The sequence below is a fragment of the Miscanthus floridulus genome, chromosome 1, assembly GCF_019320115.1.
Source record: "Miscanthus floridulus cultivar M001 chromosome 1, ASM1932011v1, whole genome shotgun sequence".
Lineage (NCBI taxonomy): Eukaryota > Viridiplantae > Streptophyta > Magnoliopsida > Poales > Poaceae > Miscanthus > Miscanthus floridulus.
The window spans coordinates 184,949,797-185,021,531 of record NC_089580.1 but is presented as its reverse complement, the minus strand read 5'-3'; the positions used below and the strand labels follow the sequence as shown (position 1 = coordinate 185,021,531).

The 71,735-nt window shown below is 44.6% G+C and overlaps 1 protein-coding gene and 2 pseudogenes across 3 annotated transcripts; 2 read left to right on the top strand and 1 right to left on the bottom strand.

Moving 5' to 3' along the window:
- Positions 1–28,614: 28,614 nt before the first annotated feature.
- LOC136505121 (protein SOB FIVE-LIKE 5-like) lies at positions 28,615–30,365 on the bottom strand. Of its 3 annotated transcripts, none has more exons than XM_066500229.1 (4): positions 29,787–30,365; positions 29,562–29,672; positions 29,389–29,476; positions 28,615–29,256 (listed from the first exon to the last, which is right to left on the bottom strand). In XM_066500229.1, the coding sequence occupies exons 1-4, from the start codon at positions 30,183–30,185 to the stop codon at positions 29,207–29,209; spliced, it is 648 nt and encodes a 215-aa protein (XP_066356326.1). In that variant the 5' UTR covers positions 30,186–30,365; the 3' UTR covers positions 28,615–29,206. The 3 variants fall into 3 exon arrangements, with proteins under 3 accessions (XP_066356326.1, XP_066356319.1, XP_066356332.1); XM_066500222.1 differs by having other exon boundaries at positions 28,617–29,256; positions 29,385–29,476; XM_066500235.1 differs by having other exon boundaries at positions 28,619–29,256; positions 29,393–29,476.
- Positions 30,366–37,837: 7,472 nt separating this feature from the next.
- On the top strand, positions 37,838–39,095 carry LOC136468120 (uncharacterized; annotated as a pseudogene).
- An 829-nt stretch (positions 39,096–39,924) lies between these two features.
- On the top strand, positions 39,925–42,239 carry LOC136468112 (uncharacterized; annotated as a pseudogene).
- Positions 42,240–71,735: the final 29,496 nt, after the last annotated feature.

Genomic DNA, 71,735 nt, shown 5'->3' with positions numbered 1-71,735 from the left:
TAAGTAGGTACATTGCATATTCATAATTTTTACCTTTTCAACGACTGATCCGTGGACGTCGACGGAGTCGCAGCGGACGACGGGCGTGGGTCAGGCCGACGATCCGGGCCGGCGGTGACACGGCCGGCCGCTGCAAGTGTCGGGGCCGGAGGTGGCGCGCGGCGGGCGCGGGATGCCCGGTGCTCCACGCGGTGAGTCCGGCTCGATGGGCGCGGGAGGCACAGCGGCCGTGGCCGAGGCCAGCGGTAGAGGGCGGCAAGGCGGGGCAAGGCCAAGGCGAAGAGAGGGCATGGCGCAGGCGCAGGAACTAGCGAGGGGACCGGGGCTAGGGCGCAGGGGCGCTGGGCAAGGGGCGGCAGTGGCGGCACGGCGTAGGCGGTCAGCCGCGGGCAACGGCGTGCAGGGGGGGGGGGCGCGCGCGGTCACGGGGCACGGCACTCCTGCACGGCCTCGGGGCGCGGGCCATCCGCGGTGGCACGGCGCGGGGCGGCCGCGGTGGCGCTCAATGGGCTCGCGGGGCGGGGCGTCCGCGGTGACAGCGCGGCGCGGGCGTCCATGCGTGGGCAAGGCGAGGCGCGTGTGCGGGCGGCGGAGCTCGGCTCTGCTCTGCTAGGGCGAGAGAGGGAGAGGAAGAGATGAAGAGAGGGGTGGGGCCCATACGTAATAAAGGCTCAGCGCCAGTCACTACGGCGCCGAGATCGGCGTCAGGGTGACTGGCGTCGAGTTTCCTGCCATGTCACCTTCCACGTCCGCTTCGAGTCTAGGAGCTCGGCGCTAGGGACGCTGGTGTCGAGACGTGTTAGTTCGGTGCCAACATCAATGACGCCGAGCTAAGGATCCATATTCTAAAATATTTCTTCCAAGGATCTATTTATGTAAAACTAAAAAAAAAGCTAAAAAAAATAAAAAATTCGGTCTGGGCGTCGGGCTGCCTCCGGCGCGTCCTGCCGCTTGAGCGCGGTCACGGCCAGCGCTGGCGGAGTAAAGGCGGCCCCGAGATGACACGTGAGCAACAGCAACGACCAGTCACCGTTTGACGGGGTAGCGGTGACTGCTGGTTACTGTTCCGGAGTAGCAGGATTACCAAAAAATACATAAACTCCTCTTATATTACTGTACGTGCAGTTTGACTGGCGCTACAGCCGTACTGTACAGTGTAGACTTGCTGCCTATCTAGGATCGAAGCACCAGCTGGCACGCCCCGGCCCGTTCGGCCTAACTTATATCCGGCTTGCTTGGTTTCTTTTTTTAATTAAAATAATATTTTTTTCTCACAATATTTTAGCCATAACAATATTTTTCCAGTAACTTTCAGCCAAGTTTCAGTGAGCCAAACATGGCCGAACGTGGAGTAGCCATGCAGCCTTATCAGCAAAATCCGGACGCAAATGCACAGTAGTAGCAGTCTACAGCCTGTTCGTTTGGCTATGGCTTGTCGTAAATGATCATAAATTTTTAGCCGGAACAGTATTTTTCTCTCACACAAACCAGCCAGCGGTACTTCTTCACGAACTAGCAACGATACGAACCAGCCAACCGAACAGGCTGCTAGTGTAGCGATAGCAGGCAGGAGGAATCGCATCCGCGCAGAGGGCTTCAGCCGGCGCACAGATCCCGGTGCGCGACGTGGTACGGCGACGAGGGATGGAACGATTCGATCGATGATGACTGCTGGAGTGTTGGCGCACACACCAACATCGCCAGCGCGGCGAGGCCAGCCGGTAGCACAGGCGTACAACCGGCCTAGCTACCGATACGAACAATCCCGCGCCCATCCTTTCTGACGCCACAGGGCTGGCCGGCACGGCGGCACCGGCACTCCGCGCTGAATTTTTTACTTTTTAGTTCTTTTTTAAAAGTTTATCATAAATAAACCTCTGGAGGAAAGATTTCAGAATATAGATCCTTAGCTCGGCGCCATCGATGTTGGCGCCGAGCTAACACATCTCGGCGCCACCATCCCTGGCGCCGAGCTTCTGGGCTGGGGCAAACGTGGAAGGTGACATGGCAGGAAGCTCGGCGCCAGTCACCCTGGCGTCGAGCTCGGCGCCGTTGACGTTGGCGTCGAGCTCGGCGCCGTTGACGCTGGCGCCGAGCATGCAGTTTCAGACCTCATGCGTTGTGCACTCGTGCTGTCATTCACCACCGTGCAGTGTGGAGGGCAGATGCAGATGCTTCCCTATGCTCCTCCAGATCGCAATTACTTCACATTGAATGCCCCTGTTCTAAACAAAAGCGAACGGTGTAGTAAATGAAAGTTGTTGGCACACATTGAATACAAGCAACCTTCAGACACTGCTAACAAACGTAGGCCTGGAAGCTGGAAATTGAAATAGTAAACTTGGCAAATCTCCGACGTCAATTCCTTTTGTTTTGAACTGCCATAAAAATGGTTAGTTGTTTGGTTGCATAAACTTAAGTTCTGAAACCAGCCTCTCCACTGTTATTAATAATTGTATCTCTGATGATTAGCTTATTGTTTTTAAGGCTGTGATTATATCCTTGTTGTGGTCGGTCTAGGATGAATCTAAAAAATTTGAAAGATTCGAGATATAACATTATATAAAAGTGAAATAGCAAATTCAAAGTTCAGCTAGGTGCTAGGCGGAATCTAGGCGCTGACCCATTGCCTAGCACCTAGTCGGGAGTTGTCGGTGTTTCGGATCGGGGGATCCTCAACCAACTAGTAAATTTATACTGCGTGTTCCTGATCCTGGATGGTGATGCAAAGAGACACAAGGTTTATACTGGTTCGGGCAATTGGTGCCCTACATCCAGTCTGAGAGATCGATCTTGTATTCCTTGCACCGAAGTGCTTGTAGTAGGGGGTTACAAGTTAGGTAAGAGAGGGAGCTAGTCCCAGGTCTCGGCGTGGAGTGATGCAGACTGCTTGAGACGTTGCTCTCAGGCAGCAGGGAAGTGTGTGTGTTACAGGGTGTTTCTTTGGTTGGTGCGTGTGTCCCCCCTAGAAATGGCTCAAGTCCTTTCCTTTTATAGTTGAAGGGAGGACTAGGGTAGTACGCGTGCTAACTATACGGCGTCGTGCGAACGGAGGCGGCGTGTCCGAGCCCTGTAGCCTGTTGCTATGACGGCGTGGTCGTCGGAGTGGTTCATCCTTGAAGCGCTGGGGCGATGTGCTGGTCACATCCGATCCTATGCGTCATGGGAGCTCAAGGGCTACCTCGAAGCGGGCGCGACGGTCAGTGTGCGGGTCGCTGTGGGTTGACTACGCGCGAGGCCGAGGCTCGGTTGGTGCCAAGGCCGAACCATGGTGGGGGTCTCGATAGACGTGAATCTCGAGATGGCAGAGGCCCTGATGTAGGGTGCCGAGGCTCAGAGGGAGCGGTCGGTCTGGTACGTTGGTTCGGAGGCGATGATGACCTAGGCCAGACTTCCCATGCCACGTTGTCTTCGGGGCGGGTGTTATGGGGCACAGCATAGCGCCGACGCTGATCATGGGCATAGCGCTAGAACACAGTGGCCGGTAATCCCCGCCATGCCTTGTCTTAGCCGGTATGGTGTTGATGCGACTCCTTGTCCCGTCGGCCACTCCGTGGTGTCGAGCCATCGTTCGGCTGAGTTTACGGGAGTGGTTGACGCATTAATAGGACGTGACATGCTATCGGGAGGATTGGTCGAGGTGGGAGCGATGGGTTATTGATAAGCCAGCCTCGGGCGATACGGAGAATAGCTGTCTCATTCGAGGTTGTACGCATGGGGCCTCGGGCGAGACGGAGATTGGGATCCTTACCGAGGCCTCCCATGAGAGGCCTCGCACGAGGCAGAGATTTCGTCAGGGTGTCAAGACCTCCCGTGTGAGGCCTCAGGCGAGGCAGAGAGCCGGTGGGTTTGGACGGGGCTGGTGGTGAACCCATGGCTTACCTTCTAGCTTTGTCATTGACGGGATTTAAGTGATTCTTTTGGTGGACGCTCGGGGTACCCCATTTTATGGTACCCGACAATAGCCCCCGAGCCTTAGGGGGAGTGCGTGCACTCTCCCTGAGGGTTTGTCGAGACTTGGCTTGCAGCCGCTCCTGTAGGGATTGTGTTTCGCTTCTTGAGGTTTCGGTGGGTGCGCGCGAGCGCACCCGCCGGGTGTAGCCCCCGAGGCCCTGGAGGAGTGGATTTTACTCCTTTAGGGGCTTTTTTCGTGTTTGAGTGAGAAGTTTTTATCGTATTTGCTGAGCCCACAAGTGCGAGTTCGGGTCGCGGGGTTTCGGCAAGGTCACAGGGAGAGTCCCCAAGCCTCTACACGAAGCAAGAGGGCGATTAGGGGTGCCCCTGACTTTTTGTGCGACCCTCATGCTTCCTTTTTGCTCGAAAGGAGGGGTGGAATGTGCCAGGCTACCCTTGGTGGGCACGAGCGGTGGCACTTCTGGTGAGCTATTATCGGGTAAGTTCGAGTGGAGGCTCGTGCCCCGTTCGCTAGGGGATGGCTAGTGGTCCAGAGACGTACTCCAAGAGTACCGGAGGGTTTCTCTAGTGTGTGCTGAGGCTGTTTCGCTTGCTTGGGCCTTGGCCCCATGTGGGCACGCCCGCGGTTGTCCCTGACTTTGTTGCCCTGGGGCGTCTGTCGAAACCCCTAGGGGCCTAGCCTTCGAACCCCTGGAGCATAATAGGCTCAGCGCCCAGTTCCTTCATCTGAAAGGAATAGGGCGGGGGAATATCTTCCCCATCGGGTCGGCAATGGCTGGCGCGCCTTTTGAGGTGGTTTTCTAGGGAGACAGAACATCGCCTACTGCCGCAGCGGTTGGGCGCGACACGGTGTCAGCGGATGGGACGTAATTGTTCCCCTAATTAATGAGAAAAAGATGGGCACGCGGGCGGTAAAATCGGATCGGGGTTAACCACGCCGGATCTGGGGGAAACTTTCCTAATTTCATCGCCCGTCTATTTTGTCTTTACCCTACATAAATACACAACAAGCCTCGCCCCTCCTCACCTTACCTTGCCTGCGTTAGTTCTGCCCCCATCAAGTCGTCGCTAGAGTAGCGGGCGCCGGGAAGAAGAAGGGAGAAGGGCGAGCCAAGGAGAGAGAGAGACAAACTCACCACCGCATTCGTACCCTCCACCACACTCATGGCCGGCGACATCGTTGTCATCGAGGTAGACCCTTGGGATCCGTCTGACATCACCGTGGAGATGCTTTAGTCGCTCGTCGATGGCAGACTCCTTCATCCAGTGATGGACCCTAATAGGCCAGAGTGGATCGCTCCGTTGGGCAAGCCGGAGCCAAGGCCTCACGACGGCTACGTCATGAGCTTTGTCTCCTTTCACGAGTGCGGCCTCGGTGTTCTGGCAGATCAGTTCATGTGGGTGCTCCCGCACAACTATGGTGTGGAGCTCCACAACTTCAACCCCAACTCCATCGCACAGGCGCCCATCTTCATCGCTGTCTGCGAGGGATACTTGGGGATTGCTCCCCATTGGGAGTTGTGGCTCCATCTCTTCCAGGCGGGGCACACCACTAAGCCGACGGGCACATCGGGCATGAGGAAAGCGGTGAGGGCCGGTGGCTACACTCTCCAAGTGTGTCAGGATCGCCAGCACCTCTACATCCCGGCCCAGCTCATGTCATCCAATCGTCGATGGTACATGAGCTGGTTCTATCTTTGCAACGACGACGGAGGACTTCCCCCTACACTGGGCGGATTGTGGGGAGTTGCCTGGAGAGGTGGAAGTACGACATCCTGAGGGAGGATCAGCCCAAGCTGCAGTCGCTTCTGGAGGGGCTAGAGAGGCTACGGAGCCATGGCCTTATTGTGGCCATGGTCGTGGCTGCCTTCCACTGCCGAAGGGTGCTGCCACTGATGGCTCGGCGGCAGCACCTATTCGAGATGAGGCCGGGTGAGCCAAATGAGTGCATCTGGATGTCCTCCTCCGCCCTTTCCGACGAGGAAATTCTTCATTGGGTGGGGGAGATGGTGGAGGTGAAGCTGAGGGGCGACAACCTGACCCCCATTGCGATGCGACTGTCACAGGGGTTCCTCTCGTTGGTAAGTCGCGCGTCGCTGTAGCCCCCAAGCCTTCTCCGTTTCTCCTTACTTCTCATTCCCTTATGCGCATTCGCCATTCCTACAGGGGATGAGGGATGTGCGTGCCTCTCCGCCACCCGTTCCTAAGGATGCGAGGCGGCGGGCGATCAACCGGGCACACGCCGAGGCGTAGAAAAAGCGGAAGGGCGCCAAGACAGCAAAGCGCACGAAGAAGATCCTCATGCATGAGGAACTAGACAAGCGCCGCCGCTAGCAAAGGAAGGATGGCCTCCTGTTGGAGGAGTCCCCGTCGCCGTCGATATTGACGGATGCCTCGGACGGGGATGACGAGGGCGGGATGGGATGGGGTCCTCTAGACCATCTCCCTGACATAGGGGAGGCAGTGCCCGGGGCGTTGGCAAGCAGCTTGGCGCTCCCTGGAGGAGGAGGAGGAGCTGCCCCGGTGGTCTCGGTGGTAGTGGTGGAGCAGGTGGCAGCGGGGGCGACGCAACTGCCCCCACAGAGGACCAAGGGGGTGTTGGGGTTCGTCGAGGACCAATCGGTGCCGATGGACACGGAGGCCGTGCCTCTGCCATCGCCACTGCCTGCATGGACAAGGGTCGCTGTGGCAAAGCGGTTGCCGCCCCGCTCAAGGTAGGTGTATTTTTGGTGGAGTCGTAGTGCTTTCCGTTCATTCTTTTGTCTTGTGCTGACCTTGTAAACACTTTGTCCTTAGCCGAAAGCGGCCTGTGGAGGTGCCTACCTTGGCGCCCCTAAAAGCGCTCAAGGTTAACCCTGGCTCCACCGCCCACTGGGTGGTGGAGGCGCAAACCGCCCTGCAACATGGCGCGGCATCGGTGAGGGCCGACCCGAAGGAGCTGACCACCCAAGGAGGGGCTACCGGGGTGGCCCCGACATAGGCGGTGGAGGGAGCGCCTCCGCCCCATGATGGTGAGGCCCGTGGGTCGGATGTGGCCGAGGTTCCCTTGCCTGCGGAGGCTGCCGAGATTGAGGTTCCCTTGCCTGCGGAGGCCGCCGAGATCGAGGTCCCCGTGGTTTCACAAGTCGGGGCGACGGAGGCCGCGGCGCCTAGGACCATTGAGGTCGCTACAACGGGTGCTAGAGCCCCCGCGACCGCCGAGGCCACGGTGGTGGGGGCCGGAGCCCCCAGGACCACCGAGGCCACGATGGTGGAGGCCGGAGCCCACGGGACCACCGAGGCCACGATGGCGAAGGCCGAAGCCCTTGGGACCACCGAGGCTGATGTGATTGTGGTGAGGCTGTCAGCCCAGGAAGTGGAGATGAGGGCCGCGGAGGCCTCGGCGGCACCCTTGGTTCAAGGCCCGCCATCATTGCGGGAGAGCACCCGGGAGGTGGAAGTTCTTTCGATCTCCTTCGATGATACTTCCTGGGTGTAGGAGAGGGCCGGCGCCGAGGTGGCTGGTGTCGTGGAACAGTCGGTTCCAACCCCGGGCGAGGGAAGCTCGGCCCTTGCACGAGTATGACCCGAGCCCCGCGGGTGGGATCACCCGTGTGTTCTATGGTAGAGCTAGGATGACCCTAGGGCAGAGCCTCTGTTTTCCCTCGAGGACGTGGCCGAGGGCGGTCGCTGGGACATGTTCGAGCAGTACCGCCAGCTGGCGGAGCGATCACTATGGACGGCGCTGTCTGTGGTGGCCAATGATTTGCCCGGAGTCATCCAGGTTCGTGCTTTCTTTTCTCATATGGTGGTCTTTTTGTGAGTTTTCTTTGTAGGGATTGACTCCTGTTCTGTTTCCCCCAGGAGCTCGAGACCCGGTCCCTTGGGAAGTCAGTCTTTCTCTGACAGGAGAGGGACATCTAGGACCAGCTTTAGCGGCATAAAGGCCTTCTTGCCGGCGCCAATGAGCTCCTATCGATGCGGAGCGTAGAGGTGGAGGACCTCTGGCTTTGTTGTGCCGACAAGAAGGTCGAGGCAGTCATGGCCTAGGAGCAGGTTGCCCCTCTGGTGGTGCGGGTCAAGGAGTTGGAGGAGGAGCTGACTTGCGTGGCCGGTGAGCGGGACGCCTTCAAATCCTGGGCTGGAGAGGCCACGGCCTTGGGCAAGGACCTTGCTGGACAACTAGGGGCGGAGCAAAGCGCGCACCAGTTGACGAAAGGCGCCTTGGATGAGGCCCTTACGGCGGCCGAGGCCTCGCGAACCGAGGCTGTGGTTTGGAGGGGAAAGGCTGAGGGTGAGTCCTATTCCCCTTATTTTATTCGCTTTTTCTTATGTTTGCTCCCTAACTCCTTGGTGTGACATAGAGCTAGGGAGTGAAGCTTCCAGGGCGGTCGAGGCTTCTCGGGTCAAGGCCCAGCGCCTCAAGGAGGAGTCCATTGTTTCCTAGGCCAAAGCCCTGCGCTAGAAGGAGAAAGCTGAGGCCTTTCGGGTTTAGGCCCGACGCTGGGAGCAGAAGGCCAAGGGTGAGTTCCATAGGCTTGAAAGGTCCTAATATGGCTAGAGGGGGGGGTGAATAGCCTATTTAAAAATCTACAAATTAACTAGAGTAATTTGATTAGTATGACAAGTAGCGTAATGCAAACTTGCTCTAGCTCTACAAGGGTTGCAAGCCACCTATCCAACAATTCTAGTTGCAATGAGTACTTTGGCACACAAACTTGCTACTCCAAAGAGCTCAACTAGATGAATGTAAATAATAAAGCAAGCTCTCAATTCTAATTACACTAAAGAGCTTGTATCAACTAGTTTGCAAGAATGTAAACAAGTAAGTAGGGTGATTATACCGCCGTGTAGGGGATAAACCAATCACAAGATGAAGATCAAGCCAATCACCGGGAGAATGTAAATGACAAGAGACAACCGATTTTTCTCCCGAGGTTCACGTGCTTGCCAACACGCTAGTCCCCGTTGTGTCGACCAACACTTGGTGGTTCGGCGGCTAAGAGGTGTTTCACAAACCTCGTCCACACGATAGGACACCGCAAGAACCGACCCACAAGTGAGGTAACTCAATGACACGAGCAATTTACTAGAGTTACCTTTCGGCACTCCGCCGGGGAAGGTACAACTCCCCATACAATCACCGAAGGCGGCCACGAACAATCACCAACTCGTGCCGATCCTTCACCGCTGCTCCAACCGTCTAGGTGGTGGCAACCACCAAGAGAAACAAGCGAAATCCACAGCGCAACACGAATACCAAGTGCCTCTAGATGCAATCACTCAAGCAATGCACTTGGATTCTCTCCCAATCTCACAATGATGATGGATCAATGATGGAGATGAGTGGGAGGGCTTTGGCTAAGCTCACAAGGATGCTATGTCAATGAAAATGTGCAAGAGTTATCCTTTGAGCCGGCCATGGGGCTATAAATAGAGCCCCCATCAAATAGAGCCGTTATACCCCTTCACTGGGCAAAACGCGCTCTAACCGGACGCTCCAGTCATACTGACCGGACGCTGGCCCTCAGCGTCCGGTCGCCCGATGGACGCCACGCGTCACCGGCTTCAAATGCTTTTCGTCAGATTTCAACGGCTACGAAGCTGACCGGACGCTCCGGTCAAAACTGACCGGACGCTGAAGCCCCAGCGTTCGGTCGTTTCCAGTAAGCACCCCGAGGCATGTTTTTTTGACCGGACGCGTCCGGTCCATCTTGACCGGACGCAGACCAGCGTCCGGTGCTCAACCCCAGTGACTGTGCAGACCCGTCAGTTTGACCGGACGCAGAAACCAGCGTCCGGTGCATCTCAGGTCTAGCGTCCGGTGTAACACCGAAACTGGCGACCTCTCTGCCAGCTCGACCGGACGCAGCCTTTCAGCGTCCGGTCGCTGAGTGACCCAGCGTCCGGTCAGTAGACCGACGCCAGCATCATTTTGACTAACTCCATTTCAACTCTAACTTCTTCACCCTTTCTCAAGTGTGCTAACCACCAAGAATTTTGCATCCAGCGCAATAGAAAATAGACATTTCATTTTCCCGAAAGCGCAATAGAAAATAGACATTTCATTTTCTCAAGTGTGCCAACCACCAAGCTCGGCGGGAGGGAGAGAGGGACCCAAACCCATCTCAACCCTGCAAACACCTTGCGCACATGTGTTAGCCTTTTTTTCACAAATATTTTCAAGGGTGTTAGCACTCCACTAGATCCTAAATGCATATGCAATGAGTTAGAGCATCTAGTGGCACTTTGATAACTGCATTCCGATATGAGTTTCACTCCTCTTAATAGTACGGCTATCTATCCTAAATGTGATCACACTCACTAAGTGTCTTGATCACTAAAACAAAATGACTCCTATATTTTATACCTTTGCCTTGAGCCTTTTGTTTTTCTCTTTCTTCTTTTCCAAGTTCAAGCATTTGATCATCACCATGCTATCACCATTGTCATGATCTTTGTCATTGCTTCATCACTTGGAGTAGTGCTACCTATCTCATAATCACTTTGATAAACTAGGTTAGCACTTAGGGTTTCATCAATTAACCAAAACCAAACTAGAGCTTTCAAGGCTTCCGTCCTTATTTGGCTTGTTTTTCCTCTCGCTCAACCCCATTCCATTTCCTGTGGTGCAGAGTCGGAGCCAGAGGTCACCCGGGCCACCGAGGCTTCCGTCACGGTGCAGACGGTGCTCGAGACCGAGATCAGGGAGCACGACGCTCTAAAGGGTGCTGCTCGTGCCACCTATGAGGCCCTAGTGGTCGAGGGGGTTCCGTCAGGCAGCTCCCTTAGGAGCCATCTGATTGCACTGAGCGGTCAAGTGCGTGAGCGGCTCCGAGGAGTGCTGCATACGGGCATTAAGCGCACACTGGCCGTCATCACCTCGCACTACGTCGGTGTTGACCTCCAAGCCATCAGCGATGGCTACGTCTTGCTTGATGATGACGATGAGGCCGACGAGGTGGTGACGAAGCTGTTGGAGGTGGTGGAAGGCCCTAGCATGGCGCTGGCAACGTTGTTTGAAGAGGAGGTGGTCCCTTCCCCGCCGTCTACCGATGCTGGAGGTCCTGAGCCTTGACCTGGGCTCAAGCGGACATGTAAATAGAGTAGGAATTAACTTTGTATCATAATGCTTGTGGCCGTCGAGGCCTTTCTTTTAAAGTACTTGTGTTTCTTTAATCGTTTGTCTTGTATTTCCGAGCCTCTGCCCTCTTGTTGTCTCTGATCTGATTTCTTTGCCAAAAACCTCCTTGGAGCCTAAGCCGTTCCCTGAGTGAAAGGTGGTGTGGGAGCACCGTAGCCCAGAGGCTTAGGTCGTCTCATGACTCTACCGGCCTTCTGGCCCTGAGACGGGCTTTTGGACCTTGGGTTTTCCGCAACCGATTCGTCAGAGCGTGCTAGAGGGTTTGGCATAGGAATTTTTTTGAAAAACGACTAAAAATGGTGTGTGTGGGACTTAGGGGGAATCCCCCATCTAGCCCCCAAGGGAGAATCGGTTCTACGGAGGTAGAGCTGAGTCTCCCTTATAGTGTCATCGTGTTGCCGAGACCAACGATAGGCTCGGGGGGGGGGGTTTCTCAAAAAATTAGAACAACTAAAGAACGCTTTTCAATTGTATTCCAAGAAATAATATATACAATGCTTGGGATTTTAAGGGTAAAAGCGATGTAGCTGTTCTATATTCCAAGTGTTGGTGAAGATTTCGCCCTTCTCGCTGGCTAGCTTGTAGGTTCCGGGCTTCAGCACTTGGGCGATGATGTACGGTCCTTCCCATGGCGGGGTCAGCTTGTGGCGACCCTTGTTGCTTTGTGCCAGCCTCAACACCAGGTCACCTACCTTCAAGTCTCGTCTTCGGATGCTCCGAGCCTGATAGCACCGTAGGATTTGCTAATATTTAGCCGAGTGCAGCAGCACGACGTCTCTGGCTTTCTCTAGTTGGTCGAGGGCATCCTCTCGGGTGGTGCAGTTGCTTTGTTCGTTATAGGCCTGTAGCCTTGGGGACCATATTCCAAGTTAGTGGGGAGGATGGCCTCGGCCCCATAGACCAGGAAGAAAGGCGTGAACCCCGTGGCTCGGTTTGGAGTGTTCCTCAGGCTCTAGATGACCAATGGGAGTTCGGCGAGCCATTTCTTGCCAAACTTCTTCAACTGGTTGTAAATTCTTGGCTTGAGGCCTTGTAGGATCATGCCATTGGCACGCTCTACTTGGCCGTTGGTCCTTGGGTGTCCTACGGCCGACCAGGCCACACGGATGTGGTGGTCGTCGCAGAACGTCAAGAATTTTTTGCCAGTGAACTGTGTCTCGTTGTCGGTGATGATGGTGTTAGGGACCCCAAACCTATGGATAATGTCAGTGAAGAACAACACTGCTTGCTCAGATTTGATTTGATTGATCGGACGAGCCTCGATCCATTTGGAGAACTTGTCGATTGCTACCAGTAGATGGGTGTAGCCCCCGGGGGCCTTTTGTAGAGGCCTAACCATGTCGAGCCCCCATACGGCGAACGGCCACGTAATGCAGATGGGTTGGAGGGCCAGGGACGGGAGGTGCGTCTACCGAGCATAGTACTGGCATCCTTCGCAAGAGCATACTAGCTTGGTGGCGTCGGCAACCGCCGTCAGCCAGTAGAACCCTTGGTGGAAAGCATTTCCGACGAGCGTCTGAGGCGCCTCATGGTGCCCGCGGGCCCCTACGTGCAAGTCCCAAAGCAGGGCTTGGCCTGCCTCAGTGGTGATGCATCATTGAAGGACACCGAAGGGACTTCGCCTGTATAATTTGCCATTACAGAGGACATAAGTCTTGGCTTGCCGCACAAGCCGTCGGGCTTTGGTCCTGTCACTAGGAAGCTCCTCCCGAGTAAGCCAATCAAGGAACGGGATTCGCCAGTCCGCATCCTGGTCGGTCTGGGGAGGCACGGTGTTGACTTCCATGACCTCGGGCTTGCTCGAGAGAGTCTCGGCAGCAGAGGGGGTGTCGAGCCCCGTCGTGGGTTCGACAGGTGGCCCTCCTCTACTACCAAGGCGTAGTCAATGGAAGGTTTGTGAAGGTCCCTGGCAAAGACGTTCGGGGGGACCGGAGCCCATGCCGAGGCCATCTTTGCCAGTTCGTCGGTGGCCTCATTGTACTTCCGCATGATGTGGTTTAGTTTGAGACCGTCGAACTTGTCTTCTAGGTGACGTACCAACTTGTAGTACGCCTCCATTTTGGGGTCAAGGCAGTTTGACTCCTTCATAACTTGATCGACGATGAGCTACAAGTTGCCCCGGACGTCGAGACACCGTACCCCAAGTTCGATGGCGACCAACAAGCCATTGATGAGGGCCCCATACTCGGCCGTGTTGTTGGAGGCGGCGAAGTGGAGCCACACCATGTAGCGCATGTGTACTCTGAGGGGCGAGATGAAGAGGAGACCCGCGCCTACCCCGGTCTTCGTCAGAGACCCATCGAAGTACATGGTCCAGCATTCTATCTAGATTTGAGTAGGTGGCAATTGGGTGTCGGTCCACTCAGCCATAAAATTGGCCAAGACCTGAGACTTAATCGCTTTCCGAGGCACAAAAGTCAAGGCTTCCCCCATAAGCTCGACGGCCCACTTGGCTATCCTACCTGAGGCTTCCTGGTTATGGATAATCTCTCCCAAGGGGAAAGACGATACCACGGTCACTGGGTGGGACTCGAAGTAGTGACGCAGCTTGCGCCAGGCTAGGACTACGGTGTAGACCAGCTTCTAGATGTGAGGGTAGCGTGTTTTGGTCTCGAAGAGTACTTTGCTGATGAAGTAGATGGGTCGTTGGATGGGTACAGCATGCCCCTCTTCCTACCTCTCTACTACTATGGCAGCGCTGGCCACTTGGGTCGTTGTGGCGACGTAGGGTAAGAGGACCTTGTCTCTGGCTGGCGGTACTAGGACGGGAGGATTGGTGAGCAGTGCTTTGAGCTTGGCGAGGGCTTCTTCGGCCTCGGGGGTCTAGGAAAAGCATTTGGATTTTCTTAAGAGACGATACAGGGGCAAGCCTTTTTCGCCGAGGCGCGAGATGAAGCGGCTCAGGGCCACAAGACATCCCATGACCCTCTACACTCCCTTGAGGTCTTTGATTGGTCCCATGCTAGTTACGGCCGAGACCTTCTCTGGGTTGGCTTCGATGCCGCGTTCCAAGACTATGAATCCCAAGAGCATGCCTCGGGGGACCTCGAACACACACTTCTCGGGATTGAGCTTGATGCCCTTCTCTTTAAGGCATTTGAAGGCCGTCTTCAAGTCGTTGACGAGATCCTTGGCCTTTCTAGTCTTGACCACGATGTCATCCACATAGGCCTCAACGGTTCGCCCAATGTGGTCGCCAAAGACCTAGGTCATGCACCGCTGGTACGTGGCCCCTACATTTTTTAGGCCGAAAGGCATAGTCACGTAGCAATACATGCCGAATGGGGTGATGAAAGAAGTCGCAAGCTGGTCGAACTTTTTCATCTTGATTTGATGGTAACCAGAATACGCATCAAGGAAAGATAGGGTCTCGCACCCCGCAGTGGAGTCAACGATCTGATCGATTCGAGGTAATGGGAAGGGGACTTTTGGACAGGCTTTATTCAAACCGGTGTAGTCTACACACATCCTCCATTTCCCATTTTTCTTCTTAACTAACACGGGGTTAGCCAACCACTTTGGGTGGGAAACTTCCTTGATGAACCCGGCCACCAAGAGTTTCTGTACCTCCTCGCCGATGGCCCTACGCTTTTCCTCGTCGAATCGGCGCAAGCGTTGCTTCACCGGTCTAGAGCCGGCCTGGATGTCCAAGGTGTGCTCAGCGGCCTCCCTCGGTATGCCCGACATGTCCGAGGGACTCCATGCGAACATGTCGCCATTCGCATGGAGGAAGTCGATGAGCACGGCCTCCTATTTGATGTCGAGGGTGGCGCTGATCCTCAGTGCCTGGTCGTCTGGGCAGGTGGGGTCGACCGGGACAAGCTTGATGGCCTCCGTAGGCTCAATCACCCCTACACGGTGCTTGGAATCAGGCGCCTCGCCACCGAGTTGGTCGAGGTTGGCAATGAGGGTCTTGGCCTCCACGAGAGCCTCGGCGTACTTGATGCACTCAATGTCGCAGTCGTATGCATGTTTGTACGTGGACTCAATTGTGATGACACCATTGGGACCCGGCATCTTGAGCTTGAGGTAGGTATAGTTGGGGACTACCATGAACTTGGCATAGCACGGCCGCCCCAGGATGGCGTGGTAGGTTCCCCTGAGCCCGACCACCTCGAAGGTAAGGACCTCCTTGCGGTAGTTGGAGGGGGTGCCAAAGCAAATGGGAAGGTCGATGCGCTCGAGGGGTCGCGTGCGTTTCCCTGGCATGATGCCATGGAAAGGTGCGGCGTCGCCTCAGAGCCTCGACCGGTCGATCTCTAAGAGCTCCAGGGTGTTGGCATAGAGGATGTTGAGGCCGCTGCCTCCGTCCATCAACACCTTGGTGAGTCGGGTGTTGCCGATGATCGGGTCGACAACAAGTGGGTACTGCCTAGGATTTGGAACATGGTCGGGGTGGTCATCCTGATCGAAGGTGATTGCTTCCCGAGACCAGTCGAGGTATCGAGGAGTGGCTACCTTAACCGAGAAGACCTCTCGATGTTCTCTCTTTCACTGATGCACCATAAGGCACACCGAGGGTCTGCCAAAGATCATGAAGACGTTGTGTACCTCGGGGAACCCTTCGTCCTTGTCGTCGTCCCGGTCGCCGGTGCCTTTCTGCTTGGTATCGTCATTGGGGAGGCCGAGCCTGGCGTAGTATCACCGTAGCATGGAGCAATCCTCGAGGGCATGCTTTACCGGGCCCTGGTGGTAAGGGCAGGGTTTCTTAAGCATGTCATCGAAGGGCCTGGGGCCCCTGGGGCCTCGAGGATTCTTGTGCTCTACGGCCATGACCAGATCGGCCTCGAGGATGGCATGCTTCCCCTAGCGACCCTTTTTCTTTCTTTTGGGGAGGTGGGGAACCGAGGCCATGGGGGCCTCATCCCTCCGCTTCCCCTTGGCGTCGTTCTCGAGGAACATGGCCCCTATAGCCTCTTAGCCCGAGGCAAAGTTGGTGGCAATGTCGAGGAGCATGGCAGCTGAGCACGGCACGTTCCGGCCTAACTCTCGGACCAAGTCTTGGTAGGTGGTGCCGGAGAGGAAAGCCTGGACGATCTCTGAGTCGCCGACACTGGGCAACTTGGTGCACTATTTAGAGAAGCACCGGATGAAGTCTTGGAGAGACTTGTCTTGTTTTTGGCGACAGCTCTTAAGGTCCCAGGAGTTTCCAAGGCGCACGTATGTGCCCTGGTAATTTCCAACGAAGATCCAAGTCATGCCAGTCGTGTATCTGAGAGGGAGGAAGATGCTCGAGCTAGGCTCACGCCGAGTCTAAAAAGAGTAAGGGGAGGTTGCGGATGATGAGCAGGTCATCATCCACACCACCTAGCTGACAAGCTAGACGGTAATCGGCAAGCCAGAGTTCGGGATTGGTCTTGCCGCTATACTTCGTGAGGTTGGCTGGTTGTCAAAACCGGGCTGGGAAATGTGCAGCGCGGATGGCTCTGCTGAAGACCCGAGGACCAGGTGGTTCAGGAGAAGGACTACGGTCCTCCTCACTATCATAATGGCCACCCTGATGTGGATGGTAGCCCCGGGCGGGCCCCTCATTGTAGTGGCGTCGTCGCCTGCTGACTACCTCATGGTCTGCCTGCACCTCGCGTTGGTTGCCGAGGCCGTTGAGCTGCAAGGGGACCCCATGGGCTGTTGGTGCCCGAGCAGGCTTGGGATGAACCGAGGCCTCCCTATCCTGCCGATGCGGTGCCAAGGGGAGGTCCGAGGCGGCTCCATGCCGCCAAGAGGCGGAACTCTCAGATGCTACACCGCGGCAGTCTTGAGGAGATCCTGGAGCTCGCCATGGACCCAATGCCCTTCCGTGGTAGAAGGCTCGGGCATTGCGTGCACTAGCATTGCTGCAGCCGTGACATTCTAGCTAGCGCGATCGAAGATTGGGGGACGATCGTCCCCTTCATCGTCGTTGATGCGGTCGTGTATGTCGCGGGCCCGCCGCCGGGCTCCTCCGCCGTCACCGTGGCCCTGCTGCTCCTGCTCGAGGGTGTTTCAGAGCTGTTGCAGAAGGAGTCGATCTTGCTTGACCTTGGCCTAAAGCTCACAGAGCTGCTCCAAGTCTAGGCGTCGAAATTGTCCGAGGGCAAGGTTCTCGTTCCATGCTGTCGGTGGGACAATGTGTGAAGGCATGGCATCGCCCATTCCCTGATGAAGCGGAGTATGGTTGCCTACCCCCTCATTCTCGTCGCCCTTGCTTGGCATCCCAAGTCCCACGTGGAAGCACTCACGAGTGGGATCGTAAGTACCTTCATCGTCAGAATCGGAGTAGCCAAAGCAATAGTCACTTGCGGCCAAGAAGCGGCGCATGGCTTCATGGTCATGGAGGTCGGAGAAGTTCACTCCAGCCCATGCCTCATCCTCCTCCGAGGAGTCAGCGTGGGTGTGGGTCAACGCGGTGGTGTCAAATTCGAGAGCGAAGCGCTGGCAGCGCCCTGAGAGATCCGCGTGAGCGGAAGCGTAGGCGTAAGCATAAGAGGTGGCCGCATTTCTCAACCCGAAGGGGTATGGAGATGGTGCCATCGCCGGGCTCTGCTCCACCAGAGTTGGCTCCTTAGGGAGTGGTGGGGCGGAGCTTGATGTCGGGGTGTCGCCAGGTGCCACCAGTGTTTTTCCCTTGTCCAGGCTCAGGCTAGATAGGTCCCCATCCAGGGACCTTGCGCCAACAGCTGGTTGTAGGATACTGGCGAAGAGCGGCGAGTCGCCCTGGGTTCACGTAGCATCGGGGTGATCCTACTCGCGTCGTGCCCGGCGAGCGCGGCGAGAGCGGCTGCCTGGGTGCCGCCTACACCTGGGCTACCGGTGCGTGACGTCATCGTCGACAAGCGGGGCTCGGGGTGTGAGGAGTACCATGTCGTACTCGTGCCCTAGAGACATGAACTCTAGGCTCCCAAACTAGACCACCGTGCCGAGATGCAGCGGTCGTACGGGGTCTGCCATCCGGAACTTGTTGGGATGACGAAACTGACACGCAGACGCCCCTACCTGGCGTGCCAACTATCGGTGTTTCAGACAGGGGGAACCTCAACCAACTAGTAAATTTGTACTGCATGTTCCTGATCCTAGATGGTGATGCAAAGAGACACAAGGTTTATACTGGTTCGGGCAATCGGTGCCCTACATCCAGTCCGAGAGATCGATCTTGTATTCCTTGCATCGAAGTGCTTGTAGTAGGGGGGTTACAAGCTAGGTGAGAGAGGGAGCTAGTCCTAGGTCTCGGCGTGGAGTGATGCAGACTGCTTGAGACATTGCTCTCAGGTAGTAGGGAAGTGTGTGTGTGTCACAGGGTGTTTCTTTGGTGGGTGCATGTGTCCCCCCTAGAAATGGCTCAAGTCCTTTCCTTTTATAGTTGAAGGGAGGACCAGAGTAGTACGCGTGCTAACTATACGGCGTCGTGCGAATGGAGGCGGCGTGTCCATGCCCTGTAGCCTGTTGCTGTGGCGGCATGGTTGTCGGAGTGGTCCGTCCTTGAAGCGCTAGGGCGACGTGCTGGTCACATCTGATCCTGTGCATCATGGGAGCTCTAGGGCTACCTCGAAGCGGGTGTGGCGGTCAGTGTGTGGGTCGCTGTGGGTTGACTGCGCGCGAGGCCAAGGCTCGGTTGGTGCCGAGGCCGAACCATGGTAGGGGTCTTGGCAAACATGAATCTCAAGATGGCAGAGGCCCTGATGTAGGGTCCGAGGCTCGGAGGGAGCGGTCGGTTTGGTACGCTGGTTTGGAGGTGATGATGACCCAGGCCAGACTTCCCATGCCACGTTGTCTTCGGGGCGGGTGTTACAGGACACAGCGTAGCGCCGGCACTGATCGTGGGCACAGCGCCAGAACACAGTAGCCGGTAATCCCCGCCATGCCTTGTTTTAGCCGGTATGGTGTTGATGCGACTCCTTGTCCCATCGGCCACTCCGTGGTGTCGAGCCGTCGTCCGGCTGAGATTGCGGGAGTGGTTAACGCATTAATAGGACGTGACATGCTGTCGAGAGGACTGGTCGAGGCGGGAGCGATGGGTTATTGACAAGCCAGCCTCGGGCGATACGGAGAATAGCTATCTCATTCGAGGCTGTACGCATGGGGCCTCGGGCGAGACGGAGATTGGGATCCTTGCCGAGGCCTCTCATGAGAGGCCTCGCACGAGGCAGAGATTTCGTCAGGGTGTCGAGACCTCCCGTGCGAGGCCTCAAGCGAGGCGGAGAGCCGGTGGGTTTGGACGGGGCTGGTGGTGAACCCATGACTTACCTTCTGGCTTTGTCGTTGACGGGATTTAAGTGATTCTTTTGGTGGACGCTCGGGGTACCCTATTTTATGGTACCCAACATGAGTACTCAGTCCTAGGCGCTCCTAGGTGTTTTTCTAGATGTTTTGGCAATATAGCCATAAATTATATATATATTATGTATATAACTATATATATGTATATAACTACTATATATGAGTCACAGTAAGTATAAAAAAGAGGGCTAGTAGACATATCTGATTCCTAGCTGGCTTACTCTTGCATGTTCCTAGCTCCTGCAACACATTTTGATAGCTATTAGTTAGTAAATTAGTCAATAGACAACTAGCTGTTCATAAAAAAATAAAAAACACTAAGTTGTGACTTATCTGGATGATTTCAGCAGCCTCCTATCCATGAGCACACCATATCAGCAGCTAGTAATTACAATACAAGTGGATAGGACAGTAATACAAGTGCACAACACAATTTATAAATAAAGGACAACACAAGCACATAGTTCTTAGTTCAGGTCTCACAAATCACAAAAGAAGACACACAGACACAAAGTGACACAGCTGCAGTTCATAAGACCAGGGCATCACAAAAGGCTTCACTACTAGATGGAGATGGTCCAGATCATATTTCTTCTTCACTGTAGTACACATCCTCATCGTCATACTCTTCTTCTTCAAACTCAAATTCTTCTCCTTCATAGAGCTCCCTCACTCTTGCACTTCTACGCAGCTCAAGCTGTTCATCTGCTCCCACTGCCTCTCCAATGACAGACCAAGGTATCCCTATACCTTCCATCTCATCTTCCTCCCCATCTCTAAAGTCAACTAATGCACAATCATCCCCACCCTCTTGGAGAAAACCTTGAGCTTCAGTTGTATCACTAGACAAGAGAACATCAATGATTTTGTTTGACTTGATCTTTTCTCTCTTACTAAGCAGCTTGGAGTTGAATTAGATATACACCAGCTTGTTGAGGTGGGTTGTAGTAAGCCTATTCCTCTTCTTAGTGTGCATCTACAATTTAAAAAGAGCATTCTCAATTCTATAATTTAATTGTAAAGCTGCTAAAACTGAAATGTTCATAATAGATAGGTACTAACCCCTTCAAACCCACTCCAATTTCTTTCACAACCAGATGAGCTTGATGTCAAAGATAGGATCCTTGTAGCCATCTTCTGTAAAGCTGGTGTTTCATATCTATAGTCTCCACCATGATGCTGAAATAAAAAAACACCTCTATTAGTTTAGAAAACAGCAAACAACAAACAGCCATGAGCCATGCAAGCTTATAGGAAGTACCTCTACCTGGGTTGTAATCAAAGTTTTCAAAAGTCCTAGCAAGCTTCTTGCTAAAGGGTCCTTCTCTATTCTGAAACTTCTTTAGTTCAATGTTGGCAGCCCGATGTTGCATGTCCTCATCATGATAATAAAATTTCTCAACATAGGCTATAAACCCTTCTGATATTTTGGGCTAATCAAAGATTGATGGGTCACTACAGCTATAGTGAGGATTCAGCAAATAGGCTGTCAAATGCAATGGAGAATCAAGTCTTCCATTCATCTTCTTGTCAATAACAGCTATTACATCCTTGAATCGAGCCTCAACATTTCCAAAGGCCTCTTTGATCTGTCTCTTTGCCTTTAGTAGTTCTCCATAAAGGAAACCCATGGATGGCCTTACATCCCCATCAACCAAACGGAGAACTTTGACTAATGGCTCAAAAACAGTCAATGTTAGCTTCACATCCTTCCAAAAGCTTGGACTCTAATAGTTGATGTTGCCTCTTTTCCTTTCTTTGATTTCACATCCTTCAATGAGTCCCACCTACTATGAACCACCATCCTCCTTAACTGGTCCTTCTTCTCTTGCATGCTACTCAAAGTGAGAAAGTTTGAAGCAAACCTAGTCACTCCTGGCCTCACTACCTCTTTCCCATCTGTGAAGTATCTCAAGCACTCCAATGTCCTTGTGTGGCCATATACAAATATGGTAAATGCTTTTGCTTGGTCAACCACTTTCTTGAATCGAGTCATGTTGCCAATTCCTTGGAGCATAAGGTTGATTGTGTGAGCTGCACAAGAGGTCCAAAATATGTGTGGTCTCTTCTCTTCCAATAGCCTCTTTGCTCTCATGTTGTTAGAGGCATTGTCAGTCACTACTTGCACCACATTGTCTGGACCAATCTCTTCAATTGCTTTGTCCACAAGATCAAAGATGACCTCACTGGCATGTGAGACATGTGACATCTCCTTAGAGCTGATGAAGGAGGTTCCATCAGCACAATTGGTGCACAGATTCATTATGCATCTCCTCTTCCTAGCTGACCAAGCATCAGTCATAATAGAACACCCATTTTTCATCTTCTCGACTTCATGCTCCTACAGCAAACTCTAGGTTCTTTCATATTCTTCTTCCAGCAACTTCCCTCGCAGTGCATCCTGAGTTGGAGGTACAAGTCCTGGACCAAACTGTCCAATTGCTTCGCACATTTGCTTGAACTCATCATTATCACATGCATTGAAAGCAATTCCTACCAACACAACATTGAAAGAAGCATAATTAGTGTTCAGTATAGGAAAACAACATCTAATGAACTTTGAAATGTAAAAACAACATAGTATACTAGCAATTTACCATGTGTATAGGCCCATCTTGCAATGTACTTATGCACCTCATTGGTTCTTTCTTTCCAAAGTTCCTTGTTCAGCTGTTGTTGCTTCAAAGAATCAGACTTGGTAGCTTTAGGATCAATAGCACGTGTCTATTTGTCAATGGGTCCTAATTTGTGGGGCTATGAACTTCCAACACAGATGACTTCATCTAAATCTGTTCCAACCCTAGATACATGAACTTCCTCTCTAATTTCTAGCTCACGAACAGTCTTCTCCTCCCTCTTCCTTTTTGCATCAGCTAGTGCCTTCTTGCACTTCTCTTTAGCCTCCATAGCCTGTGGTGTTCTTGCTGTGCATTTCTTTACATTCTTTCCTTCACGAGCCAAATGCTCCTTCAATCTATGAATCCCTCCTCTCATCTCCTTGTCACAGAGCTTGCATCTCACCTTGTCCTTGTTGCTAGCATCAACAAGAACACCATATTCCCATCCAACATCATCTGAGTTCCTTTTCAGGAGATTAGTTGCCTCAGTTCCTGTTGCATCTGGTGTAGAAACACCTTGTTCTGTCGACATCCTACATTCAAATTCAAGAGTTCACCAATGAACTGTAGTATAGAGAACAGGGAACAGAGCATGCACATTAGACATTCAGTAAACTGCAACTGCAATCATTCAATAGGAACAGAGCATGCACATTAGATATTCAGTAGGTAAACTGCAACTGCAATCAAAACTGAAATTATTGGAAGACTTCACCAAACAAACACATTTTTACTGTTAACTAATGATGACAGCAGCAGTAGTCTCATATTCAGTAGACTCATTTAGTAAACAAAAGACTTCACTGAACAAACACATGTAGATTCAGTCATACAGGGGAGATGAGCAGGGGAGGAGCTGCCGGCATGGGAGGGAAGAGGAGCATGGGAGGGAAGGGAGCTCACCTTGGGGACTTGGGGGGCCGGCGAGGAGGGGTTCCAGTCGAGGACGAGCAGGACGACGGCGGCGAGTCGACAACAAGTAGGACCGGCGGCGCGCGAGTCGGGGACGAGCAGGGGATAAGCTTGGACGAGCAGGGGAGGAGTAGAGGAGGAGCAGGACCGGCGAGAGGAGCAGGACCAGCGGGGAGGAGGTCATTCGGCGGGATGGACCTCGCCCGACGAGGAGGACCGGCGGCAGGGATGACCAAATCTTACGCGGGGATGAGCGAATGGCGCCGCGCTCCCTTCTAATCCTCCCGCGCCTGGGTCTTGTGGCCACGCGCGGGCCTGGCTGCGTGGGAATTCCTCCCGCGCTCCGATTTGGCGCGCCAAAATTGGCCGCCCTCGAGCTTGCGCTCATCTCGCGCGCCTACACTCCACGTCCGCGCCCGCCTAGCGCGCCTCCGCGCCGCCTAGCGCCGCCTAGCACCGCGATGCACGAGTATGCCCCTTGTCGCGGCGACGGGCTTCGCCCAGCGACTAGGCGCGCGCAGTCGCCGAGTAGTCGCAGCCTAGCTGAACTTTGAGCAAATTTAGTCCCTCTTTTGGATCAATGAAAAAATAGAGGAATCCTAGTGGATCGAAAATTTTATAGAAAAATTTCCTTTGAAGCTGTTTGGAACAAAGGATTGAGTTCCTATAGATCGTATGAAGTTCCTATGGAATGGCGTATTTTATAGGAATTTTGTAGAAGTTCTACCAAGAAGATGAAACTTATGAAAAGTTTCTTTTTGTCGCTCTCTCATCGAATTTATTTTTATGTGCTCTATTCAAACAATCAATCTTATAGTTTTGTTTCTATGTTTTCTCAATCCATAGATTTTAAGATGTTAGGATATTTTATTTCTATGTTTTTATAATCCGGGGTTCTAAAGAGTCCCTTAGGCGTAGTACAGTTACTAAAAATAGGAAGATATAGGTCCACTTTGGTAAGAGAAACTGAAGGCAAGTACAATTTTTTGGTAAGAAAATTTTTGTTGAACCGTAACAATCTCATGGCTTGTACAATTTGTGTTGTAATAATGTGGACATCTGTCACATGGATTGTTATAGACTAGGCCTCTTTCTGGATTATGGATAAAATTACAATAATCTTGATTATGAATTGTACTTCCTCCATTCTAAATTATAAGTTGTTTTTTTTCTAATTGCATAGCTTTTATTGTATATTTTAACTAGCCTATATTTAGGTGCATAGAGTAACAATATAACTAAAACAATTAGATTAACTTATAATTTAGAACAGAGAGAGTAATAATCTAGATTATTTCAATCTCTAGATTGTATAGGTGGATTACTATTAATTGGAGTACAAATGATCTATAATCTTGGGAAAAAAACATATTTGAGATAAATTGTAGGACTACAGCAATCTAATGGTTTATTGTCATAATCAAATCCATGATTTGAGGTGTTTGGATCACCTTTGCATTATTTTATCTTGTGTCTAAAGGAGCAGAAGCCTTTTTGAAAAACGTTTGGTAAAATGACTTATCATGTTTTGGCTCCTTTGATGGTCGATATTAAAAAGGTTATTTTGCACCACGTTTACATGGAAGAGTTAGCACAAAATGTGTCATGAGAATAAAGAAAAATGTTTCAAGCAAAAGAGAATTTCCATAGTTGTATTTCTAAATAAAAATATTAACTTTTAGTCAAAAATTAAAATATAATCATGTTTGATCTTATTTTATTCCATTAATTATAAATAACATCATGGTCAAAACAGATTTAGAAATGGATACATGGTTTAGAAGAAAATTGCTTTTCAAAATTTCAAAACCGCACTATTTGTGCACGTGCATCCGTTTCCAACAACTTTCATTTACTACACCAGCCGCTTTTGTTCAGAATAGAGGCATTCAATGTAAAGTAATTGCGATATGGAGGAGCATAGGGAAGCACCTGCATCTACACTCCACGCTGCACGGTGATGATTGACAACACGAGTGCACGGCGCATGATGCCTGAAACTGCATGCTCGGCGCCAGCATGACTGGCGCCGAGCTTCCTGCAATGTCACCTTCCACGTTCGCCCTAGTCCAGGAGCTCGGCGCCAGAGACGCTGGTGCCGAGACGTGTCAGCTCGGCGCCAACATCGATGACGCCGAGCTAAAAGTTCATATTTTGAAATATTTCATTCAGGGCATTATTTGTGAGAAACTTAAAAAAAAAAAGTTAAAAAGTACAAAAAAAAAAAAAAAAAAATCGGCCTGTTGCGTGCGGTCTTGCGGAAACCGCCACCTCAGGCTCCCGGCCTGTGGCCTGTCCCTGACGCGGTGACGCCGGCCACTGGCTGCGAATGCGATCGCCCCCGCTGGTCGCCACATTATGCCGTCCCGTCTTTTTTTTTTTTTTTTTTTTTTGCGCCTCCGTCCCGTCTTATATTCTCGTCTAGTCTCGTCGATCGCGCTCGTTAGCGTTAGGCCACCCTGGTTCTGAGAGTGACCATGCCTGCGAGGTGCCGTGTGCTAGCACATCACGCGAACGGCATAGTGTAGTGCACCCTACAGCTCTGCTCTTGTTTCCCGTTGAGGCGTTGACTCTTTCCCACCTGCTCTGAATTTTACTTTACGGACTTGTGCATGCATGCACCCGGATATATATATATATATATATATATATATATATATATATATATATATATATATATATATATATATATATATATATATATATATATATATATATATATATATATATAGGGAGAGACTATTCAGCAGCCGGCTACAAAATAAGTTATTCTGTAGCCACCTTTATTTACCATAATTTTATATACTAATTTACCATAATGTCAATACATATTTACGATAGTTGGGTTACTATAACACATGGGAATATTTACCATAACGTTATAGTAAACCACTTAGTAAGGAGTTACTGTAAATCTCGTAAATTAACATAGTAATTATCGTAACTCAAAGTGGCTACAGAATAAGTTATTCTATGGCCAGCTACAGAATAGTATATATATATATATATATATATATATATATATATATATATATATATATATATATATATATATATATATATAGCTGGCTATAAAATAACTTATTCTGTAGCCATTTTGAGTTATGATAATTACTATGTTAATTTATGAGATTATAGTAACTCCATACTAAGTGGTTTACTATAATGTTATAGTAAATATCTTTATGTGTTATAATAACCCAACTATCGTAAATATGTATTGACATTATCGTAAATTAGTATATAAAATTATCGTAAATGAAGGTGGCTACGGAATAACTTATTTTATAGCTGGCTACTGAATATATTCTCCCTCTCTCTCTCTTTATATATATATATATATATATATATATATATATATATATATATATATATATATATATATATATATATATATATATATATATATATAAACCTTTCAAAAAAAAAGGTTTTGCTATATATCAGGCGCCTGAATTTTTTGTTTATTTTTTCAGGCGACGAATCTCAACCCTTGAATAGGAAACGGACGCTCCAGATTTGATTGTGTCATATTCGTCTTCTTCCTTAGGATCCTGCTCCCGCTCCATCGCACTCCTGCCGCCGCCGCCCCGCCGTGGCACGGTAGCATCTCGCCGAAGCTCCGCCGCCACGGCCGCGGCAACGGAGCTCCAGCAAGACTGTACCGCGCCCACGGCGGCCTCCCTCTTCCCCTTCCTCCACCCGCCGCCGCTTTCTTCTCCAACTCTAACGAATGACCACGACTCCCCCACCACGAGCTGGCCCCGCCGCCTCCACTGCCACTAGGGCCCCAAATCGCCCGACCGCCGTCCCCACCGCTTGGCCTGCCTACCTCCCGGGGCCCCTTCTTTTTTCTAAGTTCGTCGGAGTTGAGAGAGAGAGAGGAGAAGCTCGCTAGAACCTTAACTCACAGATCTAGGAGGAGGAGGAGGAACCGCCTACCTCGCCGGCGCCGCCGCCACCGGATGGGACAGAGGGAGGAGCTTCATAGGGAGGAGCACAAGCGCATCGGGGCGCATGGGGAGCGTGCGTGGGCAAGGCCCGGGCGTCGTCGCCCGAAGCTTTCCTTAATCTCAGGCATTTGAGACGTAGGAAATGTGCAAAAAAAAGGTACTCCCTTCGTCCCAAAAAAATATGATCCCGTGGTTTAAATCTTGTCCCAAAACATGTAAATCTAGGTTGGAGATAAGCTTTATGGTGGGACCTAGCAATAAAAAATACACATGCAATTGAAAAATCATGTTAACTCTACACTTCTAGTGAAAATTCTAGATGGTTCTTTTGAGTTTCATGTGTGTTGAGAAGGAGACAGTAAGGGCACATACGTAATTTTATATATTCACTAACCTGGCCTTGAAAAAAGATTTTACGTGTTTTGTGGGACGGAGGGTGTATTAATAGCGAAACTGTAAATATATTCCCTCACCAACAGGATGGCAGATGTGGTATGGGTATAGTACAGCAGCGGAGCGGAGCAGCAGGAGTATGTTCTCAACTGTAGTAGCGGGCATAACGAAAGATGCTTACCACTTCCTGCAAGGCTGCAAAGGCAACGCAATTTTCAAGTCGGCTCGCCGTGTCATGCCCCGTGAGGGTACATCGGTTTCGATGTATAAATATCGATCGGTCTTGCCAAACAAATGGTCGGAGCCGGGCCGGTGACGAGGCTCGCTCGAGAGCCGTGGGGCGGATCGGCCTCGGCGGCGGCGCCGGGCGTTGCGGCAGGTGGCGTCCGGCGCACGGATCGAGCTGCCGGGCTGAGGCCGAGCACGCACTTGGCCGCTGGCGACGGCCAACGGAGGCTGGAGGCCCGGGCATGCCGCGCGGCTCGCTGGAGGCTGGAGCGCAGCGCCGTGCGCGCAGGCAGGCAGGCAGGCAGGGCCGCAGGGGTCGCAGTTACGCAGCACCGCGCCTGTCGCCGGTTTGTAGCTTACCGCAACCGTGCACCGAGCCACGGGACCTCGCGCGGACACAAGTACTCGCCGCGCACATGCCGCTCCCCGACGCTTTAAAGAATTGGCCAGAGAGATCTTGTGCTGGAGCTGAGCAGTACGGCGGTGTTTGGTTAGGTCACATTAAATATTTAGATATTAATAAAGAGTGTTAAATATAGATTAATTATAAAACTAATTATATAGATGGAGGTTAATTTGCGAGACGATTTTTAAGCCTAATTAATATATCATTAGCACATGTTTACTATAGTAATAAGTTGTTAAATCATGAACTAATTATGCTTAAAAGATTTATCTCGCAAATTAGTCGTAAGATATGTAATTAATTTTATAATTAGTCTATATTTAATACTCTATATATATATATGTCTAAATATTCGATGAGGTAGACACACACTACTCGGATACGCTCCCCCTTCGGCAAGTCGCCATTGCTTTCGAATCACCACTGTAGCCTCGATCGCCTCTGCCAGCTTGGCATCGACTGGGATCTGGGGGCCTCGAACCGTGCCGCTTCCGTTTGGGAGGATCACACACGACAAAAGACACGCATGGCCACTACCACTAGCTAGGGAGTACTATCAATGAGTATTTTTTTCCTAGGGGAGAAAAAGAAAATGGTCGCTATATATGCCGACTACTAGTAAAGAAGACCCAAACAAATGGTGGCACGAAGGAAATCTGAAGGCCTTGTTGTTTAGTGGCGCCGTGCGCGGGGGCTTTTAGAGGTCCAGGCTGGTCCTAAGATCATTTCGCGGATAATGACACTCCCGTTGGTTGGTTGGCCGGCATTCATGGTGCGAGTTGTGCGCTGAATCTTCTGTTGCAAATATCTAGAAGTGTGAGCAGTAGATGGTTCGATCGATCGAGGGCACGGATCCGCCGGCCGGTTGACGTCAACGTTCGCCAAACAGGGACAGCGCTGCGCAGGCTATTCCTACTGACTCCTACTGACTTCCGGGAGAGGATCTGAGGATCATGCACATACTACAACACACAGTGACAAAAGCCGCGAGGTGCAAAAGGGATTTCACGTCGGCGCGCATGTTTTTGTTTTTGTTTTGTTTTGTTTTGCCTCAGGTTGTTGTTTCCCACTGCAATGACAGCTAAAAAGTGGGAGACTAACAGGCGCAGATAGGGAGGAACAACAGCGCAAACAGGCGCAGAGAGCCACAGTGGAAAATACACACAAGGGACATGGGGAGAGAGGTGGCAAAGCAGGTGGGGATTAATGGACGCAACGCAAGGGAAGATCTCTTGGAGGTCTGGAGAACAGGAGAAGATTTGCAAACGCACTCGTCGAGCCTGCCTCCCTCCCTGCCTGCTCATCTCTTATGGCTTCCACGGACAGGGACAGGGACAGAACAGAGCCGCCGAGCAAGCCACGGACATCCTTCACTCCAACCGGCATCGGCAGTCACCACCTTCGATCAACACGCGGCAGTCACCACCTCTTCTTCTCCGACGCATCTCTGCACACCTGCAGAAATGTTTTCTTTTGGTAAGCTTAGATATACAAATCCAGCAAGGATGGTGGCTATACATATGACAGTTTGTCTGAACAAGAAACAGAGCAGCGCGCTGGAACCGGAACGAATGCTCACTCACTCACTCACCTGTCTTCTGGGCATCGGCTTGACGGGAGCCGGGGAGTACTGCATTTGCATGTAGCCGCTCAAAGCAGCTCCATTTAAGGGAGCCTGCAAGAATAGGAAAATGCAGAGCCAAATTAGTCGGCACCGTAAGCGAGACCTTGATGTCGGGCATGAGCAGTGAGTGGCGCACCTTGAATCCCGTCGTGGTGGAGAAGGCGTAGGAGAAGTCGGCGGCATTGCCGATCTCTGTCATCCGGGCGTCGGCGCCGCCATAGCCATTGTCCTCCCCCGAGTTCATCGCCTGCAAATTAAGAAGCAAACGCGTCGTCACTAATCACGAAGGACAGGGGGACGGATTGGAAACACGATGCGTACGCGCAGCGCATGTGCACGCCACGTACTCCTAGCTACCTACCTTGGAGTAGCCAAAGAAGGCCGGTGAGCTGGCCGTGTCCTCAAGCAGGGACGCGGCGGCGGCCCTCTTGCTCTGCCGCCTCGCCGCGGCGGTCGTCTCCTCCCGCCTCCCTCTCCTCTCCGCATTGGCGTGCACCGCGGCGGCCCCACCTTCGACGTCGTTGCCGGCGGAGCTCTGCTGGCGCGGGCCGGAGGAGGCGTCGGAGATCATAGACAGGTCCTCCTCCTCCGAGTAGTCGCAGTAGTACGGCTGCCGCGCCTTGCCGTGATGGAACCGAGCGGTGCCGCAGGAGTAGGAGGAAGTGTGGTCGTCGAGGTAGGTTGTCCAGCCGGACTGGCAGCCGCTGCTGCACTCGGAGCTCGCCGCCGCCGTCGCCGTCGCCAGCTCCTCCTCGTCCATTCCCTCTCCCACCGCACAGCTGCCGGCCCTCGAACAATGCCACACGCCGCGGCGTCCCTGCCTGTCTGTCTACGCTCTCTACTACGCTCCCACCCGTCCACCACCCCTAACGAATCCCTCACGAGCGAGCGAGCGAGCTGCAGTGGTCAAGTAGACTAATTAGAGTAGCGGCAGTACACGAGCGGTGTTGTGTTGTGTTGTGTTAGCGCCGGGGGTACTGCTAAAGTAGTAGGAGGCGGAGGAGAGCCGCCTGCGGAAGACGGTAGGCCCCACACCGGGCGTGGCAGCCTCACTGACAGGTGGGGAGACGTGGCGTGAGGCCTGGCGTCGGCGAGGAAGAGGCGGAGCGGGGAGCGAGGACGTGCGGGACAGCGAAGCAAGGGCCAAGGGGACGACGGGACGGAACCCCGTGGCGGGGGCGTACGCAACTGTTACATGTGGTCCGGGCGAATCCCGTGACGGGGGGCAACGGCGGAGCGGGAGCGGGCGCGCCTCGCCAGACGCCACGCGTTCCGGTCGGGCTCGGCCTCGTCTGACTCCGGCGTCCCGCCCAGCCCAGCCGTACGCCCGCCGCCCGCCGGGTCGCGCCACGCCTGGGGTCTTGGAGGGCGATCCGGGGGCAACGTGCGGAGGTTGGTGCCAGCTCCACAGTGCCGGAACTGTCCCGCGCGCGCACCGGGCCGGGCCGCACGGCCGAAACGCCCATCCGTCCGCGCGCCCGCGTCGCCTACCCTTTTCACCTGAGATGAGATGAGCCATGCGGCGAGCGGCCGGGGGCGGCGCGACTGCCGGTGACGGTTGATTTCGTTTGGGTACACACACTGCTTGGGGCGTTGCTGCCTACGGTACTCTCTGGCGTAAGTACGTGCCCGAGCGACGTACCACCAATCGGACCAGGCGATTTTGGTGGCCGGTTTCTTCTTGTTGGGCGTGCGTCCGAGCACGACAACGGGACAGACTGGAGTGACGTGATTCCGTTCGGTGATGTGCGCTCTAGCTGGCGTGTTTAGTGTGATCGTGATCTGGTACGCGCAGCAGTATCTGCGCCGCTCGAAGAAGAGCGGAAGCCGTAGGTACGACGACGACGACGACACTGTGAAAAACGGAACTATATATTGACTTGGACGAGCTATGGGCACTATGTGATGCTCCCGTGGACTCCTGAAAGCTGAAAGTGAGGTGACGTGCATCAACTCCAGGTGACATCGCCATGTGAGGGTAAATTTTGTTGCTTGTTGAGCATAACACGGTTTCTTTGGTCATGGCTTATCAGCTAACGAATAGTATTTTTTTCTCGTAACAAATCAACTAATAATACTTTCAGTCATAGCCTGTCAGCCAAGCGAACAAGACATTTAATTCTATGAACCGCGCTGCTGGAGTCTGGAGAAGGAGAACGCACCACACAGTGCACTTCGAGTCTCTTCGATAGAAGCACACAAGCAAGCACGGGAGCCAGCTCAGCTCGCTGTGCTGGAGAACGCTCGTGGACGGGGGGAGAGAGAAGACGACAAGAAGAAAACGCCTGGCAAAATCAGCAGGGGAACAGAGAATGGACCCTCTCGGCCGGCCCAACCCAACCTGGTGCAGTGCTTAGGACCTGGCCAGGTTTAGCGTCTTAATTTCGCATAGGAGAAAAGCCGTGCCCCGTTCAGAGTCTATTGTTGCTTCAGCCTCTTTTTTCACAGGTGGATCCGATCCAAGTTGAGGGTAGAGTATCTAGGCCATGTTTAGATTGCAAAAAATTTCAAACCGATGAATAATAGCACTTTCGTCTTATTTGGTAAATATTGTTCAATCGTGAACCAACTAAGCTCAAAAGATTCATCTCGTGATTTCAAACTAAACTGTGCAATTAGTTATTTTTTTTACCTATATTTAATGCTCCATACAAGCGGCTAAAAATTGATGTGATGGAGAGAGGATGAAAAAACTTGGAATTTGGAGGTGATCTAAATAAGGCCCCCGCAAATGCTTTTCTGATGTATGTCAAAAGGAGGAAAAGTAACCACTGTAGCACGTACGAAACTTGTGCTACATCTGTTATCCATGATCCAGGGCTATGACTTTTCTAAGGAGTCTCACTTTTACCAAAGTTCTTGTTTATTTACTCCTCTCTTAGCAGTTAGCACCAATCCATTAATAGGTACTACTACTATGGTCATTTAAAATAAGGAATCTTGTTATTAGGAGTACATTCTTCGGCAAGTACTAACTCATTTTTCTCTCCTTTGGATTTTCATTGGCACCAATAAAAATACCATTATTGGCCGTCCAACAATTGTTGAGTGCCCGCTGACTTTGTATTTAGCCATGCAACTCTCTAAAGTCAGAAGTTTTATACCACAAAATTACCGATACAGAACAAATTTGACCATCTAGTTTCATAGATGGTTTTATATATTTTTTTGAAAATAATAGAGATTGGTTTAGTTTCCAAAAAAAAATCATAACTAATTCATCTTCAGAAAATATGAAACCAGTAGCAAAACATTTCTAAAAGTATAGCCATCGGTTCATGCTCTATTTTAAGTTATTGGTGTTTTATTTACTCCTATTCTAGTGATTTATTACTCATAGTCGTTCTCTTTACTTATTTAAATCACCACTTTGCACTATATTATACCAAATAGAGACCTAGAGAATCCATAACAGACTACAAGTAAACAAAACATTTAGAAGACGACACCAATCTCACAGGTGCCATGCTCCACAACATGTAGAACATATTTAGCTATTGCAACTAGTATGGTATACTAGTACGCTACTAAATCCGTTCCAAATTATAGTTCGTTTGACTTTTTTTATCCCAAGTTTGACAACACGTCTTATTTAAAAATTTACGCTAAATATCACTTTTTTTTTGTTATGGCTTGCTTTATTAACAAAAGTTCTTCAAGAATAACTTAAATTTGACTATGTTTGCATAAATTTTTTGAATAAGACGAGCAGTCAAATTTGGGATAAAAAAGTCAAACGAATTATAATTTAGAACGGAGGGAGTATTATACAGGTGCCTGTTTTTTTAACAATCCGACGACGTTGCTAGCCTAATCAACTCAACAACAAAAAGTGGCAGACAGTACATGAACCTATCGCCTGAGATCTCAGGTGACTGATTTTTAGCACATATGTTTAAAAAATACCTTAATAAAACAGAAAAAAGCTATATTTTGCGTGTGTGATTCTTTGCTTTGGCTCACACGAATTTTGTGGCCATCGGATCTGGCTCTGGCGCGATCTCTGCCCTTCTTCATCCCCCCCCCCCCCCCCCCCTCGGTCGGCCGTTTGCGTTTTGCTCTCTGCATAGTCTGGCCCACTTGTTAGCTCATTTTTTGGGAAACGCGTGTATTTACTGTTTTGAACTTTTCATTTCCTTTCCCCCTGCCCTTTCATCTCGCCCACATCACTAGCGGTGGCGGAGGCGAACCTGAGGCGGAGCGGCCTCTCCGTCGGCGATTCGCCGTCATTGGTGACTTCTTCCTCCATTTCTCGATCAGATGTCGTAGATCCTTTGGCTCTCGAGTTGATTTGGTCTGTGTTTTCTTCTTTTTATCCCTTGGTGCAGTAGGTGGCTGAGTTTTGGGCGCTGGCGGAGGCATACCTGAGTTAGAACGGTCTTTCCGTCTTCGATTCGCCGTTATTGGTGAGTTCTTCCTCCATTTCTCTATCAGAAGTTGTAGATCTTGTGAATCTTGTCTTTTGATTTGCTTTGTGTTTTCTTCTCTTATCCCTTTGGCGCAGCAGGGCGGCAGTGTGTGGTCGCTTCGTGGAACTTCAATTTGCTGTCATTGGTGAGTTTCTCCCCTCATGTTTGTTTCAATTTGGCTCAAGCGAAGCGGAGTTCGAGGTCGAGTTGGAGTCCTAGGTTGAGTTGTACTCGGAGTCGTAGGCTGAAGCTGAGCCGGTCTTTGCAGTTGGTGTTGTTACCCTGATCTGAAGGACTTGTTGGATTTACGGTGAGTTGGACTTGTAATCTTTTCTCCTGCATTGATTTAGTTTTGTCGGTGTTTCGAGTTACCACCGACGAGTAAATTTCTAGTATTGCCCGTCTGGCTCGGATGGTGTGCTTAGAGAACACGAGGTTTATACTAGTTTGGGTAGAAAGTCCCTACGTCCAGTTCATCGCTGCTGCTCATGTTACTAGCACTGAAAGTTTATAGTAGGGGTACAAACAGGCGAGAGAGAAAAATGATCCCAAGTGTCTGGTGGAAGGAGTGAACGGGTGCTGAGAGCTCGATCACTACTCAGCCATGTGTTCGTGTGGTGTTCTTGTGTGTTTCTAGATCTGGATCGATCGGCCCCCCCTCATGGGGCGCACTGCTTTCCCTTTTATAGGCCAAGGGAAAGCGTGGGTTAAAACGGAGGAAAAGGAGAAGAACGAGAGAGAGAAAGGCTTCTAGGAACAATGGGTCCTTCTTCTCATTCATGCGGGTCCCACTGACACTATAGATGTCAACAGGGACAGTTCCACGTCGCGGCCCTGTCCGTCACTGGCGCCATGCGTAGGCGTCTTCTACCGGTCATGGCGTTCCATCTCGTCCCGACGGACATCGTGATGAACTGACGCGCCTGTCATCGTTCGTACAAGGGTTAGGTAGAACAACACTGGCATGCCCGACACTGTTCTTGATGTGAACCCGCAGGTATGACCCGTTATGGCCACACGTTATATCGAGGCGTGCCAGTCTCTTCTCTGGTGTCAGAGTTTTGACCCAGGCCCATACGCTTGGACCTGGAGTGGTTGGCGGCTGTATGGGTCTCCGTCAAGCGAGATGGAGCACAAACCCAAGGGTCGGGCGAGACGGAGCCCGCGGCCTCAGGGTCAGGCGAGGCGGAGCCCGCAGCCTCAGGGATGGGCGAGGCGGAGCCCATAGCCTCGAGGTCGGGTGAGGCAGAGCCCGCCCCTAGAGGTTGGGTGAGGCGGAGCCCGCGCACCTAGGGCCGGTCGAGACGGAGCACAAACCCAAGGGTCGGGCGAGGCAGAGCCCGCGGCCTCAGGGTCAGATGAGATGGAGCCCCCAACCTAGAGGTCGGGCGAGGCGGATCCCGCCCCCAAAGGTTGAGCGAGGTGGAATTCACGCACCTGGGAGTCGGTTGGAGATGTAATCGCGCTCTTGACTGCTCGAATGAATCAATATTGATGACCATTAGCTTCTCCTCTTCGGATACCATAGTATTGGTCCCCGACAAGTTTGTCTTTGTTGAGTTGTACATTGTGTTGATAATTAGCAGTTCTAGATCCAGCTTGCCAGTTTTTTTTCTTCATCATACGTAGTTTGTTTTGGTTAGGGTTTCGTTATGTTTGTTATTTATAAAACTGATTGAATTGGATTGTTTGTCTGTCAGAATTGAGTCATGGTTGTTCTTAGTAGTAATTGGATGTATGCTATGGATTCTGAATTTGTATTGTAATTTTACTCCTTCTTGTGTTTTGTTGCTCTTTTATTACTCTAATGTGGGCTTTTTATGAGCTTTATAATCAGTTTTATTACTCATTTTATTCCGTTTGATGATCTTTTAGTTTAGTTTGTTATTCAATGGTTTGTACGGGGTCTAATAATGCCTTATAATTAGATTGCTGGTGCTTTGTTTTTTGTTCATTTGATGCAATAACTTGTAGCTTTTCAAGTGAAGAAGAAAACTGATTATTAGAGGTTCTATTTGTCTGCATTCATACTATAGCTGCAACAACTAATGGTGCTTGAGTTCTTTTCTTTTTTTAGAGTTTTTTATGTAACTATTCTAATTTTAAGTTTACATGGCATTTCAAGTTTACATTCCATTTCAATTTTATTTAGAAAACTGATTATATTTGTTTGCTTGCGGTTAGGTGGTTTAGTTGATTTTTATAGTTAGTCTATTTTGGTTTTAGAATGGATCGTTTAATTCTGTGGTTACTGTATACTTTGATTTCACTTATTGTTGTTCATTATATGTAATTGATATGCAATTTTGTTGTAACTACTTCTAAGTCTAATAGGTCTCTTGTCAATTTTTATGTTTGGTAATGTCTTTTATTTGTTTTGACTTTTAGTTAAATTTTTTATTTTTTGTTCATTCTTGCATGTGGTCAGTCCATTTTGTCGTTGCTTTATTATGTCTGTAATTAGATCTGTAGTCTACATTTGTTCATATATAGTCTTTTTAGTTTTATTTGTGGATGTGTTTCTGATTGTTCATCAGAATTTGACTATATTTTTTAGACAAATCCTTTTGAATTAGACACTCATATAAAATGTACGCAAATACATACTATATTGGGAATGCTACCAATTAATACTTGTATTTCTTTTTTCATGAGTTTTTTGAACTCATGATTTTTTTCATTAGATTGAGTTGTTTTTGTTTTGTTTCCGGCAATCCCTAGAACCTCGACCGGTCGAGTTGAGATGGAAAAATTGCGTTATACACGACATAGGAGAGGCCCATATGTGGACAACTGCATGTGGTTGCATCAATTCTGCTCCCCACCTCCACCCCGTCCCGATCCCCACCCACCCCCCATGAAGCAAATCCTGTTTTCACAGAGGTGTTGCTGACCAAGGATGACGTTTGTTTCATCCGCCTCTAGACGTTAGCTGACTGAAGCCAGGAGGACAACGCATCTAGCTCAGAGGATGCCACCCTAACGCTTCGTGCAATACCTTGCTCGCATGTCTTTCATCAGTATTGCATTTTTGAGTTGATCAGTCGCAATACCTCTTGTCCTCTTTGTTGTCGCGAGCTTCGTAGCCCAAATGATGGTGATGATGTGGATGAGTAGGATTAGTTTTGAATATAATTTTTATTTTTTAATAAATACTAGCCATGGTTGCGTTGTAATCATATATGTTGAACGCTAAAATATAAGTATGGCTTTGATATGTATATTGAAGATGTTTGATTTTTAGTTAAGTTCTTCTGTCTCTCTCTTTTTCTTTGTGTATGTGTTTCTGCATCTGTGTCTATGCCATGTTTCATTTTTAGTTTTGTTTTCAGTTTTTAAAATTGTTTCTGTGTGTGTGTCTATGTCTCTCTCTGTATGTTCTATTTTTGTATTTTTGTTTGTCTTAGTCTCAGTTTATTTTTGTTTCAGTTTCTATATTTCATAGCTTTGTTATCAGCAAAATACTATGCTTGGTCTGATCATCTATAAGTTCAGATATTGTCTTTGATTATGGTAACATTGTATTTTATTTTGATCAAGCTAAAAGAATGAAGCTAGTTTATATCTTAGCGTCCTAAAAATCCTATCAGTAAGAGGTTTAGAGCACCAGTAGTAAAGTTCAGCAGTATGCCTTTGAGTGTGTGCTCTATTTTTTTTGCTCATACTAAAGTCCACATGATATAATTTGTCTTGTTTTTTATTTCTAGGATTTAAGTTTTAGGCGTCAGATGCAACTTTTTTGTCAATGTCTGTTTTTTAGGATTATTTAGGTTTAGTTGCTCAAGTAATTTTTGTTGTAGTCATTGTCAGATTTGTTTGTATTACCTTTTAGGTGATAGTTGTAGTAAGTGTCAGCTTTGTTTGTTTTCTCCAGTCTCTCATGAACTTTTGTTAGTGGTTGGACCTGTTTTGAGTTCCGATCTATCAATGTTGTTTTTAAGATTGATTATTTTTTCAAAAAAATCAATTCTTATTGTGTTCTTATATTATGAGTTCATCTTAGATGGCTAGGAAAAGGAAGGCTACCTTTGTGGACCTTACAAGTAGCGATTATTCTGATGATGATGATGATGATGAGTTGTCTTTGCCTCTTGATTCTTCCGATCTAGATGAAAATGATGACTCCAATTATTATGATCTTGTTGATTCAGATGTGAGTTTTTTTTGTCCTCTAAATTGGTTGTATTTGTTCTATTTCATTGATATTTGTTTTTCTATGATTCATTTTCTCTTGGTCAACAATCTTTCAATGAAGCTTTGTACAAGGAGTATATGAAAGAAGTAAGGCTTTGTGTTTTTATTGTTTGTGTTTGTCATATTACCCTCCTGCTCCTCTTATCCCAACTGTTATCCTATTTTGTTTTTTTATTTTGTTGTTCAGTGTTCTAGGCTAAAGTCTTTGAAGAAGAAGCTGTTGATGTCTTTGAGTCAGAATGTATGTATTGTTCTTGACTTTCTTTTTCTATTTGACCTTTTCCTATCATCTTTTTTATTTTTGATTTTATTACTATGTTTACTAGTTTAGGTCAAAAAGAAGAAGTCTGATGGTAGACCTGACGTTGGTTTCTCAAGATTTTCTATCACAATGTTCTCTAATGTGATAAATTCTTTTTTTGAAGACCGTAAAGATGTGATTCAAAAGTATGGATTTGGTCCTCTTCTCTTGTTTGATAACTGTTCTATGCCTAAAAATTTTGTTCATCGGGTTGCTCGCCTTGTGAACTATAACTCTAGTGATATAGTTGTTGATGGCAAGGTTATTTCTCTCATTAAGGAGGCTGTTCACTTGGTTGACCTTCCATTTGGTGGATCTCCTTTTCTTGCTGATTATACTGCTAGCAGGCTTTGTTTGCTGTCAATATTTGGGAAGGATAATGTTCCTCCAATCAGTTTCTTTTCTGAGGCTCTTGTTTCTAAGAAAGAAATGTCTGATGATGATATGTTTGTTTGCTTCATTGTCGTTGCAATGAGTACTTTCCTTTGTCCCAATTCTTCTGTGGTTCCTTGTCATAAATTTTTTGGCATCTTTGAAGACCTTGATAAGATTCGATCTTATGACTAGTGTGGATATATCCTATCTTGGTTGCTTGAGTATATCAAGTTATTTAATCAGTTGAAGAGTTGCAAATCTACTCAGCAAACTACTCTTGGTGGTTGTCTGTACTTCCTTGCTGTAAGTTTTTCCTTTGTTCTTACTTTTTTATTTATGTTCATGTATGTTTTATTTTTTATTTATATTGTTGTTAGGTTCTATATCTTGATCATGTCGATTTTGGATCTCATCAAGTCGCTTCCACTATTCCTCGAATATCTGTATGGAAAAAAGATATGATTAAGTAGTATGCAAGTCTTGGCAAGAGACAAGAAAGTTGTTTTGGGTACCATCCTATTATGGATTATTCAAGGACCTGCTATGCTAAGCTAATTTTTTTCTTATCCTTTTTGTATTTTTTGTTTTTGCATAATTTTCTCATTTTTAAGTAGTTTGTTGCTTGCCTGTTTCTTTTTTTACTAAGCTAGGATATGTTTGTATGATTGCTTATGTCTATTGCGAATTGCATCTTTATTAATTTCTTGTTTGATTTATTTTAGTCAGATTCTTTTCTCTTAGAAATTATAGAATGTGATTTTTAGTTTCTATGATTATTATACTAGGTTTACACTTTACTTGTACTAAAGTTAAGGTGATTATTATGGTGTAACTCCTAGTTTTGATTAGTATAAATTAAGATTGTATCCCTGTTTTATATATGTTTTTGTACCTTTACATGTTCTTTTAGATATGCATCCTTTCAAACTTTATGTATTGAATGTTTTATATTTTTTCTATTATTTTTCCTTTAGGATATGAGCTTGCTTCCTCAAGTCCTCCACTAGACTATTGATAATGAATTTTTTAGCAAGCTTGATTCTTATGCTCGTTGCAAGCTCCCTATAGAATTGAAGGATGCTATTCGCAAGCTTATTGAGAAGCATTGCTTGAATTGTGGTGTTTCTATCAACTTTGATGTTAATTTGATTACTGCTTTGTCTGATGAAATGAGATTGACCTTTATCAAACTTTGGAAGCATGTGTATTATGTTAGTGAGATGTCTCAGGTTTTAGTTTTGGAAGTTATCAGGCTATTTTCTGATTCTATTGAAAAAGATGAGCACTTTGGTTCCCCTGTTGGTGGGTTTGATGCTTCTCCTATTATTCCTGAAGCTGATCTTAGGGGCTCTAGTGTTAATTCTCATGGTTGGTTATTTTTTTTGTTTTGTATTTTTCATTGTTATTTTTTTATTACTTGTAGGTTCTCCTTTCACAGGAAAGTATGATCCAAATCTTGAAGTTCTTCATCCTTCTCAATATAAACTTCACCAAAACTTGAATGATGTATGTGTTTGTAGCTAATATCTTTTTTCTATTTGTTTTTTACTCATGTAATTTACTTTTTTATTTTCTTCTCATCTTTTTTTTGCAGCCTTCTAATGGTAATGTTGTTGATGGTGTGTCTAAGCTGAAGAAGAATTGTTAGTTTGTTTTGTTCTCTGTTCATTTTCTTTCCTGTTTCAAGAAATTTTTATTTTCTAATACCTTATATACATTTTTTCTTTTTATAGGTTATACTGACGTTGGTCCTAGCTCTCCTAAGCTTGTGTCCAGTTCTAGGAATCCTCTTGGTGATATTTCTAATTCAAAGTCTTTGAGCAAAGGTTGTCTGAAGAAATTAGTTTCTATTGGGCTTCCTAATTCTACAGATCTTGAAAACAAGTATGCCCCTGATTCTATATCCCCTTCTCCTATGCCTGGGTATTCAAGATATTTTTCTTAGAAGGTTTTTTTCTTTTTAGATGTTTCATTTGTTTTTGTTCTTTGCTTATTTACTTTTTATACTCATTTTTTATAATGATTTTTTTTATGTTTTCAAAGTGCTGGTTTAGTGAAGAAGTGTGGCCTGCCAAATTCTAGTGTAAGTTTTTTATTTGATTTTGTATTTTTTAAATGATGTTTTTGTATTTGTAATTTTCTATGATTTCTTTTCCTTTTTAGGCTCAATTGGTTATGCAAACCCTAGATTTTAGTCAGTGCTCTCCTTCCCCTCATCAAGCAGAACATCATTTGAATCCTCGTAGTTCTGGTGGTTCTTTGCCTTCTGCATCAAAGGCTCCAATTAATGTATTGTTGTTTCAAATTGTTGTTATTTTTCTAGATTCTTGGCTTTCTAGTCAGTGCTGTTGTAGTTATCTATTCATTCTTCTTTTTTCTTATACTAGTTTCTCCAGAAGTTTTAGATGTTGGTGCCAAATCTTTCCCCACATCTATTGGAGAAATGACTAAGAAGACTAATGACATATACAATTCCAAATTAGATTTGGATGGGTACAGTAGGAGTAGTCCTAGTCAACATTTGAGCCATTCAACTCATGAGTCTGCCTAGTTATGCTCCTTTAAGCCATTCATTTGTACAGAAGTCTCAAGTTGTATCTACAAGTGGAAAGGTTCCTTTACATGGTCCTAACAGGTTTATGAATCATGGCCCTCTGTTTCGTGATGATTATGAGACATTCAAGTCTAAGTTCTTTGAAGTCAGTAAGTTTGAAGTAGAAAACTACAAGATTCTTTGTAAGTTGGCTTCTTCTGAGTTTCAGAGGTTAGTTCTATTTCCATTGATTGTATTTTGCTTATTTCGATGTGTTCTATAGCTTTTTTTTAATTTGTTTTGCATTGTGCAGTGAAGATGTAGTGTCTTTGTCTGGTGTTCGCTGTACTTTTTGGTCTCTTGATTAATCTTTGAAACCTGAAGGTTTTGTCAATACTTTTGTTGTATCTTGTTTCTGCTATAGCTTGTTTTCGAAGCCAAATGGTCATCCAAATTTCTCAAAAAGGCATTATTTCTTCTCAAACATTGGCGTAAGTTTTTCTTCTATCTTTTTTAAATAAAATTTGATGATGTTTTTAATTTGTTTAACTAATGCTCTTTATTTTGCATTATTATTAAGATAATATGTTATTGGATTATGATGAAGCTGACTAGTAGTTCTGACCAGCAGTTGTTGCAGCGATCTTTTAGAAGGTCTGCTAAGGCTAGACCAGTGCATCAATCTAATGTGGTATTATCATTTTTTTGTTTTTGTTTTGCTTCTATTTATATTTCTTTATGTGTATTTAATTCTATTCATATGTTTTTAGCTTTTCTTCCCTATATTGCATGAGAAACATTGGTTTGTTTGTGGTTGACATTAATGACCGTCATTTTGTATTTCTTGATTCATTGTATAGCCACAATTCTGAGTATCATCAAGATATTGAAGGAAGGCTTGTATGTACTTTCTTTTTTTTCTCCATCAGTTTGATTGTTTGTTATTTTTTTAAAATTTTTGTTCCTGTGTCAATGTAGATAAACTCTTTTCAGTATCTTTAGAATAAATTTGTTCAAGTTGACATGGATTTCAATTTTTATGGAGTTGAATACCCTATTGTTCCTGAGCAGCCTTTTCATAATTCATAAGTATCTGTTATGTTGATTTTTTAATTTCAGTGCATATTATGTAGAGTTTATATTCTAATTTTTTGACGGTTATGGTTGGTTGTTTTGTTGTCACGGCTATGTTTCATTTCTATAAGCATAGATTTTTTTTGCTTCTTCATTTTAATTGTTCTTTATTTTGTGTAGTTCTGATTCTAGAATTTATGCTACGATGTTCCTTGAGCACTGGATGTCTCCTAGGGTCCTCTTAGGCAATATGTTTAGTCATGAAGATATTCCATCCATCAAAGTTAAGATTGCAAATGAGCTATTTTTTCATCACAAGAACACTGGCATGAAACATCATGTGTATGATTTCAAACTTCAGGTTTGTTTTGAAATTTTCATTTTTTAATCTTGTTGTTTCTATGTTGATATTCTAATTCACATCCCCTCCTCTATTGATAGGAGTAGAGTCTTCTGGTGCTTTAGTATAAGATTCAAGGAGTTTGCAATCTGAATGATTCCTTTTTCAATTTCTTTGTCTTTTTTGGGCAGTTGCATCTGCCTTAGGAAATCTCGATATGGACTGAGTTCAATACGATGTTTTTGTCCATGTCTAAACTGCTGCATATGCTTACATGATAATAGAGGTTACATGATAATAGCTCTTTTGAAATATAAATATGTCCTATTCTATGTCCTCATTTGTGCTGATAATCACTTTTTTATCTTGGTCTTCTGCCTTCATCTGCATTGCCTTCTCTTGCCTTCTTCTGCTTCTTCTTGCTCTTTGTAGTTGGGCCTACATATAAAAAAAATTGGTAATAAGTTTGCTTAATTTTTTATGATTCGCTTATTTGTTTTAGAAAAGAATCTTAGTTGTGATCTCACTTGAGTTTGCTGCCTTCTTCTTCTTTTTAGCTTCTGTTGCAGCTACCTTTTCTCTTATTTCTTCTGCTATTATTTTTAGTCTTTTTGGTTTCTTTGATCATCCCTTTCGCTTTATCCTTTCTAGATCTAGTAGTTGTAGACTTTCTTCAATAATCGTTGATGATGTTGCTTGTACGCCATCATTGTGGTGTTCTTCATCATTTATAGAATCATCATCTTCTTCTTGTAGTGCTTTTGCAATTATGTCCATCTCTTTATCAATCCTATCAAATTCTTTATCTAGGTAACTCATCATTTCTTCACTCTTTGATCCTTTAGATGTAAGCACTGCTGCTTTCCTACACAAGACATTGAATCTTAGCAGTTCATTGGTTGTAGGTGTGTCTTCTGCTTGTCTCGTCATGATTTTGGATTCCTTCTTCCTCCATCTATCAATAAAGTACTTTTTAGGTATCTCATCTATTTCTTGTTCAACTATGACTTTTAGTATGTGGCTTCATAGTATTCCGTCCTTGCTAAATTTTGCACAAATGCAAGTGAATTCCTCTTTCCCTTTGGTAAGATCTGTTAGGACTACATATTTTCTATTTGTTTGTACCTGCTGAACTCTATTTAATTTGTGCCATACTTCGAAACATTTCCCATCTTCTATCTCTTTGTATTTTAGCCTCTCTATCATTTTGAGCTGGTACTGAAACTTTAGGAATATGTTCCTATTGTAACGTTCAACTGCTTGTAACTCTATCTTGTATCCAGTCTGGAGTTCTTTAGGTCTCTTTTGTTTGCTCTGATTATCTTCAGTACTCTCCATTATCCTGATTCTATCAATTATTCTTTGGTATTTTTTCATGAAGCTCATTTGCTATATGTAGGTCCAACGTTGTCCTTGATCGTAGCATTTGTCTGCTCACTTCTTCTAGTGGTTTGAAGAAATAGATAGAAATTTTCTTTGAAATATACTGGTATGAACCTGTTCCTGGTTTCCCACATTTTCTTGAAGTACTTATTCCCTTCTAGCTTGTAATCTACAATCATTTTCTGCCATTGATGTTTGAATTCTTCTTCTGTCAATGAGTTGCTCACTATGTTTTCAAATGTCTCTGGTAAGCCTTTGTTTACTACAAAGCACTTCCCATTTTTGTTCTAGCATTTAGATTTTATATGAAAGAAACAATTCCTATGAATTATTTGTGGCATTATTGCTTCTATGGCTCCTCTCATAGCTTGGTCTTGGTCTATAACTATGGTCTTTGGATGTTTTCCTCCCATAGATTCTAGGAATGCCTTGAATAGCCATTTGAATGTGTTTGTAGTTTCATCAGAGATGAATGCACATCCAAATATAAGAGTATGTGAAAGGTCCTTGTGTGGTTTTGGTAATTGAGAGACAACCTAGGTGGACTAATTGTGTTTATGTGAGATACACGGGTGATTAGTGCACAGATACATGTGTGTGAGCAACATATGCCATGAAGGTAAAAATGGCTTGGAAATGTTGCAAAGCTTACATATGTGATGATGAAGGAGCTCATTGCAAATGAGACATGACATTGAGTCATGTGATCAAGGTGGAGAAGATCAAGACATGACTTGGCTTGATGGACCAGTTGCAAGCGTGAAGGGCAAGTCGGAGGCTTTGGAGTGATGGACCGCGTGGCGGTGAAGCTTGAGTAAGACTTGGCGTCGATGGACGAATGCAATGGTGAAGAGCAAGTGAAGTCAAGATCGATGAACTAATATGATCACGTGATGATATGAAGTGGATCATATCATTGTTGATCATGTTGGTGCATGTGTTGCATCGACATTGGAGGAGATAGAATAGAATGCGCAAGGTAAAGATATAACCTAGGGCATTTTATTTTACCGGTCATAGGTGTGTAGAGAAGTTGATGACCGGGTTTAGGATAGATGGCCATACTATCAAGAGGGGTAAACTTATTTGCATATCGGTCATCTAGTGCCACTCGAGTGATCTAACTTTGCATCATCGCTAGGTTTGAGTGGCGTGGCAAGTTGAGTGGCTAATCCTTTAGAAAATGTTTCTAAAAATGCTAACACACATACATATGGTGGTGTACACTTGGTGATGTTGGCACATTTGTAAAGGAGAAGAGGTTGGTGAAGAAAAGGAGTTAGTTGCACTGGTCACAGAGTGACCGGACGCATCCGGTGTGTCTACCGGACATGTCTAGTATTCTATCTAGACTTTGGGTTGTCAGACGAAAGTGACCGGACGCATCCGGTATGTTGACCGAACGTGTTCAATATTTGGACCCAAGGTAAGCGACTAAGTGTAAATGACCGGACACATCCTGTCGCCATATGAATTAGCGAGTGTCGGTGTTTAGCGTAACAGTTGATCGGACGCTGGGAGCGTCTAATCCGAAGTGACCGGACGCGTCTAGTCATCCTAGAGCGGCTCTAGGAGCTCTATGGACTTGACCAGACAATGCGTGTCCTACATTCAGTTTGGAGTGAGCGAACACGTCTGGTCAGCCCTAGGAGCTTACTAGACTCGACCCGATGCCACGGCTCAGCGTCCGGTCATTTCGAATAGTGCATCTGATGCGACATGTTAGAGAGAGCTATTAGCGGCAACGGCTAGTTTGAATGGGACACGTGGCAGTTTAGCTACGACCGGACGCTGGCGACCATCTGGTGCAAACGACCTGCGTGTCCGGTCGTCTCAAAATTTGCCTAGTGAAAGGATAACAGCTAGTTTAGCCCATGGGGCTATAAATAGAAGGTGGACTCGGACAAGGCTTGAGATGAGCACCTCGAGGGACTTTGTGTCCATGCTTGAGAGTGCTTAGGAGCCCTCCATCTCACATATGCTTGATAGTGTTCATCCAATTGTGTGAGTGAGCGATTCTAGTATGGTTGCATCATGAGGTTGCATCAAGTGGCACTAGGTGATCGAGTTGCAAGCTAGTGGTGCTTGTTACTCTTGGAGGTTGCCACCTCCTAGATGGTTTGGTGGTGGTCTCCGTTGAAGCCCGTAAGAAGCTTGTGCGGTGCTCCAGAGAAGAGCTTTGTGAGGGGCATTGTGCTAGCCCCATGGGAGCCACGAAGAGCATAACTCTAGTAGAGCGTGTCATTGAGCTATCCTCACTTCTAGGGTAGGTTGTTGCAGTGCCCTACATGCGGGCTTGGCGGGTGATGCCAATTAGCCACCAAACCACCAAGTGAGCGGTCGACACAATGAGGACTAGCGTGTTGGCAAGCACGTGAACCTCAGGAGAAAAATCACCAAGTCAACTTTATTCTTCCTGTTGGTTTGCAATCCCCTTACACAAGCTTGTAATTACTTTCATATACATTGTGCTTGTGTAGTTGCTCTTGTAATTAGTTAGCTTGTGTAGCTCACTAGTTACCTTCTTGCTTGTATAGCATAGAAGTAGCTCCCTTGCGTAGCTAATTTAGTTTGTGTAACCTTGTTAGTCATATTGCTTAGTTTGTGTAGCTAAGTATTTGTGCTCTCTAATTTAACATTGGTTGCCTTGTTATTAAGCATTGCTAGTAAGCTTGGAAACTTTGTGCTTTTGCTTACTAGAATTGATTAGGAGCTACCCGGTGTGTAAAATACTAGTGGCATAGGTTTGTGTGACCTTGCTCCTTGAATTAGATAGGTGAGCTCTAGCTAGCTTGACACCTTTGTTGCATAATTAGGATCTTTATAAGGTGCTTGTGAACTTTGATAGAGGGGTGTAGTCTTGGCTAGACCGAATTGTTTTAATTCTGCATTTGTTTCGGTTAGCCAATGCGATTAAATTTAGAAACAACTATTCACCCCCCCCCCTCTAGTCGCCATCTCGACCTTACAGTATGTCCATGTCCTAATATCCCAACTATAGGTGCAAATGGAAGGTTATATCTACTTGTCATATAGGTTGTATCGAAACTTAGGCAGTCCCGTACTCTGCATACCATTTGAGTGATATGCCTTCTCTCTAGTAGATGTTCTTCACTTTGTTCTCTTCATCTACATGAAATTTATAGAAGAATGTTTGATCTTCTACTGCCCTCTTCATAAAGTACTGCATGACTTTGTTCATGTCATTTCCTTTGAGTTCCCTATTTATCTTTGTTCTCTCATTCTGCACGTGCTTTGTTTTATATGGCAGGGCTGTTACATTACCTCTGAGATATGAGAGTATTGCAACCATCTTTCTAGTTGGTATGTTATTTCCATTCAATGTCCTTATCATTGCCATCTTCATGTCTATCATATATTTCCTGCCGCTAAATAGTTGATTCCTGTTGTCTGGACTGAGCTCAGGATTGTGATCTAAGTCTAGCCTTACTACTTTCCATTTTCCATTTTCTTCTTTCACTTCCATTAGCACTGGGTAGTTTGATTTCACTTGGATATTAGTTTTCCTCTTTGGTCCTTTGCCCTTTGCTTCATGTGTCATCATATCATGTTCCTCTTCTTCAAGTGTCTTTGAATATTTTCCATATCGACGGCATCTCATTTCCTACTTGTATATCTTATTGTTCCTCTTTTTGCTTGTAGTTCTTGTTGTATGAGTAACAACTACCTCAAACCCTGCTATGAATCCATATAAGCTGAAAAATGGTGCACATCATCTCTGGTGTCAAATTCCATGCCAATCTATGGCGTGTACTTGCTATCAGTATCTGCATTATTTCCATCTGCTGCTGCTTCCTGTTCTTTCTTGAGGAATTCTTCAATTTCTTCTTCTGTAAGTTCCTGGCTTCCATTTCTCTCATCATATTCTTTCATGGTTTGGTCTGATTGCTCAACAAATGAACCATCTGATGGATTCCATATATCTGTAATCTCATTTTTAGAGGTAGCTGTCCCTGACACTACAGATGTGTTGTTTTCTGTAGTCATATATCTAGAATCAACCTGCATTTTTAGGTTTGTAAGGTTAGTATTTATATCTTTTTTTTTGTTCTAGTGTGGTTTTCCTATGGAATGAGCATATGTTGTACTTGCATTGAGTTGAATATATCTGTTCCATTAATTTCATCTTCTTCAAAGGCTTCAGTTGATATGTAGTCCTGTTGGTCCTCCTGCTTCAAGAAATACAATTTTTTCCATATTAGTTCAAAGTATTATTTTTTTATTGATGGTGTCTTATTTGAACTTACATCATAATCTCTTGAGAAACTAGAAATTATTTGGTTGGTGTTCTCACTATTTTCTTGCAGTGCTGCTTGGTCTGCCTGCATGTTAACAAACATTTTTGAGTCAATTAGTATCCTACTAGTCATTTTGTTCCTCAAATTGTTTGTCTTCAGGTATCTCACCTCATTTCCATTTGTTGTTGTATTCTGTATTTCATCAGTTGATGTCCTGTTGTAGATTTTGTATCCCCTGGTGGTCCCCGTTTTCCTGCACATCAAGAAATCAGGTATAACTATCAGCAAACATCAAGTAAAGATGTATTGTTGTTCCGTTAGGAATATGTGTTACCACCTATACTGTGTCACTGATTATCTATTCTTCCTAAGAAGAAGACCATGTTTGCTGCATGAGTAGTGCTATTAGTGGTCCCTACAAAATAGATTTTTTTATAATTTTTTATATTTGGAGTTCATTTTTTTGGAATATGTGTTACCACCTGGTAGTTTAGCAGTTGTGTGGTTTGTGAATCATATTCTTCATTGGCCTCCATTCCTTTGTTCTCTAATTGAGTACTTGGTGTCATTGAATATATCCATGGTCCTAGTACCTGTTTTGCATTATATGCAAATTTTGAAAAATTGTTAATAAGTTTGTTCAGTTGTATTTTGTAGAAATAGATAATTTTCATTACAACCTATACCTTTTTAGTTGTTGGCCTGTCTTGTGGATTTATGCTATTTTGCCCATCTCTGTGGTCCTACATCATAAAGATATTCAGTTAGTTAATCCATTTGTCTTGTGTTAGTGTTTAGTTATGTTTTTGTAAGGTTTCTGATTCTTTTTATGTAATAGACAATCATACATGTATACTAAGAAAATCTTTTGACCTGATCTATTTTGTTGTTTCTATTATACTCAAAGTAGTTTTGATCTGATTGAGTTACTTGTATTGGTTCTCCAGTATTTTCTTTCTCTTCTCCTGACATCTTTTTATATGCTTGATTTTAATCTGTTGTCTTCATAGACTTGATCCCCTTTCTCCCGTGGATCTAGAGCTTCTTCTGTTTGTTTTCTATGGTGCTCTTCACGTTGGCTCTTTAGATCTGATTGCTTTTTGGATCAAGGTACTTTATTCCTTTTCCTTTTTGCATATATCCCCTTGTGTATATTTTCTTTCATGCCCTCCAAGTTGGTTCTAATGGTAATTAGGCTTCTCCTTGTGGGCTTCTTTTATGTGGGCATGTTACTTTATGTTATGGCCCATTTTTTATGTGTTGAATCCTGTCTGTACTGGGTGGATTTGTCTATGTGGTTACATTTTGTTGTCATGTGCCTTTATTGCCCTTTCACTTTGGTTTGTGCAGTAAATGTTGGCTTCTGTTCTACCTTCCCCTTTACATCTTCATTCCTCTGTGATCCTTGCCTTTAAATATTTTCTTCTCCTGCCTCTTATTCGTGTACTCTATTCTTCTACTTCTTCCTCCTTTTTTGCATTTCCTGTCCTATTTTCGAATTATACACGGTGAGTTTCTTGTACTTTTTTCCCTGAATCCCTTGTGTTTGAGATGCATGTGTGGGGTTTAGAAACTGCCTAATCAGTTTTAATTGATTTCCCACTTTCCATTTTGTAATTTTTTGTGGTCGTAGTCCCCTTCCAATTCAACAGTTTCCATTTGATGGACGTGATTTCCCAACCTTCCTCTCTTAGGTATCTGTCTGCACTTATTACTCGGTCCTCCTTTTGACCTTTTTGTTTCCCATTCTAACGTGTATAGCCGTGTGGCTATTTTGACTTCGCCGTATGTATTTATTCCTATCTCCCATCTGTATCTTTTTGTATTATATTGTCTCTCTGTTCATTCTTCTTGGCTTCCTTGATTCCTTCTAGTCTTTGAAGAAGTGAGTTACCCTTCCTTATTCTTGTTCCTCTTCTTTGATATGCATCCTTTTACATGCTGTGCCATTTTTTGTTTATTAGTTCCTTTTTCTCTTGTCTCCTCCAGTATTTTAAGTAGTTAGTTTTCTGCCTTTTTTAAGTCCATTTCTGTTGTATGTTCTTAGTATCTATTTTTTTGTACATGATCTATAAGCGATTATTTCACACTCTATGGTTAACCAATATGTTTAGTGTTTGTGTTCATATCTGATTTGTAGGTAGTAGTATTGTAGTTCTCTTTTTATTTACATCTGAGATCTATTCTAGTTACTCTTATTTATGTGGTATAATTGTTGTCTATTATGATTGTAATTGTATTATAATTATATGTATTGATACATTTTTGTCCTGTGTATAGATTTCATATATGCATATATATTTTATGAAATTAATTTTATTTTTGCAGGGTGCTATTTGTTGTTAGTTTTGTTCCCCTTTGTGGTTGTTTCTTCGGGATCAAGGTTTGTTTCTTTTATTTATTTTTTGTATAATTATTTTCTTATTTTTCCCAGATTCTAAGTAGTTTGTTCCTGGTCCTGCTATTTTTTCTAAGTTACTATATGTTTGTGATGATTGGTTATCTCTTTTGGGCATTGGATCTTGTTAGTTTCTTTATTCTTGTATATTAGTCATACTCTTCTCTCCTATAAGTTATTTAATTTGATCTTATGTTACTATGATTTATATACAAGATTTACACTTTACTTGTATACAAGTTATGGTGATTACTATTGTATAACTACTAGTTCTGATTAGTGTAAATTAAGATTTATATCCCTCATTTATTTATGTTTTTGTATTTTTACATGTTTCAATATGACTTGATTTTTTATTCAATTCTATATTTGTATGTACATGCTGTGTAAAAATAGTTCCATCAGACACTATCAATTTTTACCTACAGATTGTCTTTTTTGTTTTTGCTCTTTTTGTATGGAGCCTCTAAGTTTTACATATTTAGGACTGCTCTATATAATTTATTTTTGTTCTTTTTTTAGATGTCTGTTAACATGGAAAACATGCCTGTTTCTGCGTATGTGATTGAGGTTTTACGTTTGACTATTGGTGAGCAGTCTCGTCTGATTGCAGTTAGGCAGTCGATGCCTAGTGGTGATGCAGTGTCTAGTGTTGCTCGTGATTTGAAACATATTGAGCACAAGCCACTAACCATGAGAACGATGGTGAATGAGGGCAAATTCTGTGTTGATGATCATAACGGTGTTGTCTATATTTTGGCCAAGTATGATCGTCTTCCTCGAGTACTTAACAAGCGTATGATTCAAGTTGGTGACAATGCTCTTCATATGTATCAAGTGAAAAGTATTGTCTAGAGGACTGGCTCTTGCAAAGCTTTCATGGATATTCCAGTAAGAATCAAGGTGCTTTTCTTTTAATCTTTTTACTTTTTTTAAAATGTTCTGGAAATTTAGTTGTTTGCTTGTTGGCCTTTCTTATTTTAATTATTTTAGGATTTGTCACTGATTGATTGATAAGTTAATCTTTATTTGGACTTTATCATGTTCATTTTTTTCTAGGTTATTTCTCAACAAAATTCAATTGCTCCTGAAGCTGCAGTTCCATTTACTCTGGAAGATGAAGTTGTTTCTTTGTTTGTTGTTGATAATCTGGATCTAGTTGTTGGAGAGCAATCTCAGCTACTTGCTGCTAAGGGTTTGACCGGTGACAATCCAGTTAAATTAGTGGCTCAGGTTGTTAAGCAGAATCATGGTGGTGATTTTCTGCCTACTTGCAAGTTTGCATATGATCCAACAAATGGTACTGTGTATGTAAAGGTGGATAAAAAATCGGAGGTAAATATGATGGCTGGGCGTTCTTTTGAGGTTGTAGGTGAAAGATTGTCCTTCTATTGTATTCTCAGTTTAAGGGTTCGTGCAGAGGAAGATATCTATCAGACTGTGAAATGCCGTAAGTTGTTTCCTGATATTGGCGAGTAGTAGGCTGCCATCGGTAGCAGCATTATGTTTCTGGATCTTTTGTTTAAGTGACAAATTGTTTATGTAATAACTGAATAATTTATGTTTGTGGAACTACAGTTTGTATGGAACTTTATTATCTGAGTGCTTGTAATATAAATTAGTGTTTTTTTATTTTTGTATTTTTTTCTTTGTTTGCCTACTTATGAGTTTGTGAGGTTTACATTTATCTTTGTGATCTACTGCCTTATCTACATGGTTAGGTTATTAGGTAATATTCTATCTTTAATTTGTTTTTTTTAATTTTTTTTCCTAAGTCTAATTGTGCTTATGTTTGCTATGTGGATTGTAATGATGGTGGCCATGGTGATTCTGATGATGATGAGTGGAGGTTTTTATAACGATAGAGATAAGTTTCTCTCTCTCTCTTGTGATTTCTTTTTCTTTTATTTTAAAATGTTGATTTAAATTTGTTATTTTTGGTAGTAGTTGATGCCCTGCAGGCAGTTATGAGGTTAATCAGTTAGCTGTGATCTGAGCTAACTCACAAATCCCTTGTGTTTGTTTTTTCCATTTGGAAGTTTAAAAGCAATTTTGTAGTACATGTTCATATGGTTGATCAGAGCTTCTTGTGTTCCCTGTTTGTAGTACATTTGCCTTAAAGTTGGTAGTTATTCATGTATGCATAGTTGGCAAGACAATAGAGAAAATGAGTTTGTGGTGAATATTGAGTTTCACATATTTGGGACTGCTCTATATATATATTTTGTTTTTTAGATGGCCGGCATCCTGGAAAACTAGGCTGTTTCTGAATATGTTATTGAGGTCCTTGGTCTCACAGTTGGTGAGCAGTCTAATCTGGTTGCACTAATTTATATTATATTTTTTTTGCTCTACAGACTTTGTTGGCAACACGGCATGTTTTTTGTGTTCATGAAATAGGTGAGTTTTGTTTTGTGTTCAAGATTTCTTTGGTGTCCATTAATCTGAATCTAATTACTTTTTTTTTTGGTATGTTGAGGTGTATCTACAGCTCAAGGTTGAGGAAGAGGTGGTTGCACAATTATTTTTGCATCGTTCATTTGCTTTCATTGGTGAGTATTTTGCTCACAGCTTTCATTTCTCTTAGCTTTTGCATTTCTATTTTCATTTATGCTGTATTTTACTGTAGAGTTGAACTGTACTTATAGTTGTTGGTTTAGTGTAATTCGTAGGTATCTTTGATGTAATTTTGCTAAATTGTTAGGTTTTATTTTTTTTCCAACATTGCTGAGTTCTATGTGCATGTGTACTAGAAGGCAAAGTTTTAGTTTTATCAGTAGGTGCATTTTTTTATTTGGCTTTTGGTTGTTTTTTCATTTGCATTTACTGTTGTTGATTAGTTGTAATTTATAGGTATAATTGATGTAACTTAGGTTTTAGTGAGTTTATGTGTTCTTTTGTACATTTTCTGTATTAGCTTGGTTGACTTTTATTTTTTTTCTTGTTTCTTGTCATATTTTCTTTGCTTAAATTATCCTTTGATCTTGGATTTAATTTGTATTAATTTTTTACTTATAGTACTTTTGAATTTCAATTATAGTTGCTCATCATGTGTAATTGATAGGATATTTTGTAGTAACTAGTACATTAAATTTTTTCTTTGTTTTTTCTTACTTTTTGGAATTTGTTATTTGCCATGTTTGCTTCCTGAAATGGTCTCAAAGAGTTTTTGTTTTTTGCAATGCATAGAAATATTTGGTTTTTTGTTTATTTGCTTTTCTGATATTTTGTGGAATTTGTTATTTGCCCCTTTTGCTTCCTGAAATGGCCTCAAAGAGTTTTTGTTTTTTGCAATGCATAGAATTTTTTGGTTTTTTATTTATTTGCTTTTCTGACATTTTGTGGAATTTGTTATTTGCCCTTTTTGCTTCCTGAAATGGTCTCTAAGAGTTTTTTTTGCATTGCATAGAATTTTTTGTTTTTTATGCTTTTTTTGATTTTTTTTGGGTATGTTTGGCTATACGAATGGTCTTTGATTTTTTTTTTTTGCAATGCATAGTATATTTTCGTTTTTTTTTTTGTATTTGCCATTTTTTTATTTTATTTCTGGTTTTTTTCTTCCTGTAATGGTCTCATTTTAATTCTAGTTTTTTAAAAAAAAATCATGCTTGAAGCTTGCTTTTTTAGGGAATACAGAATTCGTGTGATTTGGTTATTTGTTTCACTCGAATTCTGTCCTTTTTGTGTGTGTGTGATTTGCCCTTTCCTTTTACTCGTGTGACCAAATGGAATGAATCACATAGTTTTTGTTTGGTCTAACATTTGCGTGATTTGTACCGTCCATTTGCTTGAGTGATCAAATTGGCCAAATCACTCAAGTTCCAAATAGACAGATCCCTAAATATAGATGTTATAATAAAAAAAAAACTAGCTATTGACGCTGTTTGCCCGAACTATATTGATAGTGTAAGAGTGAATACAGAATGCTTAATAGCACGAGCCAGACTGCCAGAGTAAAACCTCTAATTAAGCTAGATCGATCTGCCACCGCATATCGGGCATACGGACGGGTACGACATGTGAGTTTGCGACAGCTGCAGGTGGGCGTCGCATGAAATGCAATGCAAGCCCGGCCTCGATCGGAACAGTCGCCTAGCTGCAGGCGAAGGACGCCGCGACAGAACGCTGCCATGTACTAGTACGTGCGTCATGCGTTGCATCGCTGGAGGCCACCCGCGCAGTATAAAACCGGGCACATGCATGCAGGTTACCTGGCTGTAGCTAGCACGCAGCTGCCTGGCGCCCAGCGGGAGCCGCTGGACGCCTGGACCAGAACAGTTGTGCGTGATTTAATATAGGCGTACATATGCCGACGTCCCGACGAGGTGCGCCCGGCGCCAAGGCTTTCCAGACCTTCTTCGTTCAGCCATGCGGGTTCAACCTAGCTATAACTACAGTAATTCAGTAGCTACTATCGTGCCACTTAGCAACAGAAGCACACCCATCATCGACACGAAGACACGGGGCTACCACCAGCCCCACAAGTAATCTATCAGCAGGGATGTTGCACAGTTGCAGGTAATAAACTGTACAGTAACTTGCATTGCTGGATTATATGATTAGGTTGACGAGCCATTTGTCCATTCTCTCTCTTCTCTCTCGCTTGATACAAATGCGCCGATCCATTTGGGTGTCAGGCCTCGTGGGATCTAGGTAGACACAGTGGCTCCAGCAAAGTCGATCGTGCGGCGGTCCAGCTAGCTTGGGGGCTGTTTAGTTCCACTTCACTTTGCCAAAATTTTCAAGATTCCCTGTTACATCGAATCTTTGGACGCATGCATGAAGCATTAAATATAAATAAAAAATAAAACTAATTATACAGTTTAGACGAAATCCACGAGACGAATCTTTTAAGCCTAATTAGACTATGATTAGACACTAATTACCAAATAACAACGAAAAGCGCTACAGTTGCATTTTGCAAAAAATTTTGCAACTAAACTGGGGGCGAGGGTCGTCGTGACACCGCGGCGATCGACACGGCCGACACTGTTCCGGCGTTAAGGGAGCGAGCAGGAGCAGTGTCTGCAGCGAGCACCTGACACGGGACAGTTAGGCCGCCAGCGAGGGCGCCGGCGGCCGTGGAGCGAGCGAGGACGACGACACGGCGGCCGGCCTGCTGCCCGCCTGCAAGCGCACGGCGGTCAGGCGTAATTGAAAGGCTCCACATGCGTGCAAGACGCGACGACGGCAACCATGCCCCATGCGGCCGGGCCGGCCATGCCATACCGTGCTTTATCGCCACATTAAACTTGCACGTGCGACATCGTACGGCCCACATGGACTGACTCGCTGGCTGGACAGCGCGCTCCCACTCCGACGGGCCATTTTTTGTTGTGTTGCATGCATGCGTCGCACGTACACGTACACTACAGTGCAAGTACGTCCAGACTACGTGAGTACTTCATCTGTTCATGTAACGGGCCGGGCCTGCATGTGCGAGGGTTAGCAGCGTACCATCTTCACACATCGTCCTCAGGCGTCATAAAAGGTCCCAATAAAAGCAATTGGCTAAACTAGCCTATCAACTCGTCCTTCTTCACCACGGGCTGGAATCTATGTTACATACAGTAAACTAGCAATATAATTCGTGCTAGCATTTTTTGCCTATATATAATAACTAGTTTTTCTTACTTAAAAATCATATATTCTGTTAGTAGTATTGTTTCTTTGTTTGATTGTACTAGCCATCTCTTTATGATTTTTGTAACAATTTGAAATATCTTTTTCTTACTAAATTGATTGTCAGAATTTTCTGATTTTGTAATAATTTGTTTTTTCTGACGCATTTTATGATAATTAACATGGAACCTTCGTGCAAACCTTTAATTATTAATAGTATAAGATAAAGTGCATGATGTGCGTGGACCTAACAACACACTAGTATGGCTCTAGATGAAATTAAAAGAGGGGTGAGCGAGCTCAGCTAGTTTGGTTGCTTATGTAAGGTGGATTGTGTTTACTTGGCTTTAAGTTCTTGACTTGACGTGGGTGCTCGCATTTTTTTAATTTCTCATATTATTTAACCCGGCTTGACAACATGTCCCTTGGCAGTGTCCGTGGCTTTTATGTGACCTCGTCAATCTTTAGAAATGTCATTCCAGAGAAGAGAGATAAAGATGAGAGAGAGATAGAGAGATCTCGCATGAGCATGAGGTAAAGCGGGGAATATTGCGTAACAAGAGGAAGAGGTGAACTAAGGGTAGCTCAACTGTTTAGTTTTATTGTGGTGGAATCTGTTCATCTAGGTTAAAGTTCTCGACTTGACGCTTATGGATTTGATCCTGAACTCGACGGTGTATTGTTTTAGTTGTAGAAAACATTTCCGTGGACAGTGGGACGCATGTGGTAATTTTGTCAATCTCAAGAATTGAGACATGTTGGTTCAATCTTTCAAAGGTTAAAGGTGCTCATAGAGGCACTTTAGATGCCCTATGGACGAGAGAGAGGTCAAGAAAACTTTGAGCTAGCGGGAAGAGAAGAGCTAAGTTTTTTGCGTGTTACAACTACTCGATCTCTCTTTTAACATGACATAAAAATATATGAATAATCAGCACTTTACATGTGCGTAGAACATATAGAATGAGATGGCATTTAATGGTCGGTATGCGAGTCTTACCTTTGAAGGTGCACTAAAGGCAAGGTGTGTATGTATATTCATAGGGGTGAAAGTCTGTGCATGTATATCGATGTCTAAGTTTGTACTATCTGATTCGGAGAAAAACAGGTGTAGAAGAATCAGATGGAGAATCCAACCGCTACTCTCTCCTTTCGGGTGCATTTATTTTAGATGGAAGTTGCGACTTTGAGTAGAGAGCCTAAATGGATTACGGGGTGTTTGGTTCTAGGGACTAAAGTTTAGTTCGTGTCACATCGAACGTTCGGATGCTAATTAGGAGGACTAAATATGAGTTAATTAAAAAACTAATTACACAGGAGTAGACTAATTTACGAGATGAATCTATTAAGCCTAATTAAGCCATCATTAGCACATATTTACTGTAGCATAACATTATCAAATCATGGACTAAATAGGCTTAAAAATTCGTCTCGCAAATTAGTCGCAATCTGTGTAATTAGTTATTTTTTTAATCTATATTTAATACTCTATGCATGTGTCCAAACATTCGATGGGACAGGGACTAAAATCTGGACTAAGGAACCAAACACCCCCTTACTCTCCCACACTACGCCAGATTCATACAGCAGGAACGGGGCCATTTTTACTGTAGGGGCAGCTGAGGTTGGGGGCACCCCTACAGTGAACGTCCTCGAGCCCTAGCAGCCCAGCCGCCCCTACAGATGACACTGTAGGGACGGCTGGTAACCTAAGCCGCCCCTACAGTTGGGGCTGATATGTAGGGACGGCTCAATCACCAGCCTCCTCCTGCAATACCTATTTGTAGGGGCGGCTGCCACCAGCCGCCCCTGTTGTTCGATTATAGGGGTGGCTGAATCACCAGTCGTCCCTACTGATGGCGCACGAATAAATAGCAGCCACACCCCCTTCTTCCACCTCGGGACACTCTTCTACAAAAAAGGTTGGGAGACCTTGGGCTCCTCTTAAAAATTGCTCTACTAAGGGGGGATGTTTTGATCTCAAATCCTTTGATGAAGAGCCTCTAAAAGGTAAGAAAATGCTTCTCCAACTCTTTATTTGAAGTTTAATTCGTTGGTTAGTGAGTAATTTGATTTTTGGTTTTCTCTCTCTTTCATAGAGCTTGAGCTAGTTATGAGTGAAATTGGACCATAATTTTCATTATACTAGGGTAAATTAAGTAGGGAAGTAAGATCACACCCTTTGTTAGTACATCTTTGTTGATTTTAGTGTAGTATTAGTGAAGTTTGGTGCATGTGTCATGAAACCCTATATCTAGATCTAGATCTAGGATTTTGTTTTTTTCTTTTTCAAATTTTTCTTTATGTGACTAGGGTTTGCATGTAGGTGAATATGTAAGATTTTAATTGTTACTAATGTGTAAAATATCCTCTACCATGGCTACTAATTATCATTTAATATTTATTTTGATTCCTTTCTATAATATGTGTTTTTAATTAGTTATGGATAAATAGGCCATTAATTAATTATCCTCTATCATGAAATTGGAATAGAGTTTGCATGAAAGGTAGTGGATGAAATATTAAATGTTGCTAATTGTTTTCTTTGAAATTGTTTATTTGAACCAATTAATTTATATTTTAAAATATTTATGCATTAATAGTCAATTAATTAACTATCCTCTACTACCATGGTGCGTGTCTTAGGTATATACAATTATTCTTGAGTAATATTCTTTCTTTGGTTGTTTTGTTTCTATAAGATGGATTACATGAACTCTTGGATGTATGGTTCATTAAGACACGACGCTCTTTTCCGTGATGAGGTGGACAAATTCACCAAAGCCGTAGAGAAGTATGCAACGACGTTGAAAGAGAATAGTGACACAATTATTTGTCCCTACAAAGATTGCAAGAACCTTATTGCATTTTGAGATGTGAGTACCATCAAAGAACATCTGATTAGGAGAGGATTTGTTCCGGACTACACAGTGTGGATTCATCATGGTGAAACAGTGGTTGTTGATGACAGCGACGATGATCTAGCTGATGAAGCTGAAACCCAAGCATACTTGTCCCGATTCACAAATGATCTTGAGCAACAAATGGATCGTGACTATGGCAATCAACAAGGTGGTGGCTTTGACAATCAACAAGGTGGTGGCTTTGGCAATGAACAAGGTGGTGATGATGCTGGTGGTGCCAGCAATGATGGCGAAGCACGTGAGGGGGATGCAGATGACAGTGACAACTTAGATGAAATGCTTGGAGCCTTTGGACCAAAAATATTAGAAAAGAGCAAGAGAGGTCTAGAAAATCTTGAGAGGGTGACAAAAATATCGAAGAAGACTGTGTATGATGCCGAGAAGGGCTGTCCGACATACTTCACACTGCTACATTTTGTGCTTGAGCTACTCATCCTGAAGGCTAAGTATGGCTGGTCGGACTGCAGTTTCGATGATCTGTTGTGCCTCATGTCATGGTTGCTTGTAACACCTCGGGTGTTTAAATACTAAAACATGACATGTCATTATATGCATAGCACATTATTTATGTGTTAGTAAAATTTTTGATATGCATACACTAAAACAAGTTTACCTTTATGTTACATGTGTTGACTTGTATGGCTTGAATTGAGTTAAAATTCTTTGTATTGAATTGAATTTCCGAAAACTCTGATTTTCAGTATTTAAATTCTACCCTGAAAACCCATTTCAAAATCTAAGTATATTTTGGGGTTGAGCCTAAAAGCAAAAGTGTAGAGCCTGTTGAGTTGTACAAAGTTTGTTTTTGGAGTTTTCAAAGTTGTTATGAAAAATTTGAAGTAATTCGAAAAGGCGTAATTCGTTAAATATCCCCTATTTGAATTCAAAAGTTCATTTCAAAATGTAGACCGAATTAAGGGTTGGTTATAAAAGCAAAGTTGTAGAACTTTGAATTTTGAACAACTTTTATTTTTGGAGATTTTTGAGTTGTTATACAAATTTGGGAGTAATTTGAAATTTAAAATGAATGGCAAATTTGTAATTAAGGTGAACAGTGGCCGCCGCTCTTGCTACACCGCCGGTGACCTTCGGTTTGCTTCCAGGCGCGGTCATGGCCGTCTTTGGCGTCACGCTGGCGTGGTGAAGGCCACAACGCAGCTTCCTTGAGCTTCCTGGCCATCCTTTATAACCTGAGCCGCCGTCGTCCTTGCCGTTTTCTCCTCCTCTGTTTTCCCATCGCCTTGCTCATCTCCAGCGAGCTCCCACCGTCGAACCAGCGTCTGTGCCATCGCAGCGTAGTGCTCAATAGTTCCACCTGCTCCTTGCGCACTCAACCGACTCGCTTTTGGTTCTTGACTTCACCGGAAAACTGCTCTGCGCGCTCTTCTTCCTCGTGGCCGGCATTGTCCCCGTCGCAAGCACTTCGCCGTGGCCAGAGCTCCACGGTGCGCCTCTGCCCCTGCTGAGTCTTGCTTCAGCTTTGCCACAATGCCGTGGTACTCTATGACCCATTGATTTCTCATTTTGACCACCACAGCTACCGGAGCATCGCCACCGATGACGGTCTGCTCCGCTGTGCCTGCTCGGAATGTCGACCAGCATCTTCGTTGCTCCTCTGACCCTGCTCGTTGCTCAGTCGTGTTCGGGGTGAGGTGCTGAACCCTTCTGTGCTAAGTGTTTAACCTCTACCACACTTATGTCACCGGTGTAGTGTGGCCATGCCGTCGTGCCTGCCATGGTCGTCGTTGTGCTTGGTCCAGTCAGTTTTGGTGTTGTTTTTGCCACTAGACGAAGCGTAGTAGTGTAGGGGACGTGGTGGTGCTTTCACCGTCGTCGTTGGTCTCACCGGCGGCGAGAATTCATCGGTCAGCGCGCGTGCCGCCGCGGTCAAGCCGGAGGTTGGGGATGACAGGTGGGGTCAAGTTGTCAGTGACTGTGTAGTTCAAAATGGATTTTTTTATTTATTTTCAGCAATGAATGAATAGTATTTATTTTTGTTATTTTTGTGTAGATTTATTTAGAGCTCCAAAAATTATGAAAATTTTTGTATGACCTCTCTATGATGTATACTATTTAAGAAAAATATGAAATGTTATTTTTCAGTACTTTTTGAGTGTGATAAAAATTGCCCAATTTATTAATAAATGGATTTCCATGATTTTTCTAGGCTTAATTATGTATCCAAAAATTATGAAAATTGTTTTGCCACTTAGTTATCATGTGATGAACATTTACAAAAATTTTGAGGTCAATTGGAACAAGTTGATTTATTTCATAATTCTTAATTAATTAATTAATTCATAAAAGCAAATAGTAACCTTTAGTGATTTAGGTTTTGTTTGAATTTTTGATTGAGTGATGTCCTTGGGTCATTAGTTGGTAATGATCTTTGGCAATTGATGTTAGTATTCTAGAAAGGTTTAGTTAGTTTGACTTGTAACTGTACCGCGAAGGAAAGTTGTATTCCAGTTGTTAACTTTTGCATCCATTATGAAGCATCATGTTTCGTATTCTGCATCATGTTAAACATGGTATTGTTACTACGTGTAGTGAATGAAGGTGAACACGTGATAGTTAATCAAGTTGCTGAGGAGGTTAGTCCGTCTGTTGAGGTCGGATCGAATACTTGTGGAACGTCGCAGAAATCAGACTTTTCTGTCAACGAAGGCAAGCCCCGGATGCATACAACCCTACCTTGTGTTTTACAAATTAATTTTGCTTTTGCTTTTCTATACTGCATTAAGTGATTAAGAGTTAAGTAAAAGCCTAATTGGTGCATTACCAACATTGTTTTTCCATATCTACCTTGATTACCTGTTTTATTCGTAAATGTCTAGATGTGCTTAGTCATGCTTAGCCGGTGATTACCTATTACCTAAGAATTTTAAATGGATCTTTGGTTACTTATGTGATCATAAAATATGAGCATGTGGAGTAATAAATCTAGATCGGGTGGACTAGGTGTGTGTGAGCCACAAGACATGGAGGTCTTGTGAGTGGGTCCTTTCTGCCCGTGTCGGTTAAGGTCCATCCGTTATTAAACTATGTGCGGTGAGACTTTGTAGTACTAACCACATACTCCGATAAGCCTTAACTTGGCGATTCTATTACAAGAATGGCTACTCACGCACCGAGAGTGGAGAGATGGTGGAAATAACGTGTACCCACGTGGCAATGGGCTAGAATGGTGGAGTACTGTATTCTCTGGTGGCGCGGACCCGTTCTTGTTTAGAGGATCCGAGGGTAGGTTGGTATATGTAGGTCAGGGATCTGCATATGTTGTGTGGTCTGAAATCCCCAGCTGGGTTTATAATCAGTTCGAATCGTCGTTGCTCCTCGATTATGGAGACTCACTTATTTGTTCACTATCATAGTCTAATAACTAGAACTTAAGGATGGTTTGAGAAGATGTTGGATATGAAGTTCATGATCTCATTACGGATTATGGCAGATTCATATGTGGTTCTTATAAAGTTTTATATGTTGAAATAAAGAATTTTGTTAAAGAGCTTTTACGCAAAATAACTTTGATTATTGCTAAAACTATACCTTGAATCCCTGAGCCTGCATTCCTGAGTTTATCAGTTCTTATTTCGGTTAAGTCTTGTTGAGTAGTTTTGTACTCAGGGTTCGTTGACCCTTGTTGTAGGTGAGCCTCATGAGCAGATTTGTTTTGGATCATGCTGCATGACTATTGTTTGATCTGACGATGAGAAGTAAATGTGTGGCCCTTGGGCAGGGCAGTTTCATTGTGTGTTTTATATTATATTATAATGCCACTCCACTATTTCATTTTGTAATAATCATCGAACTTAGTTGTGAGGTTTGAAACTACTGTTTTGTAAATTATGTTATTGTAAGACTTCCGTTGTTTTTACTTTGGTGTAGATATTTGAATAAATGTTGTAATATTGCAATGACTCTATAATGTGATCTTGCTCGGAAATCATGGATGATTCGGGGTTCCCCGAGGACACCCGACAATCTTCTTAAGTTACCAGGAACATATACATAGATGTCAAAGGTCATTGGACAGTGATAGGTGCATGTGGGCCCTATAATTTAGGAGGTTCTGCCACAGAATGGTATCAGAGCACATTCGTTACAAAGTCTTTGTCGTATTGATTTACAAAAACTTCAAAACGATTTGGGATGACTAAACTTAACTTGTTAATTTGGTCCAAATTGCTTCTGACTTATCTTATTTCTTTCTCACCATTCCTTATTGGATTAAAAAGGTTTTGTGTGGAGTAGTAGTAATCTTACTATGCCCTATATAAAAACAAATGTTGTTTATATGCATTATAAGCTTTGATGGTTTTGTTCGTAAGAACGATTCATGCATCATGATTAATTCACTAGTTACTTCCTTCACCTCTGAGTCTGGTTTGAGTAATGTAATCTATTCTACCTGCTCTTTATACTTTGATCAAGTGGTCTTACTTGGATTAAATTAGCTTCCTACAGTATGGCTTGTACCAAGATGACACCCCATAAGTCCACTAGACCCAAAGGAGTTCCTCATCACCAACTTGCCCCTAGAAATGACGGTGCTAGCAGTAGCAGCTCTAGGCCTGATCCCCAGGTAGAGATACAGAGGATTTCTATAGAGTTAGCACAAGCTACTAGAGATAGGGTTTTGGATGCTATATAGGTAGGAGAATTACAAGATCAATTGAGGCGTCTCACCACCACGCACAGGAACTGCGAACGTATGTTAGTTTGTACTGTGGAAGGAAGGAATGAAGCTTGGCATAGGGAAAATATAGCTAGAGCTAGAACTCATGAGCTAGAATTCTATATAGAAGATTTAGAAGAACATAATACTTATTTGCATGAGGAAGTTCATAGGCTTAGCAATCTACTAAATCCAAATCATGAACCCCAAGCTAATGCCATGGACCCGGTGTCATCCTTGCCAATGATGACAAATCAGAAGAGGAAGAAGAAGATCCTGAAGAATTAGTAATGATCGATGAAAGTGATAATGAAGGCGGTAATATTTCCGGAATGGATACCGAGCCTGAAGTTTGAAGTAATCGAGGAAAGGAGTAGAGTTGTATAATAGTTAGTTCTAGTTAAGTTAAGTAGTTTTGTTTAGGTTTATGCGGGTTTGTGTTTATATTAGTAAACTCTATGTAATGCGTCTGGAGTAAGCTTTTGTGCAATTCAATAAAGACTTGTGAATAAATTTTGGTTTGTTATGAGCAAATATGTCGTACGTGGGGTTCGTATATTCTAGGAACTTCACAAGATAAGGACGGTATTCTAGATCCGCCACTAGTTCCAACAAATCTAGTTGATGCTATAACCGCACTTGTCAATGTGATGGCCAAAAATTCTCATTTGCTTCATGAGATAGCTCAGAGTAATCATAATCAGATGCAAGGAAACTGTGGTTGCCACCATAATAGACAGGAGGCTACATATGTTGATTTTACCGACACAAGACCACCGGTGTTCACCAAGGCAGATGAACCATTGGAGGCTGATGACTGGCTTCGAACCATGGAGTAGAAATTTGATCTTATTCCATGCATGGAGTATCAGAAACCTATGTTTGCCACCTAGCAACTTCGAGGAGCAGCAAGTGCTTGGTGGGCAAACTTAGTGGCTATGCAACCAGCTGGCATTCCAATAACTTGGGCTGAGTTTCGTCCTGCCTTTAGAGCCCATTATATCCCTGAAGGAGTTATGGCTATGAAGCTGGATGAATTCCTTGCTTTGAAGCAAGGGGATCAAACCATGATGTAGTATGTGGGAAGATTCAATTACCTATCACAATATGCACCTGAACATGTTAATACTGATGCCAAGAAGAAGAGGTGGTTTATGAGAGGCCTGAATACCAAGCTGCAGACAATGATGACAACTTGTACTAATGTTACTTATCATGAGGCTGTAAATATTGCAATCGCTTCAGAGGCAAAGTATCGGCAGCATAAGGAGCTCAAAAAGAAAAAGAGTATGGCATCTGGATCTTTTGGAGGAAATCAGAAGAGGCAGAGGATGATTTATCATCTAGTAAATCATAATCATCCTTATCGTCTGCCATAGTTCCACGCTAGGCAACAGTCAAATGTCCGTCCTGCTATAACCCAACCGAATCCATAGCAGACCAATGCTCCTGGTGGCAATGCTCCAATGTCCTAGGGTCACAATTATCTGTGTTACAATTGTGGAAGGACCGGTCATTTCTCTAGGGAATGTCCGTATCCCAGGCAGGCTAATCAAAATTATTAGAAGGCCCCTGCCAATCAACAATAGGGTCAGGCATCAAACAAGAACCCTACTCAGAATGCTCAGAAGGGCAAAGATGAGAGGAAGACAGGACATGTTGTTCTATATTCAAGCTGGAGAAATTCCGGAAGGGGAGCCAGTGATGATGGGTATGTTTCCTATTGCTAATCATCCTATAGTTATACTTTTTTGATTCGGGTGCATCTCATTCATTCATCAATAGAACATTTGTGGTAAAGCATGAAATTTCAATTGGGGCAACAAAGGAAAATTTCTTTATACAGTCGCTCGGGGGACGTCTATGTACTAAGGAAATGGTATACCAGGTACCCATAAGCCTAGGTGGGTATATTTTTCCCACTACCATGATTATCCTTAAGGATCAGAATATAGATGTAATCTTGGGAATGAATTGGATGTATCAGCATAAGGCTGTTATAGATGCTTTGAATAGGACATTAAGGGTGAGTTTGCCTGATAGTAATTCTCAACTTCTCATCCAACTTCCAACTTTAAGATAATCAGTGGGCAAGGTTTGTGCAACTGCTGTCAAAGAGATTAGAGATATCTCGGTAGTGTGTGAATTTCCTAATGTGTTTCCTAAAGATTTACCCGGTCTACCACCTAATAGGGATGTCCAGTTTAACATAGAGTTGCAACCTAGAATAGCTCCGATTTCTCGAAGAGCTTATAGGATGCCACCTAAGGAATTGGCTGAGTTGAAGACTCAATTACAAGAATTGATTGAGAAGGGGTTTATCCAACCTAGTTCCTCACCTTGGGGATGTCCAGCATTTTTTGTGAAAAAGAAAGATGAGACCCTGAGGTTATGTGTTGACTATCATCCATTGAATGACGTGACCATCAAGAATAAGTATCCTTTACCTCGGATAGATTTGCTTTTTGATCAATTGGCCAGAGCAAAAGTTTTCTCCAAGATAGATTTGAGGTCTGGATATCACCAAATCAAGATAAAGCTTGAAGATATTCCCAAAACAGCATTTACCACAAGATATGGATTATATGAATACTTGGTGATGTCTTTTGGTTTGACAAATGCTCCCGCTTCTTTCATGAATCTGATGAATTCAGTATTCATGCCTAAGTTAGATAAGTTTGTAGTAGTGTTTATTGATGACATTCTAGTATATTCCAAGAATAAGAAAGAACATGTGGAATATCTCAGAATTGTTCTGACCCGCTTGAGAGAACATCAACTATATGTCAAGTTTAGCAAGTGTGATTTTTGGCTTAAGGAAGTACAATTTCTTGGACATGTCTTGTCAGTTGAAGGCGTTGCAATTGATCAAGCAAAGTGAATGATGTGCTTGATTGAAAACCGCCAACCACAGTTCATCAAGTTCAGAGTTTTCTAGGATTGGCGGGGTATTACCGTCGGTTTATCCCAGATTTTTCTAAAGTATCAAAGTCCATAACTGAATTGTTGAAGAACCAAGTCACATTTGTCTAGTCATCTGATTGTGAAGAGGCTTTTTAGACATTGAAGAGACTATTGACCACTGCACCAGTATTAGCCCAACCTGATATCGAGAAGCCATTTGATGTTTATTGTGATGTTTTAGGTATTGGTATTGGATGTGTGTTGATGCAAGAAGGCCGAGTCATTGCCTATGCATCCAGGCAACTTAAGCAACATGAAGAACACTATCCAACTCATGATCTAGAGTTAGTAGCTGTGGTACATGCTCTGAAGATTTGGCGGCATTACCTACTTTGTAATACGTGCCATATTTATACAGACCACAAGAGCTTAAAGTATATCTTTACTCAGTCGGAGTTGAACATGCGACAGAGAAGATGGTTAGAATTGATTAAGGATTATGACTTGGAAGTGCATTATCACCCTAGAAAAGCAAATGTAGTTGCAGATGCCCTTAGTCGCAAAAGTTATTGCAATTGTCTGGCAGTAAGAACATTGGGTTTGACTTTATGTCAAGAGATGGAGAAGTTGAATGTAGAAATGATTCAACAAGGTTGTTTGACCAACATAATTGTTGAAGCCACTATTTGAGATCAAGTTATTGTTGCTCAGAAAGAAAACAAGGGTATAGCCCATATCAAAGAAAGGGTCAGGAATGGAAAAGCAGAATGCTTCAGCATAGATGATGAAGGTGTGTTATGGTTCAAGGATCGCCTGGTGGTACCAAAGGTTCCTGAGTTGCGGCAGTCAATTCTGGAAGAGGCACATGCTACTAGGTTATCTATCCATCCAGGAAGTAACAAGATGTACCATGACTTAAAGCAAAGTTTTTGGTGGACTAAAATGAAAATAGAGATTGCTAGATATATAGCAAAGTGTGATACTTGTCAAAAGGTGAAAGCTATACATTTGAGGTCTGCTGATGAATTACAACCATTACCTATTCCATCTTGGAAGTGGGAGGACATAAGTATGGATTTTATTATTGGTCTACCCAAGACATCAAAGGGATTTGACTCAATATGGGTTATTGTAGATCGACTAACTAAGTCAGCACATTTTCTTCCAGTTCAGAATACATATCCCACTATACGATATGCCAAGATGTATTTAGAGCGAATTGTGAGTCTCCATAGAGTACCCAAGACTATTGTGTCAGACAGGGGTACACAGTTTGTCTCTAGCTTTTGGAAACACTTGCATTCTTCATTGGGTACCAAGCTCCTGTATAGTACAGCTTATTATCCGCAGACTGATGGACAAACTAAAAGAGTTAATCAAGTGCTCGAAGATATGTTAAGGTGTTGTGTCCTTAACTATTCCAATAAGTGAGACGAATGCTTACCTTTAGCCGAGTTCTCATACAACAATAGTTATCAGGAAAGCATTAGAATGGCTCCATTTGAAGCACTCTATGGTCGTAGATGTAGAACATTGCTGAGTTGGTCTGAGCCTAGAGAAAGAAGGTTCTTTGGGGTTGACCTTGTGAAAGAAACAGAAGACAAGGTTAAGCAAATACAAAGTAATTTGAAGAGAGCTAAATCCCGACAAAAGAGTTATGTGGATAGACGACGTAGACCATTGGTGTTTAACAAAGGAGATTTTGTATATCTGAAAGTATCACCAATGAAGGGAGTTACCCGTTTTGGCGTTAAAGGAAAGTTGGCACCTCGATATATTAGACCATTTCAAATTTTGGAGAGGTATGGAAAAGTGGCATATCGCTTGAAATTACTAGAACATCTCACAGCTGTGCATGATGTGTTCCATATTTCTCAATTGAAGAAGTGTCTTCGAGTGCCTGAGCAGAATGTTGAGGTTGAAGGAGTGGAACTTGAACCAGATTTGACTTATTCTGAATATCCTATCCGAGTTTTGGATCAGAAAGATCGTGTTACTCGAAGAATGACAATCAAGTTCTACAAGATACAATGGAATCAACATTTAGAAGAACTACCTAGGAATCAGAAGATTACTTGTTAGAAAATTTTCTAGAGTTTCTTGCGTCAATATAGAGTAATGTTAGTTGAGCTCAGTTGTTACAAATTGTGTTTTGTAAAGAAACCTTAGCTGTTTTATGGACAGATTTTGTATATGTTCTTGCGACACATTTCCTTTTCCATTACTTTCCCTATGGCTTTGAATCTCGGGACGATATTTCTTTTAGAGGGAAGGATTGTAACACCTCGGGTGTTTAAATACTAAAACATGCCATGTCATCATATGCATAGCACATCATTTATGTGTTAGTAAAATTTTTGATATGCATACACTAAAACAAGTTTACCTTTATGTTACATGTGTTGACTTGTATGGCTTGAATTGAGTTAAAATTCTTTGTATTGAATTGAATTTATGAAAACTCTGATTTTTAGTATTTAAATTCTACCCTGAAAACCCATTTCAAAATCTAAGTATATTTTGGGGTTGAGCCTAAAAGCAAAAGTGTAGAGCCTGTTGAGTTGTACAAAGTTTGTTTTTGGAGTTTTCAAAGTTGTTATGAAAAATTTGAAGTAATTCGAAAAGGCGTAATTCGTTAAATATCCCCTATTTGAATTCAAAAGTTCATTTCAAAATGTAGACCGAATTAAGGGTTGGTTATAAAAGCAAAGTTGTAGAACTTTGAATTTTGAACAACTTTTATTTTTGGAGATTTTTGAGTTGTTATACAAATTTGGGAGTAATTTGAAATTTAAAATGAATGGCAAATTTGTAATTAAGGTGAACAGTGGCCGCCGCTCTTGCTACACCGCCGGTGACCTTCGGTTTGCTTCCAGGCGTGGTCGTGGCCGTCTTTGGCGTCACGCTGGCGTGGTGAAGGCCACAACGCAGCTTCCTTGAGCTTCCTGGCCATCCTTTATAACCTGAGCCGCCGTCGTCCTTGCCGTTTTCTCCTCCTCTGTTTTCCCATCGCCTTGCTCATCTCCAGCGAGCTCCCACCGTCGAACCAGCGTCTGTGCCATCGCAGCGTAGTGCTCAATAGTTCCACCTGCTCCTTGCGCACTCAACCGACTCGCTTTTGGTTCTTGACTTCACCGGAAAACTGCTCTGCGCGCTCTTCTTCCTCGTGGCCGGCATTGTCCCCGTCGCAAGCACTTCGCCGTGGCCAGAGCTCCACGGTGCGCCTCTGCCCCTGCTGAGTCTTGCTTCAGCTTTGCCACAATGCCGTGGTACTCTATGACCCATTGATTTCTCATTTTGACCACCACAGCTACCGGAGCATCGCCACCGATGACGGTCTGCTCCGCTGTGCCTGCTCGGAATGTCGACCAGCATCTTCGTTGCTCCTCTGACCCTGCTCGTTGCTCAGTCGTGTTCGGGGTGAGGTGCTGAACCCTTCTGTGCTAAGTGTTTAACCTCTACCACACTTATGTCACCGGTGTAGTGTGGCCATGCCGTCGTGCCTGCCATGGTCGTCGTTGTGCTTGGTCCAGTCAGTTTTGGTGTTGTTTTTGCCACTAGACGAAGCGTAGTAGTGTAGGGGACGTGGTGGTGCTTTCACCGTCGTCGTTGGTCTCACCGGCGGCGAGAATTCATCGGTCAGCGCGCGTGCCGCCGCGGTCAAGCCGGAGGTTGGGGATGACAGGTGGGGTCAAGTTGTCAGTGACTGTGTAGTTCAAAATGGATTTTTTTATTTATTTTCAGCAATGAATGAATAGTATTTATTTTTGTTATTTTTGTGTAGATTTATTTAGAGCTCCAAAAATTATGAAAATTTTTGTATGACCTCTCTATGATGTATACTATTTAAGAAAAATATGAAATGTTATTTTTCAGTACTTTTTGAGTGTGATAAAAATTGCCCAATTTATTAATAAATGGATTTCCATGATTTTTCTAGGCTTAATTATGTATCCAAAAATTATGAAAATTGTTTTGCCACTTAGTTATCATGTGATGAACATTTACAAAAATTTTGAGGTCAATTGGAACAAGTTGATTTATTTCATAATTCTTAATTAATTAATTAATTCATAAAAGTAAATAGTAACCTTTAGTGATTTAGGTTTTGTTTGAATTTTTGATTGAGTGATGTCCTTGGCATTAGTTGGTAATGATCTTTAGCAATTGATGTTAGTATTCTAGAAAGGTTTAGTTAGTTTAACTTGTAACTGTACCGCGAAGGAAAGTTGTATTCCAGTTGTTAACTTTTGCATCCATCATCAAGCATCATGTTTCGTATTCCGCATTATGTTAAACATGGCATTGTTACTACGTGTAGTGAATGAAGGTGAACACATGATACTTAATCAAGTTGCTGAGGAGGTAAGTTCGTCTGTTGAGGTCAGATCGAATACTTGTGGAACGTCGCAGGAATCGGACTTTTCCGTCAACGAAGGCAAGCCCCAGATGCATACAACCCTACCTTGTGTTTTACAAATTAATTTTGCTTTTGCTTTTCTATACTGCATTAAGTGATTAAGAGTTAAGTAAATGCCTAATTGGTGCATTACCAACATTGTTTTTCCATATCTACCTTGATTACCTATTTTATTCGTAAATGTCTAGATATGCTTAGTCATGCTTAGTCGGGTGATTACCTATCACCTAAGAATTTTAAATGGATCTTTGGTTACTTATGTGATCATAAAATATGAGCATGTGGAGTAATAAATCTAGACCGGGCGGACTAGGTGTGTGTGAGCCACAAGACATGGAGGTCTTGTGAGCGGGTTCTTTCCGCCTGTGTCGGTTAAGGTCCGTCCATTGTTGAACTGTGTGCGGTGAGACTTTGTAGTACTAACCATATACTCCGGTAAGCCTTAACTTGGTGATTCTATTACGAGAATGGCTACTCGCGCACTAGGAGTGGAGAGATG

Excerpts from the sequence above, each read along its gene's own strand:
- LOC136505121 (XM_066500222.1), bottom strand. The coding sequence starts at position 30,185 with ATGGACGAGGAGGAGCTGGCGACGGCGACGGCGGCGGCGAGCTCCGAG. Across the intron at positions 29,477-29,561 it reads CCACCACGACGGGATTCAAG|GCTCCCTTAAATGGAGCTGC; the intron begins GTGCGCCACTCA and ends CTATTCTTGCAG. Across the intron at positions 29,257-29,384 it reads CCCAGAAGACAGGTGAGTGA|GTGTGCAGAGATGCGTCGGA; the intron begins GTGAGTGAGCAT and ends ACATTTCTGCAG.